Source organism: Mus musculus, chromosome 3, assembly GCF_000001635.26.
Source record: "Mus musculus strain C57BL/6J chromosome 3, GRCm38.p6 C57BL/6J".
Classification (NCBI taxonomy): domain Eukaryota; kingdom Metazoa; phylum Chordata; class Mammalia; order Rodentia; family Muridae; genus Mus; species Mus musculus.
The window spans coordinates 132,447,891-132,519,979 of NC_000069.6; the positions used below are offsets into that span (position 1 = coordinate 132,447,891).

At 39.0% G+C, this 72,089-nt stretch overlaps 1 long non-coding RNA gene across 3 annotated transcripts; it reads left to right on the forward strand.

Moving 5' to 3' along the window:
- Positions 1-31,706: 31,706 nt before the first annotated feature.
- On the forward strand, positions 31,707-52,536 carry Gm30147. Of its 3 annotated transcripts, none has more exons than XR_376094.2 (4): positions 31,707-31,804; positions 46,371-46,507; positions 49,244-49,334; positions 52,500-52,536. It is a non-coding gene; the product is annotated as a predicted gene, 30147 (long non-coding RNA). The 3 variants fall into 3 exon arrangements; XR_867645.1 differs by lacking the exon at positions 31,707-31,804 and adding an exon at positions 31,855-32,104; XR_867646.1 differs by lacking the exon at positions 46,371-46,507.
- Positions 52,537-72,089: the final 19,553 nt, after the last annotated feature.

A 72,089-nucleotide genomic window follows, 5' to 3' on the forward strand; every position in this document is an offset into this window, starting at 1 on the left:
AACTCTTATGAAGGAAAGCATTTAATTAGGAACTTACTTAGAGTTTGATAGGTTTATTTCATTACCACAATGTTAGGGAGCATGGTCAGTATGCAGGCAGGTACTGAAGCAATAGCTGAGAGCTACATCTTGATCTGCAGGCAGAGAGAGAACACCTAGGCATGGCATGGGCTTTTGAAACCTCAAGCTCACCCAAAGTGACATACTCCCTCCAACAAGACCACATCCACCCCAACAAAGCCATACTTCCTAATCCTTTCAAATAGTGTCAAACATTGGTGGCTAACCGGTCAAATACAGGAAACTAGTGGGATCATTATTATTCAAACCACCACAGCAATGACTAACCAGAGTCCCTCAACACAAAACAGAAGGAAATGACGGACACCTGTGGTTGTCTCCACACATACACACCATGGCACATATGCACCTGTTCACACACATGAACCATCAAACATAAGCACAGGCATGCATGCTACACATATACACACATAAAAAAACAAAACTTTTAAGCTAAAGAAAAAGACATTTTGCATTTACCATGTCTCCTTAATTTTATATCAGCCTCACTTATTTTTTTATTGTAATAATTTTTAACTAGATATTTTCTTCATTTACATTTCAAGTCCCCCATACCCTACCCCCCCACACACACACACACTCCCCTACGCACCCACTCCGATTTCTTGGCCCTGGCGTTCCCCTGTACTGAGGCATATAAAGTTTGCACGACCAATGGGCCTCTCTTTCCAGTGATGGCCAACTAGGCCATCTTCTGATACATATGCAGCTAGAGACATGAGCTCTGGGGGGTACTGGTTAGTTCATATTGTTGTTCTACCTATAGGGTTGCAGATCCCTTTAGCTCCCGGGGTACTTTCTCTAGCTCCTCCATTGGGGGCCCTGTGATCCATCCAATAGCTGACTGTGAGCATCCACGTCTGTGTTTGCTAGGCCCCGGCATGGTCTCACAAGAGGCAGCTATATCAGGGTCCTTTCAGCAAAATCTTGCTAGTATATGCAATGGTGTCAGCGTTTGGAGGCTGATTATGGGATGGATCCCCATATATGGCAGTCTCTAGATGGTCCATCCTTTCATCTCAGCTCCAAACTTTGTCTCTTAACTCCTTCCATGGGTGTTTTGTTCCCAGGTTTAAGGAGGGGCATAGTATCCACACTTCAGTCTTCATTTTTCTTGAGTTTCATGTGTTTAGCAAATTGTATCTTAATCTTGGGTATCCTAGGTTTTGGGCTAATATCCACCTATCAGTGAGTACATATTGTGTGAGTTCCTTTGTGAATGTGTTACCTCACTCAGGATGATGCCCTCCAGGTCCATCCATTTGGCTAGGAATTTCATAAATTCATTCTTTTTAATAGCTGAGTAGTACTCCATTGTGTAAATGTACCATATTTTCTATATCCATTCCTCTGTTGAGGGGCATCTGTGTTCTTTCCAGCTTCTGGCTATTATAAATAAGGCTGCTATGAACATGGTGGAGCATGTGTCCTTCTTACCAGTTGGAACATCTTCTGGATATATGCCCAGGAGAGGTATTGTGGGATCCTCAGGTAGTACTATTTCCAATTTTCTGAGGAACCGCCAGACTGATTTACAAAGTGGTTGTACAAGATTGCAATCCCACCAACAACAGTGGAGTTTTCCTCTTTCTCCACATCCTCACCAGCATCTGCTGTTACCTGAATTTTTTATCTTAGCCATTCTGACTGGTGTGAGGTGGAATCTCAGGGTTGTTTTGATTTGCATTTCCCTGATGATTAAGGATGATGAACATTTTTCTCAGGTGCTTCTCAGCCATTTGGTATTCCTCAGGTGAGAATTCTTTGTTTAGCTCTGAGCCCCATATTTTAATTGGGTTATTTGATTTTCTGGAGCCCACCTTCTTGAGTTCTTAATATATATTGGATATTAGTCCCCTATCTGATTTAGGATAGGTAAATATCCTTTCCCAATCTGTTGTGGTCTTATTGTCTTGTTGACGGTGTCTTTTGCCTTGCAGAAGCTTTGCAATTTTATGAGGTCCCATTTATCGATTTTTGATCTTACAGCACAAGCCATTGCTGTTCTATTCAGGAAATTTTCCCCTGTGCCCATATCTTCGAGGCTTTTCCCTACTTTCTCCTCTATAAGTTTCACTGTCTCTGGTTTTATGTGGAATTCCTTGATCCACTTAGATTTGACTATTGAGAAGGGTGTTGTTTCCCTAATTTCAAAAGGGTATACTCAACAAAACTGGAAAACCTGGATGAAATGGACAAATTTCTAGACAGATACCAGGTACCAAAGTTAAATCAGGATCAGGTTAATGATCAAAACAGTCTTATATCCCCTAAAGAAATAGAAGTAGTCATTAATAGTCTCCCAACCAAAAAAAGCCCAGGACCAGATGGGTTTAGTGCAGAGTTCTATCAGACATTCAGAGAAGATCTAATTCCAGTGCTGCACAAAATAGAAGCAGAAGGTACTCTACGCAATTCATTCTATGAAGCCACAATTACTCTGATACCTAAACCACAAAAAGGCCCAACAAAGATAGAGAACTTCAGACCAATTTCCCTTATGAATATCGATGCAAAAATACTCAATAAAATTCTCACTAACCGAATCCAAGAACACATCAAAACAGTCATCCATCCTGACCAAGTAGGTTTCATTCCAGGGATGCAGGGATGGTTTAATATATGGAAATCCATCAAAGTAATCCACTATATAAACAAACTCAAAGACAAAAACCACATGATCATCTCATTAGATGCGGATAAAGCATTTGACAAAATCCAACACCCATTCATGATAAAAGTCTTGGAAAGATCAGGAATTCAAGGCCCATACCTAAACATGATAAAAGCAATCTACAGCAAACCAGTAGCCAATATCAAAGTAAATGGTGAGAAGCTGGAAGCAATCCCACTAAAAACAGGGACTAGACAAGGCTGCCCACTTTCTCCCTACCTATTCAACATAGTACTTGAAGTATTAGCCAGAGCAATTTGACAACAAAAGGAGATCAAGGGGATACAAATTGGAAAGGAAGAAGTCAAAATATCACTTTTTGCAGATGATATGATAGTATATATAAGTGACCCTAAAAATTCTACCAGAGAACTCCTAAACCTGATAAACAGCTTCAATGAAATAGCTGGATATAAAATTAACTCAAACAAGGCAATGGCCTTTCTCTACACAAAGAATAAACAGGCTAAGAAAGAAATTAGGGAAACAACGCCCTTCTCAATAGTCACAAATAATATAAAATACCTGGGCGTGACTCTAACTAAGGAAGTGAAAGATCTGTATGATAAGAACTTCAAGTCTCTGAAGAAAGAAATTAAAGAAGATCTCAGAAGATGGAAAGATCTCCCATGCTCATGGATTGGCAGGATCAATCTCACTTATAAAAATTAAACTTTACTTTTAAAAATGTACCATGTATGTAACAAGTCTGTATCTATCCTTTCTTTCTAATTACAAGGTGTCAAAATTTGCATATAAATGATCCTTATTTATACATTTTCAGCTAAAAAATAGATTTATGTTGAATTTCTATAAAGCAAAATCAGCTCCTTCCTGCATGCACTTTCCTTGCAGATGATGTCCATGCAGATACAATTTTTATTTACTGACATAAATGCCATGCATCTAAATATAATTTACATGCAATAGTGCTTTAATTTTAGACTTTGCTGAACTATTTTTACTCATTATGAGTTTATTTACCTATAGTGAGATGCAAAACTTGATGGCTTTTGAAAACTGCATACATCTAATTCATTATACTAGAAGAAATTTAAGGAAAAATCTGTTTGCACCATGACAGACTCTTCTCTCAGGATTTTTCCCCATCAGTCTAGGACCCCTTGGTTTGGATTTCTATCACAGTGGATTAATTGTCACATTTTCTGTGGTTCACGTAAATGTACTTTGTGGGGTGGCAGCGATAGTTCATTGGCAAAGAATACTTTTTTCTCTTGCAGATAACCCAGGTTTGGGTTTTAACAATCACATGATGGCTCCCAACAGTCTATAAGTCTGATTCTACTGCTGCCTTCCCTGAGCCCTGCATGCATGTGGTGCACATGCATACATGTGAGTGAAATACACATTCACAAGGAAAAATAAAGAATTTTAAATGTTTGATAAAGAGTGTACTTTCGTATACTGAACTTTGTCGAACCTGTATCCATTGCCTCTCATAACATTTTCAACATTTGTACTGTGTTTGTTCTTTCCTCGTTCCTTTGTGATTTGTTATTTGATGGCACAGACGTGTTGCATTTGTTAATCTGGCTATCAAGATAAAGCTGTATCTTGTTTGAGGCCAACCTGTACCTCATTAGATCCTATATCAGAAAAAAAATGGCTTAAAAACAGCTTACTGTTACTTAAGTTTTCCTGAAGAAGGTATTAACTTCATTGAAAAGCCTCTCGAATACACCTGGCTACTGCAATATTTCGGCATAGCTATGAGCAGAGAAGAAGCTAGGAGGTAGATGATCCCTATGATTTTTGTCACAGCACCCTTCATCTCTATCACCTCGAGGGTCAGTGAACATTGAAAACCAAGTCTACATTTAAAGCAACACAGTTTGCCTATGTGAGAGGCCTTGGGTTCAATCCTCAGGACCAGAAAACAGAAAGGTCTAAGCAGCAGTCTGTTTAACCTATTTGTTCAATTTGTAAGTAATGAGGTAACAATAGATTCATAGGAACACAAATCCTTGCTGAGTTTAGAGTATTTTATGTGGCATACTCCAAAAGAGAGCCAACAGTCAGCCATGTCCTCCAGTCCAGGTTGTCTCCCCCCGGCTAAGCGTGTTAACACCAAGATGCCTACCGTTCCCACCTCCACTGTAGGCACTTGGGCAGACCTTCCACTGTTCTCTTTCTTTAGACCACATATCTGTCACTCAAGAAAACTAAGCCTGTCCTTAAGCCCCTCTCCTCTCAGCTTTACTTCAAAAGATAACCAAAGAAGTTGAAAGTTATTGGCTGCAGATACCATACTGCTTCAAAGCTTATATACTTTATTCTCTATAGGCTACATAACCTCCTAAGTTATTGAGATCTCATAAAATAAAGAATATAGACAATTAACTGGAAAATAAGACAAAATACATTAGGTATTTTTAAGTTTAGGAGCAGTCACAAAATGACAATAACAGAAAGTATCCACCCACCTTTAAGGAGAAGTTAGTGTGTGCATAATGTTACTTGTTTTCAGTCAGTCCATCTAATGTCCATAATTATCACAGAAAGTTACTATTATTATCATTTTTTTAAAAAGGGGCCATGGAGATTAAGGAAGAAGTCCAAGGTCACACAGCTGGGAATCATCAAACCCAGAGACCAGAACAATGAGAAATCTATACACTTTGATGTCAAACTAGACACCAGAAAGGGGCAGTCTCATGAAACCCTCAAAACATAATGTGGAGAAGTTTTCAAAGTCCCTTTCGAGTTTTATTTTTCTCAAATTAAACATACAATTTCTCAAATGCAACTGCTTCACATTAAAGCACACTTTCTTATTAAATTTTGTTTTCCATACTTTCATCCTGACTTTTGCCCCGCTATTGTTTTTACTTTTTTTCTTTGTAATCAGAAGTATTCCAGACAAAGCATGGAGTGGGCATTTAGAGGCCAGCCTGGAAATGTAATAATCAGATTTCTAAACACCACTTTCAAATGAACACTTGAAGCAGTATTGCCTCTGAACTAAGAGCAGAGATGTATTTGGCACAATGTACTCTGCACTAGTCTGGGTGCTGGTGGACAAAGATAATGTGAACAGAGACACTAAGTTCTGGGAATTTCTAATATCGTTTTCTATATTGACTCTGCTCTTAAGGAGTCTCTAGTATATGACAAAAAATATAAATCTGTATATAGATATAGACATAGATAGAGTTATATATTATAGAAAGACATATTATATATATATATATATATAGTTAAGACAAGTAAGTAAATAATCATACTTTAAAGTAAATGTCTTGCATACTGTTCAATTACTATAATAATTGGTGAGATAATGTAGAAAGATTCCAATTGAAATGTTGTGACTCAGCACTGTCAACTGGATAGCGTCTAGCATCCCCTCTGGATATGCTGTGGGGGGATTCTTTTGAGTGTGTTTACTGAGGTGGGAAGATTTATCCCCTGTGTGTGTCAACAGTCCTGGCTGGGACTCCAGGCTGTGTAAAGAGAGAAAGGAGTTGGTGAGGAGCAAGTATTCTGTACTCTCTGCTTTCAGACTGTGAGTGCAGTGTAACCAAGCTGCTTCGAGGTCCCACCCGCTTAACTTCCTGACTGTGATGGATTTATCTGTAAACTGTAAACCAAAGGAATCCCTTTTCCCCTTAAGTTTTTCTTTGTCAGAGTATTTTATCACGGCAATAGAGAAAGAAATGAAAAGACATCAGTTCCTTAAAGGCCTTTCAGGAACAAGCTAAGGACGTATTTCTAGGAACTGTGCAAAACATTTGCAAAACTTTTCACTGTTATTGCTATTATGGAGGAGGAAGAAGAAGAAGAAGAAGGAGGAGGAGGAGGAGGAGGAGGAAGAGGAAGAAGAAAGAGAGAAAAGGTGAAAGGGAAGAGGAGGAAAGCGGAGGAAAGCGGAGGGGAGCGGAGGGGAGAGGGGGAGGGGGAGGGGGAGGGGGAGGGGGAGGGGGAGGGGGAGGGGGAGGGGGAGGGGGAGGGGGAGGGGAGGGGGAAGGGGAAGGGGAAGGGGAAGGGTTCTCTGAAACCCCAGAGCCACACAGCCTCGCGGCACTTTGCTTCCCACACTGTGAAAACTTCTCTGTGAGGAAAAGATAGTTGTAGGATCAGCGCCCAGCTCCTCCTTCTCTCTCATTTTCTTTCCACATGCACGAGTGCCTGGATATATCTTTCTTGTCACTGATGTCCTGGATAATTTTTTTTATTCACTTTACATCCTGATCACAGCACACACCCCCACCAACTCTCCTATTTACACAGTCCCTCCCCCAATCCCCGATCCCCTTCTCAGGAGCCCTCCCCAGGTATCAACCCACCCCAGCTCAACAAGTCTCTGCAGTACTTGGCTCATCCTCTTCCACTGAAGCCAAACAAGGCAGCCAAGTTAGGGTAATGGGATCTACAGACAGGCAACAGCTTCAAGGACAGCCCCTGCCCCAGTTGTTGGAGGACCTGCATGAATCCCAAACTGCACATCTGTTACATACGTGTGGGAGGCCTAGGTCTTGCTCTTTGGTTGGTGGTTTGCTCTCTGGGAGCCCCCAAGGATCCAGGCTAGTTGAATGCTAACTTAAAATGATAGGGATAGTTTTTATCATTACTAGTATTTTAAGTTAGCATACACACATACTTGAGTAGAGTCATTTTCATATATACATTTCATATTTTGTTCTTACTCATCTCCCTCCATGGCCCTCTGCCACTCTCCCTTATCTTCACTACTCAGTCATGTCACCCATGTTCTGCATAACTTTAGAAATGTCATCTACTTAGTAAGGGTAATTTTAAAATATCGTCTTTGTCTTTGGAGCTTAAAAGTAGAAACACAAAAACACCATATTTTCTGTATTTGTAAGATCAGCATCTAAAATGAACACATATAATCATACATGTGCTTCTGTTCCTTGGAGAGAGCACATAGAGACTTGTGTAGGTGGGTACATACGTCTTTGCAGGCGCATATGTGTTCTGAGGTTGTCATGGGATGCCTTCCTAGATTGCTCCCACCTCACCTTTTGAGACAGAGTCTCTTGCAGAATTCGAAGCTAATCAATTTTGGCTAAGCTGGCTGACCAATAATCTCTAAGAACTTGCCTATATGTACTACGTAACTCCCAGCACCGGAATCTTTGGTTGCTTGGATTTCACACGGGTGCTGGGAATCTGAAACTGAAGATCTCACACTTGCATAACAGGCTATAGACTGACTGAGCCATCTCCCAGTCTCTATACCAGCATTTTAAGTGATTTCATCATGAACATTCATTCTCTATCTGAATTTATTAGGAAGGCATGTTGAATCTTATCAAAGACTTTTCTTTTTTCTTTTTGTTTCCACTGAGATAATCATATGATTCTTGTATTTTTGTCCATGTACTTGGTTTATTATATTTATTTCTTATGTATGTTAAAAATAAAAGGTAAAACAATAAAAAAGAAAGAAAGAAAGAAAAATGCTCTTAGAAAAATAAATAGATAGATAAATAAAATGTCCCAAGGGAGATAATATAAGGTGCAGAGAAGACCTATAATTTACAAGTCGGGTGGTTTCTATTGGGATGTCATTTTACAGAATGAATAAGCCATCCTCTTTCCAGAGCCAGAATTTATAAATCTATGCCCTCAGGTACCAACATTGGTCAACATCGTGAGAACTCTAATAAGAAGATAGGTGTCCAATTCAAATTCAATCACCTTAATCAAATTGAATTTGTTCCAATATCAGCATTGGAAGTAACTTCAGGAAGCATCCATGTTGCAAATCTTTTAACACCTTTCTTCAAGTTCTGAAGCAATCAACAAAGGCTTTTGCTTCTAGGCTTAAAAGACCTATTGTATAGCAGTCTGAGGTTCACAGCATATATCCTCCACCCTAGTCCCCCACTACCAGCACCCCCAGTAGAATGACACATTACAATTCACACATCACAAGCAATGGCCACTGTTTGCATTAAAATTCTCTTTTGGTGGCATGTACTTTATGAGTTTTCACAAATGTCTAACAACCTGCTTTGTCTTAGTCTGGGTTTCTATTCCTGCACAAACATCATGACCAAGAAGCAAGTTGGGGAGGAAAGGGTTTATTCGGCTTACATTTCCATACTGCTGTTGATCACCAAAGGATGCAGGACTGGAACTCAAGCAGGTCAGAAAGCAGGAGCTGATGCAGAGGCCATGGAGGGATGTTCTTTACTGACTTGCCTCCCCTGGCTTGCTCAGCCTGCTCTCTTATAGAACCCAAGACTACCAGCCCAGAGATGGTCCCACCCACAAGGGGCCTTTCCCCCTTGATCACTAATTGAGAAAATGCCTTAGAGTTGGATCTCATGGAGGCATTTCCTCAACTGAAGCTCCTTTCTCTGTGATAACCCCAGCTGTGTCAAGTTGACACAAAACTAGCCAGTACATGCTTCTACCATGACTGTGGATTCAAAACACATTCCACCACCCTTGAAATCAGTGCTACTCTGAATACTGATCCATCTTCCATCTTCCAAGCCCACGAAACTACTGACATTTTTTTTCCTGTCTGTACAATTGTACCTTCTGAAATATCTTACAACTGAAATCAGAGAATGTGGGGCCTCTTCACATTGACTTCATTATTTCTCTTCTATTTTAAGTTATTGTTTTTCAAAGGAAATTTGATTTTGAGAAGTCCTCTGGGCAAGTACAAGTTTCTGTTAAAGCAAACATTAAAAACTATACTAAATAGGGGGTAATAGCAGTGAAATGCTGAGTGGAGATGCCTGGAGTACTTACCTCCACAAAAATGAAGAAAAAGAAACAACTGCTTCCCCACTGGAATGTTTGGGGTAGAGCACCAGAGGGCAGCGGGGAAAAGACTGAGATGTGTAAAGCACTGACGCCCTTGTGAATAAGAGAAGCCAGCACACAATAATCACCGTCTCATCTCTCCAGTCAAAGTGAACCCTGAAGAGAGACCAACTTTGCACAGTGGGGAAGGAAGAACAAGTAGCACCCAGCCGCCTTCATTAACATGGAGGATAACTGAAAGATTTCCTCCTGGAGGAACCTGCAACTTCACAAGGCATAAAGCCTGTGTTAGGTGTTGTCGATATCTACACTATGGCATTACTCTAGCAAGAGTCTTGTCTGCATTATTCCTTCCCTTGCTCTCACCTTCCTGCAGTGTCATCAAGATACTTTGCCCATCTAGCATCTAGTGAAGCCACGACCACACACTCTAGGCCTAGGAAGTAGCAGGGGCCTGTCCTGAGCAGTTTGGACACCCAGGGCTTTGGGTTGATTAAGCCCATCTACCTTTCCAAAAAGCACAGGAAGCCCCTGAGTGAACTTGCCCTCCCTGCAAGAGTTCTTACACACCTAGAGACCCAGGAGTTCCCAGATAATCCAACATGAGGAACTGTTTGTTAGCCTTTGTTGAACTCTGAAAGCTGTTAGGTGGCATCTCCTACTCATCACTGGACCCCAGAGCAGCTATGTAGCCTTGGCTGTGCAACTCAATGGACCAAGACCATGAGAAAATGTGTGTGACTCCCACAGAAGTTGACAAGTATCTCTTGCATGCCTTTGATACATCCTGACCTCAAAATGACCCTCTATTCTATTTTTATCACTGTTACTGTGGTAAAGTAACCTACAAGAAAGAATAGAGACTCTTAGGGAAGAAAGAGTTTGTCTGGCTTACAGTTCCAGGTTGTAACTCGTCACTGTGGGAAAGTCAGTGCAGAAGTCAGGAGCACTACATCCACTGCCAAGGGCAGAGAGAGGACAAACATATGGATTAGCTTGCTTGATCTCAGCTAGCTTTCTCCACTAACAACCTATTAAGGACACACCACCTGTACTGGCTAGTTTTGTGTCAACTTGACACAGCTGGAGTTATCACAGAAAAAGGAGCTTCAGTTGAGGAAATGCCTCCATGAAATCCAACTGTAAGGCATTTTCTCAATTAGTGATCAAGGGGGAAAGGCCCCTTGTGGGTGGTACCATCTCTGGACTGGTAGTCTTGGTTCCATAACAGAGAAGGCTGAGCAAGCCAGGGGAAGCAAGCCAGTAAGGAACATCCCTCCATGGCCTCTGCATCAGCTCCTGCTTCCTGACCTTCTTGAGTTCCAGTCCTGACTTCCTTGGTGATGAACAGCAGTATGGAAGTGTAAGCCGAATAAACCCTTTCCTCCTCAACTTGCTTCTTGGTCATGTTGTTTGTGCAGGAATAGAAACCCTGACTAAGACCCCACCTAAGGAATGATGTTGCCCATAGTGGCCTGGGTCTTCCTACATCAATTAACAATCAAGAGAGTCCCCCATAGACACGTCCATAGGCCAAAATGATTTAGATAATTGCTCAGTAAGACTCTACCTAGGTGATTCTAGGTTGTACTAATTAGTTAAAACTAATCAGTGTAACCACAGATACTGATCAGCACTCTAGCCTCACTACTGAACACAGGACAGCACACCTACCAAGAGTGTTGAAGCAGCCGAGGCCTCGTGCAGTCCTAAAAATCTGGAAGGCACCCTGTATTTCTAACCATACATGCACACCCAGAAAATTGCCTAAGAGATGTTCATTCCAGTTGTCTAAGTTCCTGAGATAGCCACCTGTACCACTGACATTGGCCACAGCAGAATTTACATGTGCGGTATGCTATTATGCCTCATCTGTAACCCAGTCAACTGATACCCTAAAACACATCACCAGGGACAAGTCTTTAACTGCAAAACATACTTTGTAAATTTATGTAGCTGACTGATCTACCAGTTATAAAATGGCAATGCAGGGACATAGGAACATTGGAAAATCAAGGTAGCATGGTATCACAAGAGCATAAATAACTACCGCAAAGAGTTAAAGAATCAACAAAAAACAAACAAACAAAAAACCAAGAAATACAGGCTATGCAGTAAATCTGAGGATATGGCTGATGATCTGAATAAAAAATTAGCCAAGACAGAGATAATAAAATAAAAACACCCAAACAGAGATTGAATAACTAAAACATTTAATAAATAGAATTTAAAAATGCTCTTAAGAGCTTTGATAACTGACTAGATCAATTAGAAAAAAAAATTTTGAACTTAAAATCAAATCTGCTGAAACAATCCAGTGAGAAACTAAAGAGTTTAAAAGTAAAATGAAGAAAGCCTATGATAATTACAAGACATCTTTGGGATGACAAAGGCCTATATTATAACTTTTTATATTAGCTTATAACTGTTTCACTAGAAGAAGGCATAAACCTATTCAATAATAACTGAAAAGGAATAAATATTGAAAAACATGTACATTATGGCAAATAATTGTAAAGGAATCAAAGGTAAGTGAAGAAAAGAAAAACAAAAAATTCTTTCCAAGACACAGTATAATAAAAATTCAAGATGAATGACTCTGGAAACAACAAACTTTTCAAATCACAAATAAGATTCTCAGTACACTGACATTCTATTTCTCATCAGAAACAAAGGTCGAATTGACTGGACTGATGCACTCCAGGCTCTGAAGAAGGAAAACTGCAACCAAGACTGTTTTATTCAATAAAATTATCTTTCAGAAATGAAGAGACAAGAAAAATCCAAGAGACTAACTAGTTGACAGGAATACTTTAGAAAATCGTATACTGAAAGAAAATGAACATTAATCATTATTAACTGCCATAAAAAACACATACAAAACTATAAAACTTGATAATAGAAAAAATAAATAAAATATGTAAAATAGAAAAATTCTGATTTATTGGTACTGAAAACTATCAATATATGAAAATAAAAAGAAAGATATACAAAGCTTGCATATAATAAAATCTGTACAGGATTATAACTTATAAATAATAATTTTGAATACTAGTCAACTGAATCTCTAACTAAAAGATTTAGAGGATGCCTCAGTTTGGATTTCTATTTGCTGAGGAGAGACACCATGACAGTGGCAACTCTTATAAAGGAAAACATTTCATTGGAACTGGCTTACAGCTTCCGAGGTTTATTTCATGGTGGGAAGCATGGCAGTTTCAGGCAGACATGGTGCTGGAGAAGGAGCTGAGACTTCTACATCTTGATCTGCCAGTAGACAAAGGAGACTGCCACATTCGGCCTTGCTTGAACATATAAGACCCCAAAGCCTGCCTGCACAATGATAACCTTCCTCCAGCAAAGCCACACCTCCAGCTAATGCTACTCCCTATGGGTCAAGCATCCAAACACATGAGCCTATGAGTCATTCATTCCTATTCAAACCACTGCAGAAGGGTTGGATGGGGGGAAAAAGCAGATCCAGTGAGATACTGGCTTGGAGAAAAAGCATTTTAATGGTAGAAACATACAATAGCTAATGTAAAAAAATAAATAAATACAAATAAAAAACAGAAAAGAAATCCAAGATGGGGATTGCATCATGCATAGGACCTGAGTTTGTATCTCCAGCATTCACTGAGAATCAGACATTATATCATGTGCCTGTAAACTCTAAAACCTGGAGACTGACTCAGAAAGATATTGACGATTCAAATGGTCAAATAGGTAGATAAATGGTGATTTCATGGTTCAGTGATGGACCCTATATCAAAATCATGAGAAAAAAAGGATAGAAAAAGACAGCAAATACCACACACTGGCCTCTACACATGCATGTACTTGCACACACACACACACACACACACACACACACACACACACACACACACACGCACGCATACACACACACATACACAAAGCATGGAGAAACAGAGATTCAACAACAGCAGCAGCAACAACAACAGCAATAAAACACCCAGGAGCAATTAAAGCAGATAAAATAGAGTAAGTCATAAACTATAATCAGAGGCAAAGAAGATGAATATAAAATAAGGTGATCAAATTCAATGAAGGAAAATAGAGAAGATAACTGTATCTTATTAAAGTGATTGGTTCAACAATAGTGAAGAGCAACTGTAAAAATATATGCACCCAACATAACTATATAAGGCAAACACGATTAGATGTAAAGGCAGTGGTAACCCCCAGATCTATAATAATTGGCAGTGTTGATATGTCACTTTTGTCATTCAGATAAGAAATGATCAAAGAAATACTGCAGGCAAGTTATATTATAGGCTGAATGGAGCTAACTAAACCACCTAAGAGACAAACATTTTATCCATCAGTGCACAGGCTGCATTGATTTCAGCATCAACTTCGAAGTCTCCACAATATCTCATTAAACTCAGAACACCCAATGGCTTTTGCAGCCTGAAGCTCCAAAATCCTTTGCAATTCTCCCTCAAAATAACATGGTCTGGTCCAGTACAGCAACATACCATGTCCTGTCTTGCTTTCTGTTGATATGATACAACATTGACCGAATGCAACTTGGGGAAAGATAGGACTTATTTCATCTAACAGGTGACAATAATCCAGGGAAGACAGAGCATGGCCTGAGGACAGGAAACTGGAGGTCCATGAAGGGGCACATGACACAGGAAGGAATACTGGATTTCTCTCCGGGCCTGTGTAGTTTGCTTGCTTATACAAGCCAGGGCCACCTTCCCAGGAGTGACACCACGCACCATGGAATGGGCTTTCCCATATCAATCACTGATCAAGAAAATGTCCCACAAACATGACCACAGACCAACCTGATGGAGGAAATTCCCCTTTGCCAAGTGACTCAAATTTCTGTCAATTTGATAAATAAATAAATAAATAAATAAATAAATACTGTAAAACAAGGCTTAGCAACTCAAAAAGTCTAAAATCATATCAAGTACTTTCTTTGACCACATGATATAACACTGGACATCGATGAAATGGATGTTAGAAACTGTGTGAATACAATACTTTTTTTAAACGACCTTGAATCCTGATAGCTATATAAGATGAGGAGTCTGAGAGATGATCTTCAGGTCAACTCATGCCTGGGGGTTTCTCCATGGACAATAAACTCATGGCATGGGTTTCTCCCTGTTGTAAATCCTGTGTTGGGAATCTTAATAAATTTCTTTTGGATGGAACTCTTTACTGCCTAAAGTAATTGTGACGAGCGTGCTCATGGCTCCTGGCTTCTTTCACACGGGGGTTGACTTTCAGAAAGGACTTTGAGAGGGACTGAAAAAAACAATGGGCCCTGAATGACAACCCAGTTATCCTTGTGGGACCTAAAAACACCCAGAGTGGATAATTTTTCTCATGGCTATACAGACAGTGCCCAAGCATGCACTAATTAATGAAGCCACCATTTAGCAGTTACTGTGTCACTTGAGATCTCTCTGTGACTTTCTTAGCTACAGTATTTGATTTATTTTGCCACTCTGAAACTAAAATAGACCATTTATGTGATGAATCATCTATTCAAATATAAATCACCAGGACTTCCCAAAATGGTCTTATAAGTAGAAAAAAAACCACATAAACAGTGTATATAACCTGATCCTTCTCTGGAAGAACTAATTATGGAAACTTTTTTCACTCTCCTGTTTTAAAAACTGGAAAGTTTACTTCCAAAATGACCCCTTTGGCAAGCCTCAGAACCATTATTGCCAAACTAGATTTGCTTTCTTTATTGAAGTGTAACATACACATATACTCTAAAATTATACAAGTTCAAAATATACACATGCACACATTTCTATAAAGTGATCACACCTGTGTGTCTGCTATTTCATTAAAAACAACAACAAAAATGAAACAAACAAACAAACAAACAAACAACCCAACATCATTAGAAACTAAACCTTGCACCCCTGTTGCCAGAACCTGAATCCTGCACCTCATTTGTGGCCCACACCAATTAAATAGGAATGCTTGCATTGGCATTTTATTTTGAACAGAATTAATAGAATTTATCTTTGCTGTTACATGTCCACAAATTATCTTTCACCGTAGTATTGCACTGTGGCAGGGAATATATTGTGGTATGTTCTAGTTTTGTTCAACACTTGAGTCATTTCTAGTGTGATATCCTGAATCATACAATGAGTGTTCTGGATCTTATATCTTTTCTAATACTGATTTAAGGAACAGTCATATACATAAAGGAAGTAAACCTATTGTCATGTATACGTATGTGCATTCTTAAATCCATGACTTTCGTGCTCTTAACAGCATTATTTGTGACCACCAAGTGATCATTTTAGCAAGGTCTAATATGCCATGTTCTCTCATGCTTTTCCTTTGCTGATTCGTGTAATCCTTAAGAATTTAATGCCTATTCCTACAAGCATGCTGATAATCTCTCATAACATTGAGTCTGTTGTTTTGTGTTGACACGGTTATTATTGTAAAGCAGATGTTTAGATGGATCTGTTTCTATACTCCCTGTTCCATATTTATTCTTAGTTATACAATGTCTTGATTGCCATAATTTTAAAATAAATATTTTTATTTAGAAATTCAGTTTTAAATTTTGTTCTTCATCTTAATTTTTCCTTGGATAGTCTTGTCTTCTGCATTTCATTTATTTATTTATGTTCTTTTTTCTACTCAGTGTAATTCAACTTGCACTTTAGAATTGCTTCACCAATTTTCCTCAAAGTATCTTGAAAGGGTTTTATTGGCATTGTTTTAAATATGTGAGTCAACTTAGGGGAATTTACAATTATATAGTATTATCTCTTTTAACTGGTTCTGTTCTATGTTTCTGTATACAAACCACCCTGAAACGGTAACTTAATAATAACTGTTTCTTTTCCTGATGAATCTGGGAACTGGCTGAGCTCAGCTGGGAAGCTTTTGTTCCAATTTTTCAAGCGTATGTAGTCAGATCCTGGATGAGGCCGAGGTCATTTCCTCAGTTGCTTCTTCAATCATTTGTCTGCTGTCCGGGTTGGACAGACACAAAGAAGACAGGTCGTGAGCAGTTAGGCAGAGCTATTCGTGATGCTTTCTCTTTGCCTGTGCTCATTTCCTTCATAATGAGCATGCGTACATGTGTGCATATTAAATTATGAATATTTGGGGGAAAACAAACCCAGGACCTCACACACAGTAGGCAAACACTCTACCACTGAGCTCCATCCCTGCTCTCTATTTTATGATTTTTCTGACTTTGTTTTCACTTTCTTCTTTCTTTCCTTTCCTTTCCTTTCCTTTATTTAATACATGAGAGTGTATTGCCTACATGTATGCATGTGTACCACATGTATGCCTGGAGGCCAGAAAGGAACATCAGATCACCTAATTATAAAACAATTATATATATATATATGTGTGTGTGTGTGTGTGTGTGTGTGTGTGTGTGTGTGTGTGTGTATGTGTGTGTTTGTATGTATGTATATCACCAAATATTTCATCTCTACAGTTTTTGATGCATCACATTTGATTTAACAGTTCAAAGCATTTAAGAATATTTAGAATTTAAACCTTTTAAAACACCAACATAAAAATAAAAGGGTAAAAATGAGAAAATGCCTTAAGCTGTTAAATGACATGTGAGACTTTCAGTGAGGTTTGCATTAGGCTTATTAACGTTTTCTTTCCCAATGTCATTTTACCCTGTGTCTTCTTCAACTCTATATCTATTTTCATATCCTGGATTTATTTCCTCCTCACTTCATTCATCTCTTGAAGTTTGCTCATATGTTTTAATCACCCTTATTGATCCTTTGTCTGGAGTTCTTTAAGTCATTTTTATTAGGTACAATTAGTGAGGTATTACTAATATGTGTTGGAGAGACATGTAGTCTTGTTTTTTTTGTGTTGTTTCTGTTTCTGTGCTTCGATTATCACACGTGATGCTAGGTCTTTAGTTGGTTTAGTTTTTTGGTTTGGTCTTTCTTACTTTCTTTTGCATTTTCTTTTTAATTCTAGTTGCCTATTTTTCTTCACTGGTGGCATTTGCTGTAATCAGTGGAGGATTGAGTGGAGAAGTGTTGAGCTGTCCTTTCCTTCTGTGAGACTGGTGGTTAAGACCAAATGTTCTATCTCAAGTCTTCCTCTGAGACTCAGGAATTGTCTTGTGTAAATGTAGGCCTCCTTCCTGGGTGTAAAGTTTTCCCTAGGCTGTGTTAAACTCTAGCTGGTCCTGCCCAGAATCAGATCTGGTCCCCAGCCTGGTTCTTCAGTTACTACTGGAGCTGTTGAGGCTACACAAGAGTGAAATCCTATCTCCATCCTGAGTCTTCAGTTTTATCTGAAGCTCTCAGGAGTTGTGGAACTCTCCAGTCATCAGTAGGTCTTATCCTGACCAGAACCGGTCTCCCTGGGACAGCAACAACCATCAGGGTAATTAAAATTTGTAGAACTTTATAAGCACCCCCTCATCTTCAATTTTGAGTGGTATTTTCACTAAATTTAGAAAACTAAGCATTTCTTCTTAACTAAACATATCAACATTACTAGAGCTTCATACTGTTTCTGCTAAGGTACTGTCCTTTCCTAAATTAATATGTGCTTGTATTTATCTGATATTGAAATTTTCCTTTAGATTTGGCTTTTGTGAACTGAGCTTTGAAAATTCTGATTATGTCACTTAATAAATTCTCAAATATTAGTCCTCTTGGGATATTGTATTTCACGTTTCTATCTCCAATTACATATATGTATTTAACTGTGTGTAGAATATCTCTTTTCTATATTTTATATAGTTCTCAGTATCTTTTTTAGTTAATCTGGAGGAGGTTTGTTTTGCTTTGTTTCTAGTTTATTTATAATCTAGTTGAGAAATTCTCCCTTCTGCTGTATACACTATGCTGCTAAGTCTAGCAATCAGACTTTTAATCTTGTCTCTGTTCCTTTCAGTGCTAGGTAATTCTTTCCTTTAATATTTTTTTTTTTTAAATCTAGTTCCATGATGTTTCTTTAAAATTAATTGTAAATATTTTAAATCCATCTCTTATAAATTCAATATGTGGATTATCTATATATCTCTTATTAATGACTAGTTTTAATTCTTAGTCACTTGATACTGTTTTATGGCATGTCTAATAAATTGATATTGAATACTACATGCCATTCTATATATACACTAGATATCACACTCTATACATTTATATAGACCATAAGTCATGAATGTATGTTTTAGATATGGTGTCCATTGCTGTGAAGAGACACCATGACCAAGGTAACTCTTATAAAGAACAACATTTAATTGGGGATGGCTTACAGGTTCAGAGGTTCAGCCCATTATCATGGCAGGAAGCATGGCAGCACGCAGACAGGCGTGGTGCTGCAGGAAGCATGGCAGCGCGCAGACAGGCATGGTGCTGCAGGAAGCATGGCAGCGCGCAGACAGGCATGGTGCTGCAGGAGCTGAGTTCACCATCTTGTTCTGAAGGCAAATAGAAGATTCACATTCTCTAGGAGAAAGCTCTCTCAAACCCACCCCACAGTGACACACTTCCTCCAACAAGGCCACACCAACTCCAGCAAGGCCAAACCTTCAAATAGTACCACCCTCTGGGCTGAGCATATTCAAACCACCCTAATATACACAATCATCTATATTCTGGATAAGCCTCTACTTTCTCTCAGTGTCCAGATAATAACAAATCTCCCAGATCTACTTGAGGTGTGTCTATTTTCATTTGTAAATACCACAAGGTTTCTCTTAGGTATTAGTTACTCGCAGACTCTAGTTATTTCAGAAATATGGTCCTGCTTTCTTGAAAAAATCCTAACCCTCATTTCTCTCCCTATACTTCTACATTTAGTAGAGCCAAGAATTGCTTTGATAGAAAATTATATATTATTCTAAAATTCACTTATCTTCAAGATCTTAAACAGTTGTTCTTGGTTTTCTTGGCATTCCTAAACTGAAGTTTAGGAAACTCCAGTACTTTTCTCTTCATCCATGTTGGACAAACACACAATTGGTATGTGTTTGTCTAGAAATCCATGTCCTACACTGAGAGCTGTAGAATTCACTTCCTTCTTGCTCCCTCTTTTTGTAGTCTTGATAATTCGAGCCGCAGTTGCCTCTATTGCGATGCATACTCTTGGAGCATTTGTTTGTTTTGCTTTCTTGCTTTGTCCGTATTCCACATCTGTCTTCTATAAGAGGCTTAGCTTAGTGAGTTCTGCCATCATGAATGAGAAGCCACTGGGGATGACTTCAGTGGACTTTCACCTACTACAACTTAGAAAGGAACATCGTGAATAGTGTATATTTCATTATGCAATTTACTTTAAAATAATCATTTTAACATGTTAATTGACCTAAATATCAAACATCTTACATACATAAAGGTTTTTATAAGTACTTTCTTCAATGTCTTGAAGAATCCTAAGAAAATATCCTTGGTATTAGGAATGCTGTGTTTCTCATTTAGTTTCCATTCCTAGATCCTTACTTATAAAAATTATATTCCCACCATCTATTCAGCCCTTGGCATTATGCCAGAAATAACCAATGCATTACACTATTTCTTAAAAATCATCTTCCATAATAAGTTCATCGCTGCTTATATTTCAGCTGATAAGAGATTGGGGCACTAACAAAGTTATATGAACTACCTAAGACTGATCACTTTTCTCCAACATGTAAAATCCATGATTTCCTTTAAATTTGGAGACAGGCTAGTAAAGGATGCACTGCCATGGTTTTCTCCTAAAGTGTAATGTAGATTTACTCTTGCAAATTCATCGTTGTATTGTCTACATGTTGGATCCCTTTTAGGGATTTGTCCCACCATGCCTTAGTTAAGATTTCTATTGCTTTGATGAAACATCATGACCAAAGCAACTTGGAGAGGAAAGGACTTATTTGGCTGACATGTCCAATCACTGTTCATCATCAAAGGAAGTCAGGACAAGGAACATAAGCAAGGTAGAAGCCTGGAAGCCGGAGCTAATGCAGAGACCATGGAGGAGTATTGCTTACTGTCTTGTTTCACATGGCTTGATCAACCTGCTTTCATTTGAGACTCAGGGATAGCACCACACAAAATGAACCAGGCCCTCCCATTAAATACTAATTAAGAAAACGGAAAGAGAGGCCCATTGGACTTGCAAACTTTATATGCCCCAGTACAGGGGAACACCAGGGCCAAAACGGGGGAGTGGGTGGGCAGGGGAGTGGGGGTGGGTGGATATGGGGGACTTTTGGTATAGCATTGGAAACGTAAATGAGCTAAATACCTAATAAAAAATGGAAAAAAAAAACTGTATGCCTCAATTAAACTGTTTTCCTTTATAAAAAAAAAAAAAAAAAAAAGAAAACGCCATACAGCCCAATTGTATATGGAGACATTTTGTCGTTTGGGACTTCCTCTTCTCCAGTGACTTATCAAGTATCTGTATCAAGTAGATACACCATCTCCTCTCAGAGAATAAATACAGCCTCCTTTCTCCATTCTCCCTGACTTTTAACCAACAGAAACCATAATAGTGTCAGAATTAACAGTGTACTAATGAATAAGTAAACATCCTAATTTTTGTTTTGTGTGTATGTACATGTTTTCCTGTAGCCCAATGCTATCCAAGAGTTCACTATGAGGCCTCCCCTCACCTAAAGCTCATGACTAGTCTCTTGTCTTAGCCTCTCACACAATGGAGCTACAGACACCAGCCTGCCAATTCATCATAATTTTCAAACACAGGGGGGAAAAATACCATATATTTGAGTTCTCAGTGCTTAACAAGTTCAGGAAGTATTTCTTGTCCAAATGTAGTCCAGCATTCCCTTACTTCCTCCATTTGATTCTTCCTGCCTTCCTCCACTCACATCCAACATGGCTGCTGTATGAGGGTATTTACTCCTTGTTCAAACCGAAATGCTAAATTCTCACTTCCTTCACCTGCTGTGAGTCCCAAGAATTCAATTTTCTTTCTTCCCACCATGCCTCGTTTTCCCTTTTTACTTAATATACTTTAAAATGCCTGCCATCGAGTAAAAGATAATTAAAGTCACCTTAATAACATGATTATTATTATTATTATTATTATTATTATTATTATTATTATTATAACATGGTGATTATTTAAACTCTGCTGCTATCTATGTGGGAGTGTCTTTGAAATATGCATGATGATGAGACACTGATCCTCAGAAGGGTTTTGTTGTGTGATGGACACGGGGCATCAGAAGGGCCTAAAAGCTACCATTCTCTCTGCTCCTGGCTTGAAATGGAATCCATTGTTTTCTCCTACCTGAACTCTCACCCCTGCTTTTTGCCACTAATGTGAGATGAACAGCACCAGAACTGAGCCACTGTGCATCACCCTGTGATTGTTTTTTAAGTTGTCTGTGTCGAATAGTGACAAATCTCAACTAACCCAGAAGGTAAATCCACGGTGATGCACGTGGAGGAAAGAAGAGGGGACTCCGTATGGTCTAGCCTGACAGGATGCACACCCTAATTTTCCATGAAAGATTTATTTTAAAATGAATCCTTTTCTTCTCTCTATAACTCTGGGTGTCCTGAAACTGGGTGCCGGCTGACCAGTTAAGCTAAAAAGATGGTTTGCTAAAAATAAATAAGAAAATTTGGCCAATTTTGAAGAACAGTATTACTAGTGTAACCCTACTTTAGACAACTAAACTGTAGAAAGCAATCGTGGAGGGGGGGACTTTTGGGATAGCATTGGAAATGTAATTGAGGAAAATATGTAATAAAAAAATAAAATAAAATAAAATAAAATAAAATAAAATAAAATAAAAAAGAACTTTTGCTCCCTGCCTCCACCTGTGCATCAGGACGGGAGCTCTCAGCTGTGCCTGGTGCTATGCCTTCGCTCACCATCACTCTAATGCTCTGAATCACCCCGGCAAGGGGGTCACAAAGTAAGCCTGCCAAAAAGGTTCACACTCATCAAAATGCCGTTTTCCCTTCTCCTACCATGTCCAATTATGCACTGGAAAAGGAAGGTAAATATAAGAGTGGTTTAAAAAAAAAAATGATAGTAGCGTGTAAGTACCACAGAACGTTGCCTTGAGTCTTCAGACTGAAGTGGAGCAAGCAGAAATTCAGGCAGCCAGAAGTCTCTGTGAGGAGAGGAGATGACGTTATAAACTCAAGGAATCTGGGAATAAAGGGATTGCTCTGTGGTTTAAAAGAATCTGCTGTCCTTGCAGAGAATCTGAATCTGGTTCCCTGCATTCACATGATAATTAACAATTGTCTGTAACCCCTGTTCCAGGGGCTCTGACGCTATCATCTGGCCTCCACAGACATTGCACCCATTTAGTGCACATATAAACAAATACACAAATATAAACAAAGACATGTTAAAAAAGAAACTCAGGGAAGTCAAAACCACCATGGTTAACAGAGGTTGATCAGACTGGAAAGGATTAGAGAACTCTGGGGATTGCATATTCAGCTGAGCACTGAGCGATGCTTATAGGTGAGAAAAGTTCCCAGAGTGGGATAAGAACTGCACATCAGTGACAGACGAGACAAGCTCCAGGACAGTCAGTCCTAGAGAACACAGAAAGACACTACTGGCAAATGTAGATATCCTGTAAGAAACAACACAACCTGTGTGGCTAGGGAGTAGAGCCCTGGGGAGCAGGCCTGGAGCAAGAGTCCGATGAAGGCATGTCCAAACTCCAGAAATCTTGTCCTGAGATCAGCAGGAATAGAATCTTCCCCCTACCCCAAACTCCCGGCCTGCAGCTTTGCCCTACCAGAGAAGGTCTTAGGGAGCTGGTAGCCATGTTAAACTCCCTTTCTCCTTATAAGGTCAAGTCCAGACGCACCTGGAACTCCTCTTTATGCAAATGAGGCATCCCTAGCACTCTGGCCGGGGACCAATGATGCCCCCACTCACCCCACAGCTTCCTCTCATTCCACCAAGGTTTAAATAAACCTTTGCTCCCTGCAACTTAAAGGAGCTGTTCAAGAAGCCTGCCTTCTGAGAATCAGTTTTTGTTGTGCTCACATAGACCTGAGATCTACACCCCCCCCCCCCCCCCGACATTCCTGCCTTTTACTCCCTCTCAGGCCAAGGTCATGATTGCAGGCACTCATGCTGTTAAGGGAAAGACAACAACTGTTCAAACAATGAAGGTGCTTTAAGGTTCCCTGAGCCAGGACAAAACTCAGAAGTGCTTCTCAAGTGTAACGCCTATGGCAAAGGCGCACTAACAGACTAACACCTTAACACTAGAAAACTACAGAATGGTCTCTGTCTCCACCATGCTATGTCACATCACTGAAGACCCGTTTGCTACAATTTCCTTTAAAGAAAAAGTTCCAAGGCATTCTAAGAGTAAACAAAAAGGGGTGTTGGGGGTGACTCAGTTGATCAAGCACTTACCTCACAAGCCTAAATTCAAGTCCTCATCACAACACACACACAGACATGGACATACACAGAGACACACACAAACACACACACACACACACACACACACACACACACACAGTAAGAAATTCTATGGATCAAAACACTGTAATAGAAATGAATATTTTCTTTCCATGGGCTCATGAGCACACTGTATATGGTTTTGTTGAGAAGGAAATCGGGGAGGGGAAAGGACATTTAAAAAAGGATGATGAGGAAAATAATCAACATTCAGGTATGGTAGAAAAAAATAAGAATTTTAAAAGAACACTGTACATAAGTGATCAATTATCTTGAGCTTGAAAATATGTTAATAGAAACTTTAAATTGAAGATTAGAGAGAAAAAATTACTATGACAAAAAGTAGCGAGTTGATGGCCAGACCTCCAAGAAGTATGGCAAAACTACAAGAGATGTCATGTACATATACTTTTCTAACTTTATAAAATAAATCTATAATTACATTATTTCACCTTTTCCTGTCTTCCCTCTAAATTCCCCCATGTCCCTTCCTCTTAAATTCATGTCTCTCATTAATTGATAAACATACACACACACACACACACACACACAGATATAGACAACTTGCTGAGTCCATTTAGTGTTGTTTATATGTGTGTGTTTTCTGGGCTGACCACTGGTACTAAAACTTAACAATGGCACTCATCTCAGGGAAGATTTACTCTCCCACTCCCGGTCTATATTCTGTGAAACAGAATTTATTCCACAGACCCAAAGAAGCTAAACAAGAAGGAAGGCCTAATTGAGGATGCTTGAATCTCAATTAGAAGGGGGAATAAAATAGTCAGTCATAGAAGGCATATGGAGGAAGGGAAATGGATAGGAGGGGAATGGCGGAAAGGTTTTCTGGATCAGGTGTAGGTAGAGACAGGAGAGTGGGCCAGAAGACTAAAAGAATGAATGGAAATCTGCAGCTGGTGGGGGGGCAGGTGGACATCTCTAGGATGTCTCATAGACCTGGGATAGGTGAGGCACCTAAGAGTCTATGGGAGTAACCTTAGCTGAGACTCATAGCAGTGGTGATATTGAACCTGAAGAGGCCACCTTCTATAGCCAGGCAGGATCTCTAGTGGAGGGATAAGGACACCAACCAACCCACAAAACTTCCATCCCTAATTTGTCTTGTCTACAAGAAATGCAGGGACAAAGATGGAGCAGAGACTAAGGAAATGGCCAAGCAATAACTGGTCCAACTTGAAACCTATCCCATGGACAAGCACCTATCCCTGGCACTATTAATGATATTCTATTATGCTTGCAGATGGGAGCCTAGCATAACTGTTTTCTCAGAAACTCTACACAGCAGCTGACAGAAACAGATTCAGAGACCCACAGTCAAACATTGGATGGAGCTCAGGACCCAAAAGATAGGAAATCCACAGGAATACCAACAAAGTCAACTAACCTGGACTCTTTGGGGCTCCCAATGACTGAACCACCAATAAAAGAGATAGTATGGGATGGACATTACCCTCCCTTCCCCCACATATACGCAGCAAACTTACAGTTTCATCCTTGTGAATGTCCCCCAACAAAGGGAGCAGTGCCTGTCCTTAAATCTGCTGCCCCTCTATGGAGTCTGTTTCTCTAACTGGGCTGCTTTGCCTGGTTGCAGTGGGAGGGGATGCACCTAGCCCTGTAGAGACTTGATGTCCCAGGGTTGGGGAATACCCAGGGAGGTCCTCCACCCTCTCAGAGAAGAAGAGAAATGGAGTGAGGGGGACTGTGTGAGGTGAAATGGGGGTTGGTTATCTGATATAAAGTGAATTAATTAACTAATTAATTAATTGAGAAAAAGAAATTAAGGAGACTTATGTTCTCAGAAAACAAAACTTCAGATAAAGCAGACTTTCTTTACAAAAAAAAAAATAGTCTAAGTTCTCTTATGCAGAAACTGGTCAAATTGCTATAGGTGGGGCTGAGCTCTAGACTATTTGTATCACCTTCTCTAAGGCTCAAAGACTATCACAGAAGTGAGAGTGGAAATAATGCGGAGGTGTACAGCAAAGAGATGTCTTCAAGACATGACATAGCATTTATAAATTCACTGAAGGTGTGGCTACCTATCATGTAGAGATCTCATAATGGATGAGGGTCTATGAGTCCCTGCACTTCTTTTGGGGGTTTGGCATCTCTCAGGGTCTGTCTTAGCTTCTAGTGCTGTGAAGAGACACTATAGTGACGCACTTCCTCCAAAAAGATGCCCCCCTCATAATAGTGCCTCTGTCTATTGAGCTTATGAGCCATTTTTATTCAAACTACCCCAGAGTAAATTGGCACTTTGAGGAAGAGTATCATTCTTTCCCAGTAGAATATCCTGCCAATGCTCAGATAAGCAACTCTAAGTCCATCCAGTAGGTCACACATAGAGGGTGGTTGTGCATTTATGAATGTACACAAAGCCTTCCATTTGATCCCCAACATCAACACACACACACACACACATACATGCACACAAGTTCTAGATCAAAGAAAAATAAATAAAATGCTTTTACATAAAAAGGATTAAAACAATATAACTGAAAGTTTAAAAAATAGCTTTATTTTTCTTATTCTTAGTAGCCCTAAGAAAAAATGGCTTGTTCCAAATAATAACAAGACAGGAATGGTGGCACACACAATTAATCCCAGCACTATGGCAGAGGCATGTGAGTTCTAAATCAGTTTGATCTGCATAGTGAGTCCCAGGACATCCAGGGCCATGTAGAGAAGCCATGTCTCAAAAAACAAGTAACAACAACAACAACAATAAGAACAAAATACATTGAAGAATATGTGTTTATGTTTAGATTATGTGCCCTCACAAGTATGTGTGTATGTACATATGTATGTATGATTCTCCATAAGTCCATTACAGCAAATGATGATGGTATATGATAGAGGAATGGCATTTTGTCAGGTAATACCCTGCCCATGAGCGTGCGTGTGGTTTACAAACCCTAGGACAACCATTTAAAAATAAAAGAAAATGATTTCCAAAATGCAACTGCACTGCTAAGTGAAAATGGGGGGCAAGAGGAACCATACGTCAAGCTCGATTACAATGAAAACCATAAAGGAAGAAAAAAGCATAGAAGGAAAAATAGGAACAAGAGCTGAGAGTAACAGTGACATATGGAAGTTAATAATGCAATTACAGCAACTGCTGTGGATGCTTATGGTCTAAATATACCAATCAAAAGATGGAGACTGTCCAAGTAAATGCTAATTCTATACTTTCTTCAGTACATAATGACATAGAAAGACAAGTATTAGATTTTTCTCTCTTATATGTGAAAGCCAAATAAAGTCAAAGTGAATGCATAGAGTGGTAATTACAAGAAATTGGACAGTGAGACACAGAAAAGGGGAAGTTGTATGTAACTAATGTGTGCTGTATGCATGTGTTGAAATATACCACACAGAGCTTCACTAATATATACAGTTTCTACATAATAACAAATTAAACTAATTTTTAAAATAGCTATAATCCCAGAAGTCAAAATAGTACATAAATAAATATAGATTGAACATAAAGAAATATGTACCATGCTAATATTGACCAGAAGAAAGCTACTAGAGACAAAAGGGGGTACAACATATTGATAATAGAGTCAGTTCCCACGAAGAGATAACCCGTAGTGCGTGCATAACTTTTAATTGTGCATCCAACTATGTAAGACAAAATTCATGGAACTGAGAGGGTAAAGTGAAGGAATCCATATTGTAGTTGGAGATTTCAACACCTCCCTGTCAGAAATGGACAGATCCAGCAAGCAGAACAATCTGTAAGAACATAACTGAAATCAACAACCAATCTAACAACCAGACATAATCGTCCAGCAACAGCAGATGCATATGTTTCTCAAGCAAGTATGCGATATTCATTTACAAGAGACTGTGAAATCCTTGGCTATGAAACACACCTTCACAAGTCTCACAGCATGGATGTCAAATAATGTCTACTCTCGTACTGCCAATAAACGACAAAAGATACTTGGATATCCATGAATAGTTGAAAATTAAACAATATTCTTCCATATCATGAATGGCCAAATAAAAAATTTGAAAATAGCTTAAACTACATAAACATAAAAACATAGTGCTGGAGAGACCGCACAGTGCTTGAGAGCACTTGCTTCTCTTGCAGAGGGTCAGAATCCTCTTCCCAGCACCCGCATGGTGACTCACAATCATTTGCAATTCCAGGGAATCCAGTGCCCTTTCTCATCTCCACAAGCTCACACACAACAGTCACTCACACAGACATACACATAAATAATAATATTATTAATAATATCAATTGTATTATGTTATTTCAATAAATTATTGATTTATTTTATTAAAATAATAATAATTATTATTATTGAATACTGTAAAAGTGAAATAAAACCTTAACTTCAAAACATGTGGGAGAGCAAAAACAGTGCTGGAATGTAGATGCATAGCACTGAGCACAGATGTAAGTTCAGAAATCTAACCCCTGCCGTAAGAAACTGGAAGAAAAGAGCAAATGCATTTCACAGCACACATATGGAAAGGGGGAAAAAAAGAAATCAATGGCATTATAAATAAGAAGAAAATATAGAAATTTGATGAAACGATACAGAAAACAAAAGGTCAGTCTCTTTGAAAAGGTCAGTCCAATGGATACTTCTACTCAAGCTGAGAAAAAAGAGAAGACATAGATTTCTAGTCTCAGAAACAGAGGTTAGAGGTTAGGCATTATGAGAGATCTATCCACAATTAACAGTATGATAAATTATACATGGTATACTCACAAGGGTGACAACATAAAAGAAATGAACCGATTATTGCTTTTTTTTCTTCCTTTTTTTTTTTTTTTTTTTTTGGTTTTTTGAGACAGGGTTTCTCTTTATAGCCCTGGCTGTCCTGGGACTCACTTTGTAGACCAGGTTGGCCTCGAACTCAGAAAGCCGCCTGCCTCTGCCTCCCAAGTGCTGGGATTAAAGGCGTGCACCACCATGCCTGGCTTTCTTGAGAAACATAATCTGTCAAAACCTATCCAATGTGCTGAATAAGACATTTTTTGTCTTTTTTGATCTTTTTCCATTTTAATAGAAAATAGAGTAACCGGGGAAGAACAAACTTCAGTTGAGGAATTGTTCAGAGATGACTAGTAGTCTTTGACCTTGCGATGAGAGATTATCTTGACTGATGATTGGTGTGGTGTGCCTGCCCCACAGTTTGACTCTTAATGTGATCCCACTGTGGGGAGCACTAGTCTTAGGCAGGTGGGCTTGAGATATCTAAGAAAGCCAGCAGAGCTGGAGCCAGGGGGAAGACAAAAGGCACCATTTCCCTGTAGTTTGTGCTTCCGTTCCTGTTTGAATTCCTGTCCTGACTTCCCTCAGTAATAGACTATGATCTGGAAGTGTAAAGCTGAAATAAATCTTTTTCTTTCATAGTTGCTTTTGGTCACGGAACAGGAAATAAAACTCACACAACAAGAAATTCATAGTCTTCTAAGTTCATTAAGTATTAATTTTAAAAGTCATCATTAAATAATAACCATTTTAAAATGGAAAGCACTAGCCCCAAATTTGTTCTCTAGTAAATTATATACTAAATATTTAAGAAAAAAAAGCATACCAATTTTTCTAAGACATCTCACAGTCACAGAAGCACAATATTCATCAATTTATCATTGAGGCTAGAATTACTCTAATATCAAAACAAAACAAAGTTGTGTAATTAAAGAAAAGTATAGATAAATTTCTTATGAACCATCTTCTACAAAACATTAGCAAATTAAGTACAATATTTTAAAAAATAGATCATGATTTTGAGAGGGCACATGAAAAGGATGAAAGAGATGGTGGGGAGGGAAAATAATGTCATTATATTCTATTTTTTTAATTAAATATTAACAAATATATACCCAGGACCATGTGACTTTATTCTAGAGATGCAAAGTTGGTTTAACATTTAAAAATTGAATGAAATGATATCATATCACTATCAAAAGACTAAAATTATATCAACAGACTAAAAAACAAAACTGGACACACAGGTATTAATGGACTCAGAAAGGGCTTTTGGTGAAAATCTAACAAGAGAAAATAAAAGCATACAAAAAACTAGTAATACAGCAGGCTTTCTTAAGACTCATAATGCCATCTATTGGCTCAGCTGTTAAGAGCACCTACTCCTCCTGCAGAGGCCAGGAGTTGGGTTCCCAGCACCTACGCCAGGCAGCACCGAAAGGAACACACAGCGTGGAAAGGGGAAAAGGACTCAGATGAGAAATATCTCTTAAAGTATCCATATATTTAAAAAATTAAATAGCCCTACCGAGGTATAACGAGTCATGATAAATTGCACACATTTAAGCTATAGACCATAAAGCCATCTCTGCCATCACAGTTTGTAGTTAGGTATGAGTACATAATCATTCAGATGATAATCCCTCCACATCCACTTCCTTTCAAACCTCTAGTCTATATTGCCAGAGAAGCTGTGTGTGTGTGTGTGTGTGTGTGTGTGTGTGTGTGTGTGTGTGTGTGGTGGGGACATGTATGTGGTGGCCAGAGGACAATGTCAGGTGTAAATTCTCACATATCATTCACCTTTCTCTTGAAATAGAGTCTTTCATTTTTTTTTTTTGAGACAGGATTTTCCCCTGGCCTGGTTATCACCATATTTACAGTATCTGGCCAGTGAACCTCAGAGATATCCACCTCCTTTGAGCTGGAATTACAGACATGGTTCACCCTTCCCAGCCTTCTGTTTTATTCCCTAGTCAGTTCTGATGGTTAAACTTTGTTCTTTGTTCTTTGTTCTAGATACTCCCTCTACTGACTGAGCCATTCTCTAGTCCAACATTTAAGCACCAGAAAACATGAGTTTGCCCATATTTTTTGCTGGCTGTTGGACCAGTGGCTTCTAATTTTGTTACCCTGAAGAGTGAAAGATTTTGTGAGGTTCAGTATTCTTGCCTGAGAAATGGGAAGAGCTAACACTTGCATCTTTAACCTGTTCATATTTAATTAGCCATGTGAAGGTCAAACAGTTTTTAAATGAAAAGCACCATGCATACTTACATACAGAACACTGTTTATCTGAATTGTAGAGACAACAGAGGTATAGCTTCCTACTTAAAGCCTTTCTAATTGGTCTTAGCTAATACATTCATTATTTTTCTTCCTAAAATAAAAGTAGTTTAAGGGTTCCTGTTATGAGGTGTTTCTTTGTATTAATTCAAATGTGAAGAAAATTGGTATTTACCATTGACCCAGTTTGTTGCATTATCACAGGGAGACTTTAAAGCGGGCTTTCTTGGAGTATTTTCTGAAACTGTAGAGCTGATATGAGTGACATTGTGTTTACATGACACCATGACAGGAAGGGTGACAAGATGAAAGCCGCATGACCCATTTACCTTGGCATCAGTCACCATGAGAAATAAGTCAGAGATGGTGTCACAGAACTTTCATTCAAACCATTAAACTGTCTGATAGGTCTTTCCCCATTTGAAAAAAATTAAAGTTCCATTAATTTCATCATCTGGGTTACTCTCTCAGACATTCATTTCCTCAGTAATTTTCCCATTCGAGCAGCATGGCTTTCACCTAGAGCACAGGCCATGTCAGCACAAACACAAAGGCTTCTGCAAATAGAATTTGGTAGTTAATCATATGCCAAATATCTGAGGTGGAGTGAAGACAGGTCAATAAAGGACTAAACTTCCAGGAAAGGGCCATGGAGAGTACCAGGGAAAGCCTAAAAGAATGCACCCTTTATGTAACAGCCTTCCCTACTCCACTAGCATATGGAAAGAAGGCAGGAAGAGCTGATACTATTCCATGCGAGGTGGAGATGTGTAAGACCAGAGACTGGATTGCCCAGAGGCCTAAGGTAGAATCAAAGACAACTACAAAAACAATTTCAATGAAATGATTCCTAAGGATGGTCTACTATACTCATAGATCCATGCCTTGTCCAGTCATCAGCAGAAAGGTTTCCTCTGGCAGCTTATTAGAGCAGATGCAGAGCTCCACAGCCAAATAATAGAGAGAGAGCTCAGGTTGGAGTTCTTCATTGGGTCCCTTAATTCTGAGCTCAGAGAAACCTGCAGAAGATGGGGAGGAGAAATTGTGGGAGCCAGAGGGGTCAATGACATGGGGAGAGCACGGCCTATGGAATCAACTAAGTAAGGTGCGTTGGGTCTCACAGAGACTAATGTGGCAATCACAGAGCCTGCATGGGTCTGTGTTCGGTCCTATGCATATATGTTGTGGTTGTTGGCTTGGTGGTTTGTTTGTTTTTTGGGGGGGGAACCACTGACAGTGGGGATACAGATGACTCTGGGTGTTTTGTTTTGTTTTGTTTTGTTTTGTTTTTTGTTTTGTTTTGTTTTTTGCCTGCTCCTGAGTCCTTTCCTCCTGTTAGGTTGCCTGACCCAACCTTGACGTGAAGGTTTGTTCCTGATCTCTTTGTATCTTGTTTGGTCATGTTCAGCTTATGCCCCTGGAAGGCTTGCTCTTTTTTGGGGGATGGGGGAGGAAAGGAGAGGTGGGAGTACTGAAAGGAGTAGAGCAAAGAGAAACTGGTCAAGATGTGGTATGTGAGAGAAGAAGATATTTTGAAAAGAAATAAAATATACTGTATAAAATTCTCAAAAAAAGAAAAGAAAATGAGAAATATAGTCAATAGAAACCATAGTTTATGCATGCTTTTATTTTTTTTAAATATCCTGAAGATGTTGAATTAAGCTTGTAATACAGTTTTCTTTTACAAAGGGAAAACAGAAACACACTAAACAGTATTTGAATTTGCATCCAACATAGACTAGGTCTTCTGTGCACAGTCTTAGCTTTCTTCTCCCTCCCAAGTGGGATTGAGGAGTCCTCACTTGGGCACCTCAACTTGTTGACTGCTTTGAGTTCTGTGGACTGTATCTTGGGTATTCTGTACTTTTTTTTTTTTTGGCTAGAATTCACTTATGAGTACAAACCACGCATGTCCTTTTAGGTGTGAGTTACCTCACACAGGATGATATTTTCTAGTTCCATCAATTTGCCTGCAAAACTAAGGTTGTCCTCGTTCTTTTTGTTTGTTTGTTTTGTTTTGTTTTGTTTTGTTTTGTTTTGTTTTGTTTTGTTTTGTTTTGTTTTGTTTTTTCAAGACAGGGTTTCTCTGTGTAGCCTTGGCTGTCCTGGAACTCACTCTGTAGACCAGGCTGGTCTTGAACTCAGAAATCCACCTGCCTCTGCCTCCCAAGTGCTAGGATTAAAGGCGTGCACCACCACCGCCCGGCTGGTCGTTCTTAATAGCTGAGTAATAGATCTCAGAAAATGGGGAGATCCCATGGATTGGCAGAATTAACATAGTAAAAATGGCCATCTTACCAAAGGCAATCTATAGATTCAATGCAATCCCCACCTCCATCAGCATATATTTATATTTACCTCTTAACTTGGCGCCTGGACATCACTCCGTCAATGTTGGCAAATTCTGGCAAATTCTTCTTCTTTGGTCATTGGTTTGTTTTGCCTTACTTCACTTTTCCTAGAGTGGTAGTTGTTGAGCATTCCCCCTCTGAACTGGAAGAAGGATGTAAACAGAAAGAAAGAAGGAAATGAATACAAACTTTGGAAATGCAATAAAAATTAAATGACACTTTTCTTTTTTTGTTCTTATAATTATTTTAATAAGGGTATTAGTGATCAAATGTACGTGCATGGGGTTACAAGGTGTCTTTCTTACACTTTCTATTTTTTTCAAATTAATTAAGGTATTTATTTATTTACTTACATCTCCCTCCTGGTCCCTTCCTCAGAGAGTCCCTCCCCTTTGAGGGGGTACTGCCTCTGGATGCCTACCCTGAGAGGTCTCAGAGTCTGAGCCACCAACCAAAGAACATATACAAGCTGGAACAAGGTCCCCAGCACATATGTAGCAGACAGGCACCTCAGTCTTCATGACTGCCTTGTCTGGCCTCAGTAGGAGAGATTTGCCTAATCTGGCACCTACCTCTCTTTTTTTCTCTTTTCTTTTCTTTTCTTTTCTTTTCTTTTCTTTTCTTTTCTTTTCTTTTCTTTTCTCTTTTTTGTACTTGTTTCATTTTTCCCCACATTTTTATTAGATATTTTCTTCATTTACATTTCAAATACTATCCCAAAAGTCCCCTATACCCTCCCCCCGCCCTGCTCCCCTACCCACTTACTCCCACTTCTTGGCCCTGGCGTTCCCCTGTACTGGGACATATAAACTTTGCTAGACCAAGGGGCCTCACTTCCCAATGATGGATGACTAGGCCATCTTCTGCTACATATGCAGCTAGAGACACAAGCTCTGGGGGTACTGATTACTTCATATTGTTGTTCTACCTATAGGGTTGTAGACCCCTTCAGCTCCTTGGGTACTTTCTCTAGCTTCTATATTGGGGGCCCTGTGTTCCATCCTATAGATGACTGTGAGCATCCACTTCTATATTTGCCAGGCGCTGGCAAACCCTCACAGGAGACAGCTATATCAGGGTCCCTTCAGCAAAATCTTGCTGGTATATGCAATAGTGTCTGCGTTTGGTGCTGATTATGGGATGGACCCCCCCCCCAAGGTGGGGGGGCAGTCTCTGGATGGTCCATCCTTTCGTCTTAGCTCCAAACTTTGTCTCTGCAACTCTTCCATGGGTATTTTATTCCATATTCTAGGGAGGAATGAAGTATCCACATGTTGGTCTTCCTTCTTGATTTTCTTGTGTTTTGGAAGTTGTATCTTGGGTATTCTAGGTTTCTGGGCTAATATCCACTTATCAGTGAATGCATATCAAGTGACTTCTTTTGTGATTGGGTTACCTTACTCAGGATGATATCCTCCAGACACATCCATTTGTCCAAGAGTTTCATAAATTCATTGTTTTTAATAGCTGAGTAGTACTCCATTGTGTAAATATACCACATTTTCTGTATCCATTCCTCTGTTGAGGGACATCTGGGTTCTTTCCAGCTTCTGGCTATTATAAATAGGACTGTTATGAACACAGTGAAGGATGTGTTCTTATTACCAGTTGGAACATCTTCTGGGTATATGCCTAGGAGAGGTATTGTGGGATCTAGTGGTAGTACTATGTTCAGTTTTCTGAGGAACTGTCAGACTGTTTTCCAGAGTGGTTGTACCAGCTTGCAATCCCACCAGCAATGGAGGAGTGTTCCTCTTTCTCCACATCCTTGCCAGCATCTGCTGTCACCTGAATTTTTGATCCAAGCCATTCTGATTGGTGTCAAGTGGAATCTCAGGATTGTTTTGATTTGCATTTCCCTGATGATTAAGGATGTTGAACCTTTTTTTTCAAGTGCTTCTAAGCCTTTTGGTATTCCTCAGTTGAAAATTCTTTGTTTAGCTCTGTACACTGTTTTTTAATGGGGTTATTTGAATTTCTGGAGTCCAGCTTCTTGAGCTCTTTGCATATATTGGATATTAGTCCCCTATCAGATTTAGGATTGGTAAAAATTCTTTCCCAATCTGTTGGTGACCTTTTGGCTTATTGACAATATCATTTGCCCTACAGAAGCTTTACAATTTTATGAGGTCCCATTTGTCAATTCTTGATCTTTCAGCACAGGCCATTGCTGTTCTGTTTAGGAATTTTTCCCCTGTGCCCATATCATTGAGGCTTTTCCCCACTTTCTCCTGTATAAATTTCAGTGTCTCTGGTTTTATGTGGAGTTCTTTGATCCACTTAGACTTGAGCATTGTACAAGGAGATAAGAATGGATCAATTCACATTCTTCTACATGATAACTGCCAGTTTTTGCCAGCACCATTTGTTGAAAATGCTGTCTTTTTTGCACTGGATAATTTTAGCTCCCTTGTCAAAGATCAAGTGACCATAGGTGTATGGATTCATTTCTGGGTCTTCAATTCTATTCCATTGATCTACCTGTCTGTTGCTGTACCAATACCATGCAGTTTTTATCACAATTGCTCTGTAGTACAGCTTGAGGTCAGGCATGGTGATTCCCCCAGAGGTTCTTTTATTGCTGAGAACAGTTTTTGCTATCTAGGTTTTTGGTTTTTTTTTTTTTGTTTGTTTTGTTTTTTTTTAATTCCAGATAAATTTGCAAATTGCACTTTCTAACTCAGTGAAGAATTGATTTGGAATTTTGATGGGGATTGCATTGAATCTATAGATTGCTTTCGGCAGGATAGCCATTTTGACTATACTAATCCTGCCAATCCATGAGCATGGGAGATCTTTCCATCTTCTGAGATCTTCAATTTCTTTCTTGAGAGACTTGAAGTTCTTGCCATACAGATCGTTCACTTCCTTAGTTAGAGTCACACCAAGGTATTTTATATTTTTTGTGACTATTCTGAACAAAAACTTAAGGTTTCTTTGAAGGTCTCTACCCAGCTCTGGGAATCTAACCTTAGGCTTCTTTACTCTCTCTTAGAGTTATATTTAAATTCAAACCTGTGGTATCAGCATGTGGGCCTCAAGAGTTAGAAACCCAGTTTTTTTTTTCATCATTAACTCACTTAGGATCACCTATCTTACTCTGTCAGAAATACACTATTGCTTCTGCTGAATCTGGACCTCAGGAAAACCTAATCAGGAAATGTACTCAGAGAAATCTTACAGAAACTTTCCTCAGAACTTTGGCTTCTGGGTCCCGGGATAGTATATGAAAGACGATTACTTAAGACCATTCTGCTCCGAACCACTGCAGTATGTCTGATTGTTGCTATCACCCCACTTTCTTTAAAACTACAACAGAGTCCTTTCCACAGAATCCAACCAAAAAAAGATGTTGCATTCTTGTGTTCTTTTGTCCTGCCCTGGGGATTAATTCTAGTTACATAAAAATATTTGCTTTTATAGTATCATGCACTTTCTACTTTCTATGTTATTTAACACTTAAAGTTATTTAGAACTTAAGATTATGAATCTTCAAAGAGTTCTCCTTCCTTTTCTGCTTCATTTTTTTTCTTAAGACAGTACTTCCAGAGATATGAGCAAACCATAAGAGACAGAAATACAATAACTCCCAGGAACTGTAACTGCATACAATAAAAATCTCAACTATCAACCAGGGCTGCCTTTACTTACTTTCTTGTATGGCAAAGGCAGAAATCGCTTAAGATAATTACATGACATACACTTTATAGGTAATTGTAGAGTCAAGAGAGGACTTATAAAGGGTCTGCGCTGGAATAAAAGTGGGGTTAGGTCCAGGAATGTCTAGTGTAGAATGTGGCCTGACACCTCTATCATTGGGGTATAGTTAAAGAGACAAGAATAGCTATAGAAGTTAGACAATCAGCCAAAATAAGAAAGAGGAAAAGAGGGAGAGTGGGGGAGAAAAGGGGAGAAGGGGGGGTAGAGAGACTTGTTTTATATATTCCATGTGTAATTTCACCTTTTTCTCTTCAGCTTGTGAAATGAGTGAGCATATATATCTCAGGGGATACATAAAAGCTGAGTCTTTTGACTTTCCATTTTAAAAATTGGCACTGGAGGATTAAATTAAGATCTAATCGGGAATGTAAGCCGACATAAAGATTCATTAAATGCTGTAGTTCAACGATGTCTTTGAGTAGTTGGGATATCTTAAATCAAATCCGTCCTTGATATCCACTTTTTCTGGACACATTCTGCTGCTATCACATCCATGGTTGTTGTTGCCCCTTTCTAAACTCGCTCAATATTTCACAGCTTGTAACATCCATAACTTTGTAAGAAGGTAATTAATCATTATGAGTGTGAAATCAATATGTTATTGCACTTCCCCCAAAAAGAAATGTCACACAGAGCATTCTAAATGAAAGAACTGGTCCTGAGCCCAAACTATTCCAAAAGGAGGATTCGTTCAAATATATCTGTTAATCTTTCTCACAAAAACAAATTTTATAAGAGTTGGCTGAGGACAGACAGATAATATAACATGGAAATCCCCTACACAATCACAGGAACTCTCTAGAGCATGCTTACGGTTAATTTATGACTTTGCGCCTTCCACGAGAACTATTGGGAGGAAATTCTTCTAGGCATACTTATGCTTTTGAATGTAAGTTCGTAAATCAATGTACTCCTGGAAAAATTATGGGTAATATGCATTATTTCAAATTATTACTAGATTCTCTTTGACTTCAAAGGGGTAAAAAACAATTAGTAGAGTAAGTGGTATTTAATCAGAAAAATAAATCTGTGGAAATATTCTCTTATTTATATAAATACACTGTAGCTGTCTTCAGACACAACAGAAGAGGGCATCAGATCCCATTACAGATGGTTGGGAGCCACCATGTGGTTGCTGGGAATTGAACTCAGGATCTCTAGAAGAGCAGTCAGTGCTCTTAACCGCTGAGCCATCTCTCCAGCCCCTGTGAACATATTCTTAAAATGGTGTATCAAAACAGACAGTCAAAAGAAATTAGTTAGCTAGTCAAAGGTCAACTCAAAAAAGGCAAAAGCAGCAGGCAAACTTAGAAGAAGGGATCTAAAGCGATAGGGATGCTTTAACTTAGTGTGTTTGGTACCTTACACATCAAGAGAGATGGTTTACATCGAGGGTTAATATATATTAAACCAGTGGGATGGCTCAGTGGCTAAGAAAACCCAACCTCCTGCAATGCTAGTTCTAAGAGACCTGAACACCCTCATCAGGCCTCTGTGGGCACTTGCGTTCATGTACACATATACACAAAAATACACACACATACACACACACACACACACACACACACACACACACTAAAAAGTGTAATATAATAAAAATGACTTACCCAGAGACTAGAGGACTTTATTTTTTAAAAAGAATTCCAAAGCAATACCTTCAAAAGGTGACAAATAGGCTTATAGATGGTGTTATGAAATGATTATAAAAGAACTGTATGTAGGACAAATGAAAAGACTACTATCTAAAATCCACATTAGCTGTATATAATGAACAGTGCAGGGACCCACCATAGTAACTCTTTGTATTCTGTCTAAGCTCCAAATCCACAGTTACCAAGCAATAGCCAGGTAGGTCTGACCTACTATAAAAGGGGATGCTTGCCCCTCTCTCTCTCTCTCTCTCTCTCTCTCTCTCTCTCTCTCTCTCACTCACTCATGCTTTCCCTTCCCCCTTCTCTCCTCATTCCCTTCCCCCTCTCTCTCCACATGCTCATGGCCGGTCTCTATTCCTCTACTTCTCTACTTTCTCTATCTCTGACTTTCTCTCCCTCTACTACTCTCTTAACTCCCCTCCCTATGCCCTTAATAAACTCTATTCTATGTGATACCATTGTGTGTCTGGTCCCTCGGGGGGAAAGCATGCTTCAGCATGGACTCACTGAGGCAGTCCCTTCCCTCATACCTGACTACACCTCCATAGAACATATCTTCCCTCTCTTTAAATTTTTATAAACACATCAGTAACTGCAAATAATATTAATCCTACTCTATAACACTTTTAACTTTAAAAAAATATTTTTAACCTACATTAATTCGGCTTCTGCATACAATGAGCTGTATGGAAGTTGTTCTTGGCAGTGGGATCCACTGGCATTGGCCTGAATTGGTTGCGAATCTCCATGGTCTTTCATCTTTAAAAAAGGCACACAATAACATTTAAATCAAGCAGAATTACACAGATGATAACCACGTTTGTCTTGTAAGCTTTGGGGATCAATAATATATGATGTTGTTACTTATTAGTTCTTACAAACCACTTACAGTCTTTTCTAGAATATTATTTCTTGACACTGACTTAGTAGCATAAACAATAAAAATAATTAATTAAGCACACACACACACATTGAAATGAAAATTTAGAACACACACACAACATATTGATTATTTAAAGGGAACACAGCTGCATTTGGAGGCAAAGAAATCTGGTTTTTAATTCTAATATCCTAGACCTTTAATTTTTATTTTGTTTTTCTGTGAGTGCTGGGATCAGGCCTCAAACATGCTGCTTAAGTCATAGTTCACTGAGATACAACTTCACTAAGCTTTTTTAGAAGCTGTTTCTTCAGCTATGAAATAGGAGCTAAATAAGCTATAAGATTGTTACTGTGTGTACAGTATAACACTTGTCCTTGGCCAAAAAGTCCAGAAGGGATATATATAGTGTATAAAACACAGAGGTAGAGCGAAATAACAAACCAGAAATAATATTCACTAAACATTGGTTCTCTCTTACTGTCTGTTCCTTCTCTGTTGTTGAACATAAAAGACAACTCTAAATAAAAGAAGAAATCTGACCCATTGTACAGATCTAGAAATGAACTCTTTGAGCATCTACTTAAGGTTTTTGGTTTGTTTGTTTATTTGTTTGTTTGTTTGTTTGCAAGATAGAACCTGAAGCAAAGCTTGAATAGTGATAAATAATTGGAAATCTTCAGAATAGCAAAAGAAATGCACGTCACAAAAGAATGTGAAATAAATTGAGTGTTTATGACTCAGAGATCTTTGATTCATAAATGATTCAGTCTTTCCTCTGTTGCTGGTAACAGCAGCATACAGACTAGAGAGAAACATCAAGGTCTGGGGTTCACCTATAAGGAGAGATGAGGATAGACCATATCTGTTTCCATCATCTATCGGTTTGTACTTGGGGAGTTTCAGTTGAGTTGTCCAGTTGCACTTTAAGAGTGGGCTTTCTCCAAAAGTGGCTGGATTAAGCAATGGGCCAAGACTTTCAAAAGGAGGTTAATCCCAAAAATGCAAAACAATATATACTTTGTATCAACAAGTATGTCCAGAGTCATTGATGCTGTTGTGTGGCTCTTTCCTCTAGGCTGAGTACGATCAAGTACATCCTCACTAATGGAGACTATTAACAGTTTCATCTAGAGAGAGGAGGAAGGCCCATAAAGCCCCATCCAACCTGGAGAACGTATCAATGGTAAACAGTTGCTGAGAGGGGAAAACTCTCCAGTAGTTTATCTGCCAATAACTTTCCCCAGTCTAGAGCCCTCAACCATGTTTGTGTGAATAGCTCCAATAAATTTAATGTTTCACCAAACTGGACACAGGCAGAATTTTTAATCTGTGACTGTCCTCTCTTTTTGAAGTGATAAACTCCCAAGGAAAAGTAGCACAGCGATCAGATTTTTCTTCATAATATATTTTATTGTAATTATATAGAAAAATTACATCCATATCAACCCATCATGGTTCCCTTAAAAAAGAAAGAAAGAAAAAGAAAAAGCAGGCCTCCCAGAGATGTCCCAGTAGGAGGAAAAGAGTCTCAAGCACAGGCAAAAGTGTCAGAGATACCCTGTCCCTCACCTCTTCTCTCATTGCTGGGAATCCCACAAGAATACCAAGCTATACAACCATAAGGTATATACAGAGGACCTAGCTCAGACCCAGACAGGGTCCATGTTTGTTGCTTCAGTCTCTGTGAGTCCATGTAAGTCCTACTTAGCTGATTCTGTGGGCAATGTTCTCATGGTACCCCTCTGTCTCCTACAGTTCTTCCTCCCATCTCCTATGGGGTTCCACAGGCTCTGCCTACTGTTTGGCTAAGGTTCTGTGCATCTGTTCCCATCAGTTACTGGATGCTGCCTCTCTGAGGACAACTGGGCTGGGCACTGATCTATGAGTAGAGCAAAATATCATTAGGAATTATTTCATGAACTTTTTTTTTCCATTCATGTTTGGTTCTATCCTAGGTCATCAAAGCTGTTGTATGTTTCTTTTCTCTAGGTTGAACATAATCAACGGACATCTGAAAAGCTTTATGTAGTAGTGAGGTTGTATTTCAGTGGGCTACCACTGAAATTCAGTATAGTATGCTTGAGGCTTGATTCTCAGCACTGAAAGAACAACCAAATAAAAATAAGTTTTAGGTAATATGTTTAAATTCTTTAAGTGAAATAATTGGAATTAAAAGCCATATTTATTTGTCCCCAAAAGTAACTGTGTTCCCTTTAAGCAATTGATATGTTGGGGTTGTTTGTTTGTTTGTTTGTTTGTTCAGTTTCCCTCTATTGTTTTCTCTCTCTCTCTCTCTCCCTCTCTCTCTCTCTCTCTCTCTCTCTCTCTCTGTGTGTGTGTGTGTTTAATTAATCTGTTTACATTATTAAGTCAGTAACAAGAAACAATGTTCTAGAAAAGATTTTAAGTGGTTTGTAGAAGATCAGTCTCTGAGCCAAGTCTCCTGCTAATGAGGAATACGATCCTGAACTGATACATCTTTTATAACCAGATACGCGAAATCAAACTTCCTTCCTTAAACCATTTAAGCTCTTACTGTTGGGTTTTTAAAAGGATGAGGATGAGAAGTGTCTTCAAATATACAGAATGCCTTCAAACATGGGGAAGTGTCTTCAAATATACGGAATGCCTTCAAACATGGGAAAGGTCTTCAAACATGGAGAAAGCCTCTGTAGAGGGGCGTAGGTTCATCTATTTATTGTATAGTATAGATACTTAATTATTCAATAAAATGCTAGACTGTTTTGATTATTCTGACTTCCCTGAGTAACTGTCTATGATATTCTCATCCCTTTGTTTCCTCAGGACTTTCATCTTCAAAACTGGAAGTAACAACTACTTTTCTTAGTGGAAAAACTAACTAGAATAGTTTTTTAAAGTAATAAATATTATAAAGTGATCAAGAAAGGTTAGATGTGCAGAGATAGACTTTGTTGCTATTTGATAGTATTAGGAGCAAAAAAAACTCACCAAACAGAACAGCTCATCACAAATTTTAATGACACATAGAATTCATTAACAATTTGATATTTGGCATATCCAAATCTATGCAAACAAATAAAACCCTGCATATGTGCAAAAACATATTGGCCACCCCCCAAGAAACAGCTTTCAAAATTAAAATAATCCTGTTTTCTCATCTTAAGTAAAATGCCTACTCTATTATATTTAACTGTCAAACTCAGGGAATGTAAATAAGTGGCTAAACTGTAGGCCTTTTGTCAGAAATACAGGAATGTTCTCTGACACTAAGAAGTAACATTACAAAAGCAATGAACAGATTTAAGTCATTGGGTATTTCTTTTGTTGCTTTTGCTTTGAGACATTATCAAATATCTCCTATGATAAAACAAAGAAATAATCCTACAGTATTCCCTTCCCTACTTTCTGTGTTCATTTTTAAAGATATACTATTTCTTCCATATTGTTTAAGTATTTTCTTTTTAAAAAAAATCCCACATGTAGTCTATATTAAAACGAGCCTCAGTTTTATCAGTTTTGTTCTGGCTTTATTTTGCAATTTGTTGTTGATGTTTCTGTTTCTATAAACAGTCTTGTTTTATATAGTTCTCTTTGAGCATGATTCCTGCAATTCAGCCTTCCCTTCGTGGTCTGCATTTTATTGTCAAGCAAATCTTTTCAAAGGGGGATCAAATGTATTCTATTCCCGTGCCTTCCCTAAATGTTTGCTCTTGCCTTTATCCTCAGAAGACAACTTGGCTTGGGAAATGACTCTTTAGCGTGGTTCATTTCTCCCGGCATGAATTTTATAGCCATTGCAGCGCTGGTTTCTGGCATTAAGCTTGGCACAAGTCAAACCACAGAATTCCCTCCATTCAAGCTCTGACGCCTGGATTTTATCACAACTTCCCCTTTCGAGGAGGTTTCTCCATGTTCTATTCCTTGAGTCTTCCTGTCTCAAAACATCTGCCAGTTCCTTCTACATTTGCGTGACAAGATGATTACGTCTATTATTACTTAGTCACACTTTCGTTGCCACAATACTGAATCCATATTGCTTGATTATCTTTTGCTTATTGACTGTCATAGAGTAATCTAAGGACAGCCCGTCAGAGAGAGTAAAGAATTATTCCACTGTCAGAGTTCAGTAACCAAACACAGATATGTAAAAATGTTTACCTGGAATATAACAAACTATCACAGAATTATTTTTCTTTCAAGAAATTGTCTTCAATCACACCTTCATTGAATTGCCTAATTCAGCTACACAGAGTTTTTGCATTACTTAGCTTTGGTTTTCTCCCATGTTCTAGAATAACAGGGTTTGCTTCAGCAGCTGCTTAGCCTTTTTCCTATAATTATGTTGAACCTGTTAATATTTACTATTTCAACCATAAACTTGTGTCAACTATTTCTAACTTGTTTCTTAATCATATAATAATATATATATATTAGTTCTGGTTTTATTGCATCGTCTCATTCTGTAACCCAGCCTAACTCACTATGGAACTTACTATGTAGCCCAGGCTTGTCTCAGACTCATAGCCATTGTCCTGCCTCATCCCCTGAATGCTGGGATTATAGCTATGAGCCATGGTGTTCAGGAAAAATACTATCTTCAGCTCCATGTTTTTCTGTTCTATTTATTATCTACACTTTTTGTCTCTGTTTACTATTTATTATTTGTTTTTTTTTGAGGTTGTGTTACTGAATCAAGCTTTCATTATTTCCTTCTACAAAAACAAACACCTAAAAATATGTTTATATCCTATGTTATATTTTCTAAAATTAAGTTCTCTTTTTAAAAAAATACTGTATTTGTTTGTTTGTTTGTTTGTTTTTTGAGCCAGAGTTTCTCTGAATAGCCCTGGCTGTCCTGAAACTCTCTTTGTAGACCAGGCTGGCCTCAAACTCAGAAATCCGCCTGCCTCTGCCTCCCGAGTGCTGGGATAGAAGGTGTGCGCCACCACGCCCGGCTAAAATACTGTATTTCTTATTTCATTTCTTTCTGTCTTGTTATGCTTAACCCAGACAACTGTGCTAAACCTGTTACTTACTCTAATAAACATCACCATTTCCATATAATTTCCTTTTCTCTTATATAGGGCCTGACTGTGCTGCATATATTAAAGAGAAAAAGTGGGAAGAACAGAATGGAAAAGTTGCTGAGATTGGTTATCTTTAGTGGTGGTAATGGTGGAGGAGGTAGTGGTGGTGGTGGTGGTGGTGGTGGTGGTAGTTGTGGAGTGTGTGTATAAGAGGGGGAGAGGGGCCCTATGTAGCCCTGGTTGTCCTGAAACTCACTGTGTAGATCAGTCTGGTATTGAACTCACAGAGATCCATCTACCTCTCCCTTCCAAGATCAGAGACTGTGGTGGTTTGAATATGCTTGGCCCAGAGAGTGGCTCTTTTAGAAGGTGTGGCCTTGTTGGAGGAAGTGTGTCATTGTGGCTGTGGGTTTTAAGGCTCGAATCCTAGCTTCCTGGAAGCCAGTCTTCTCCTAGCAACCTTCAGGTGAAAATATAGAACTCTCAGCTCCTCCTGCACCATACCTGCCTGGATGTTGCCATGCCCTGGTATTGATGATAATGGACTGAACCTCTGGACTTGTAAGCCAGCACCAATTAAATAATGTCCTTATAAAAGTTACCTTGGTCACAGTGTCTGGTCACAGCAGTAAAATCCTATCTAAGACAGGGACTAAAGTTATACGTTATCACACTCAGCTCTCTCATATATTTTCTGGGAAATACCTTGTGACCAAGTTCTTCACACTTGATGAATGCATATATTCTTTTTATGGAGAGAGAAGAGAATTTAAGCATGGGTTTCAGAATGCTCCTCATTTCAATGTGTATCTCACCAGGAAGACTATATCCCTATAATTTGCACATAATATTTCACTCTTCTGTTCTCTCAGTGGCTGGGTTTTTTTTAATCTCCTTATCTTTATCTTCTCCCTTAGTAATAATTCTTATTATTGTAGGGAAACCTTAGCTTGAATTGTCAATGAACTTTATCTGTCTCTTTATTTTCTTTTATCACATCTACATGTGTATGGGTTTGTATAGATAGATACAGATGTATATATTTTGCCTCTTCTTGACTTCATTTGCTCACTGGTCTATAATCAAGAACTGGTTAAAATACAAAATTAAACAAAAGTACACCAAAGGCAACATACATTTCAAACCAAAGTTAGATTGCCACTCATTGGGCGACTGTAATGCCAGCAGACATAGGTTTAATGAAGAAAGATAATGTATTCTGAGTCTGAAAGAGCAGGAAGGTGGACAGACTACAGATGACTCCAATCAAATTCAGTTTTTAAAAAGTCACTGGAACTGATGGCTTTAGCTACAGATCTGGATTTGGCCAATGAGTTTGGTCAATCAACATAGTGTCAGGGGGACATCAGTGCCAAGTGAGACTAAATTACTGATCTTTGCAACATCCAAGATGGCATTATCAGGAATCTCATGACTTGAACGGAAACAATGAAAGTAAGATGTGGAACAGGAACCACTCAGTGAGTATCTCAGAGATTAAGTCCAAGCAAGAAGAACTGGGTAAAGGGTCAGGCAGGGTCTGGGTTCAGGAAAAGAATCTTAGGAAAGGATAGTATATACTGGCAAAACAATAATGAAAACCCAAGTCACTGAAGTTCTCAGGTTATGAAGAGGTGAGACAGGATAGGGATGACAGCTAAGTACCTGAGCTCTATTCCCCATCCTGATATGCTGTTAACTGCATTCAATAAGTCACTCTGGCATTCTAATACTAATTTTATCACTCCACATTAAGAAAAAGAACCTGAGGAGTAGCATCTTGGTGACCATATAACCTGAAACTAGAAGTAGCATTGGCAGGAAAAGAAGACTCTGGGAAACAGTTGCTAAGTTTGCACACAAGTTTTGCAAAGAATTATCATCAATTTCAAGGTCAGTATCTTGATTCACTAGAGGCACAAATAGAGGGGCCTTAGAGACGATTTGTAAACATTGCTGTTCTGCCACAATTTACCCCGAGGTAAGCGCACAAATGCAGCCATTCATCAATATAATGTGTTTAAAGATGTTCATATGCTCAGTATAATTATAGTATGTCCAATTCCCACCAAAATTCCCTATCCATCATGGCTCCTGCTCCTTAAGTTCCTTTAACAAATGGTACTTTAATAAATATTACTATCTAAATGTTTAGTTTTCCTGCCCTAAATGTGTCATTCCAATCACAAAAATAATAAAAGAAACAACAGACTATAATATTTTAAGTATGTATCTACCAAATATTTATTTTTGTTCATGCATAAAACATTCTTTAAAATGAAGGGACCGATCTTTTCAAAGAAAATTGACAAAAGAAAAGGCAACAAAGTATATATTCTTAAGATGATATATAAAATATAATCAAGGAGATCTTATTAGTACACATGGGATTAGGCCATTTTATAAAAACAAGTTCATAAGTTGCTGGTGAAAATATTCATTCTTATGTTTCTCAGAAGTTTTTTGAGGACATGCATAAAATATGTTAGAGCATAAATAGCCTTAAAACCATGTATTTCCTTTTAATAATTTATTTGCTTAAATAAGATTTCAAAATTTTATTTAATTTACATAAAAGTAGAAACCAATTAAAGTCAAAATGTACTTTTAAAAATATTTTATGCCAGTTGTTGAATGGAATGGCATATTAATTTCTCTAATAAACTGTCTAAGTAGTTCGGAAATTTTGCTGACCACATTCCTAAATTGGATTGTCAAATAGTATGTCTACTTTGCATGTATACTGTACAGATTCCTAGGGTAGAGAAAAATCACTCCAAAGAAGTTTCTGGAGCAGCTACTTACATGTAATAACAAAGTATTATTTGTGAAAGTGATATGTGCATATTTCCAAAGTATACACTGTACATTTGTTCTCAAAAACTTTTTTAGAAACACACACAAACCTAAGCTTTATAAACCCTGCAAATTTCTCTTTGTTTTTCCTTAATATACGCATTTTTAGGAAATTTAATGAAGTATATGTGTTTGTATTATTAATTGAGATTTAAATCTTTCCCCAGTTGTACTCATGGGAACAAAGTTTCATCACATGAGTGATGTTCTCCACCACAGAAATCTGTCCAGTCTTTATGCAAAGTAGACATACTATTAGACAATGAAACCTAGGAATGTGGTTAGCAAAATTTCCAAACAACTTAGACAGTTTACAAGAGAAATTAATAATATGTCATTTCATTGCAACAATTGGCATAAAATATTTTTAAAGTGCATTAATCCAGACCCTCAGAGCTCCCAGGAACTAAACCACCAACCAAAGAGCATACATGGGCTGGTCCATTGCTCATGGTACACACGAATGGTACATATGCCTTATCTGGCATTAGTGGGAGGGAAAGCACTTGGTTCTGTGGAGGCCTGATGCCCCCAGACAAAGGGGATGCTAGAGGGGTGAGGTAGGAGTGGTAGATAGGTGGAGGAGCACCCTCTTAGAGGCAAAGGGGAGGAGGATGGGGTGGAGGGTTTCATAGAGGAGAGACTGGGAAGGGGGATAACATTTGAAATATAAACAAATCAAATTATTAATAAATAAAAAGTACATTAATACTACTACATTAATACTACTGTACTAATACCATGGCTGTTTACTTTATGTAATTAGGAATATGATAAAAAGAGCTGTCCCCATTAGTACAACCGTGGAAACTTTAAATCCCCCAATTAGTAATACAAACATTATTTATCATTAAATTACCTAAGAATGTTTATAGAAGAATGCACAAGCACTTTTTTTCTGAGATGAGCCCTAACGTTCATCAGACTTTCAAAACAGACTTCATACACCATAAATATATTTTTAAAATATTTGTGATTTTTGTATTTTGTTACTTAAAATAATTTTTAATTTTCAATATATTTTGATCATATTCTTCCCTCCTCCAAGCCCTTCCAGATCCTCTTCCCATCTCCACCTTCTCACTTTAAGTTCTTCCTCACAACACAAACAAAAACCCAATACAACAAAAAACCTCCAAACCAAAAAATAAACAAAATAAAATAAAGTACCACCCCCCAAAAGCAAAACAAAACACCAAACTATAACCAAATAAAAGAATACCAAAAATATAAATAAATAAAATAAATAAAAAGAAACACGTGGAGTCCGTTATATATTGGTCAACTACTCCTGAACCCAAAACATTCCCTGAATAGTTGGTCTATCCAGTGTCACTCCACTGGAGAAAACCGATTTTCCTCCCCCAGCAGGTGTGAAGGCAAGTTCAGTTGTTAAGCCTTACTCTGGTGGTTAGGTTTTTATTCATTCATTGCTTCATTTTTTAAAAAATAAATACCCAAGTAAAATATAGTATAAAACAAAAACTATTACATCGGAGTTACAAGACAACCCAACAGAAGAAAAATGAGCCCAAGAAAAGGCACGAGACTCAGAGACCCACTAAACTATTTCTCTTCAGATTGTGTAAATCTTTTGCCTTTCACATTAAATATCTTTAAAATACCGTTTATCATTATTTAGTGTTCTTAAAATAACATTCGATTGAGGTGGCTAATTAATGCCAATGTTTTGAAGTATTCTTTATCAGGAAGGTTGTTAAAATGAAGTCTCAGTTTACCATTCTTCATTTTTCTCTGTCTTCTCCACATGAGGCTGTGGAACGCCATCACAACTGTTCTACACAGTCCACTTTCAGGAACATCTGAACTTCAGAGAGTGATCAAAGCTTCCAAAGTAAACAAGGTAAGGGAACAGCAGATACTGTTCAATTGTGGATAATCCACATTCTTTCAGTGTTTATCTTATAAGAAAATGTTTAAAGACAATATGGAAAGCAGCTGATTAAATGACCAGGATTTATGATAATGTGTATTTCATTAAAGTCTTAGTATTCTTTTCCTAAACTTCAAATGTGTCCTCTAAACCCAAAATGGGGCATTTCCTGTCTTTTTCAGCTTGGGACTTACAGTCAAATTTTCCTCTATTTTTCTCTCTAATGGAAAAATTATTAAACTGGAATGCACAGAGGGGCATTTTTTTTTAGCACAGAGGAAAACCAGAGATTACTGAGAAAAATGAATGTATTTAATATCCCAAATATTTTTATAACTACATGAAAAATCATTTTTAAACTTTGGAGAATTGTTATTTATATTAAATACAATAAACTGGAAACTGTATATTATACCTAGTCAGTCCGTCTTATAATTTCATAATAAGCCAAACGAAACTTTATAAATATTGTAAGGCATATTTTTCAGTGGAGGACCAGATACATAATAGAAATCTTCAAATTATAGAGACTTAAATGCTACACTTATTTTTCCCTCATGGAAAAGAAACCTAAAGAGACAAGTAGTGGTGACCTCACCAGTTGATCATCATGGAGAGTAACTCTGCTCAGCTTGCCCCTAACCATCCTTGGAGTATAGCTTTGGCCTGTATTTCAAGATGGCTATTCTAACACTCTGGGTAGCTGATTGAGGACAGAATGAGAAAAGCCAGGAGGGAAGCAGTCTATAAATCCTATACAACTGCTCAAGTTTCTTCATGACCCAGAACTTCATAGTTTCCAATGTTGGAAGTAGAAAGATACCCCCAAATCCCAACATCCAACCCTTCGGCTTCCTGAGTGTGCTGTGTGACTAACAGAACTTGTCTTATGAAATTAACGTATAGAACTGAAAACAAGGAAAATATAATGGACTCTCTAAAGGGGCCAATTTAATCACATGAATCCTTAAAAACAAAGAGTATTCTACAACTAAGAGAGAGAGAGAGACAGAGAGAGAGAGAGAGAGAGAGAGAGAGAGAGAGAGAGAGAGAGAGAGAAAGAGCTTAAGGGAAAATAAGCATCCAAGAAGCTTCAATGCCTGCACCTCTCATGGTCCTTAACATGGAGAGAGCCACACTGCAATAAGGACCAAAAAAAAAAAAAAAATTCTAATTGTCCAGGGTAGCTCTTGGCCTATTGCAGTCAGAAAATAGGAGTTTAAACCCTACATTAAAAAACAAAACAAAACAAAACAAAAAAAACAAACAAAAAATAGATTCGATCAACAACATGAAGAGAATGGAAGGGGCTGCGTGCCAGCAAAGGCCTCGTAATTAGCAACTTGACTCAGTTTTACAAAACCCAATATACAAAAAATAAAAATAGAAAAGCTAACCCAGAGTGCTGACCTAAAAATAATATGTATTTTGTTCTCAGTTATTACATATATGCTAATTCATTACATAAGCTGTCTAAAAATTAATATGCAAAAAATAGACAAAATAATGTATAATAGAGATCAGTATGTGTAGGTTTTCTTATGTGTGGCAGCTGATAACTGTGGTTTAATTTGTTGAAAAAATAAACGAGTATTTGTTCAACTATTTGTCTTTCCACCATACAAGGGTAAGGAGAGGAAAGGGTTAGACTTCATATTTTTAGCATTAAACCAAATTAATGAATATAACTCCCAAAGAGGTCCAAAAGTTCTTAGAGATGGTTTTAGAAAATCAAACGTTTCCAATTTACCATTCAATATACTGAGGTTTAAAACTGAATATGAGGAAAGGCAACAGAAGACAAGACACATCTTATAGTGCAAGCTGAGCACATGATCCCTCTAACGACCCTCGATGGCTCTCTGGGTGTTCCTTTGGTTTACACACAAACACACTCGTGCTTTCCAAATTATTCAACATAGTTTCATACTACAACTTTCATTTCTTTTGTATCCATATTGCATCCATTTATGTAATTATTAAACTATTACATAAGCAGAAACTTGTATGCAGGGTCATAGCTCTTAAGTGATAAGAAAGAAATGAATTAGGTGTGGTAGAATACACATGGTACTTGCTCACATGAGTACCACAACTAGAAGTCAGAATATCTGCAGATGGAACAAAAAAACAACCTTATTATATGTGTGTGTGTATATATATAGTGTATATATATATATATATATATATATATATATATATACATATATACATACATATATACATATATGTATACATATACATATATATATAACATTTAACTATAACTACAGAAATAACACTGAAAATGCAGGAAGGCTTGGCATGGCACATGCCTGTATTCCATCATGGACCACAGAGAAAAACCCTGTCTCATGAAGCAAACAAAGCCCCAGACTGTTGAGCATGTAGCCAGATGATCAGTCCTGGCTTTTATGAGGCCTTTCAGTTCTACTTCTCTCAGAAAGTAGGACAATTGGTCAGTACTCCTCATACTCAACACTCTATAAGGCTTGAATAAGACTAAACTCACCGAATCTACAGTCTCCCTTTGTTGGGGGAACCCTATCTCTTTTCTGTGTCTAAGAGAGAAGTCAAGGAGGATATCTGAGACAGGTGAGGTTGGGGAGTTTGGGGAACTCAACAGGAATGGAGCAGTCCTGGTTCTGACAAGGAAGTGGGTAGACACTAAGCCAAGTTTGAAAAGAGGACAAGTAGGGAGAAAGTGGGCAGCCTTGTCTAGTCCCTGATTTTAGTGGGATTGCTTCAAGTTTCTCTCCATTTACTTTGATGTTGGCTACTGGTTTGCTGTAGATTGCTTTTATTATGTTTAGGTATGGGCCTTGAATTCCTGATCTTTCCAAAACTTTTATCATGAAGGGATGTTGGATTTTGTCAAATGCTTTCTCAGCATTTAACGAGATGATCATGTGTTTTTTGTCTTTGCGTTTGTTTATATAGTGGTCTATGTTGATGGATTTCTGTATATTAACCATCCTTGCATCCCTGGGATGAAGCCTACTTGGTCATGATGGATGATTGTTTTGATGTGTTCTTGGATTCGGTTTTCGAAGATTTTATTGAGTATTTTTGCATCGATATTCATATGGGAAATGGGTCTGAAGTTCTCTTTCTTTGTTGCAATACCTCTCCTAGGCATATACCCTGAAGAAGTTCCAACTGGTAATAAGAACGTATGCTCCACTATGTTCATAGCAGCCTTATTTATAATAAGCCAGAAGCTAGAAAGAACCCAAATGTCCCTCAACAGAAGAATGGATACAGAAAATGTGGTACATTTACACAATGGAGTACTACTCAGCTATTAAAAACAATGAATTTATGAAACTCTTGGACAAATGGATGTATCTGGAGGATATCATTCTTAGTGAGGTAACCCAATCACAAAAGAATTCATTAGATATGCACTTACTGATAAGTGGATATTAGCCCAGAAACATAGAACACCCAAGATACAATTTGCAAAACACAAGAAAATCAAGAAGAGGGAAGACCAATGGGTGGATACTTCAATCCTCCTTAGAATACAGAACAAAATACCCATGAAAGGAGTTACAGAGACAAAGTTTGGAGCTAAGACAAAAGGATGGACTATCCAGAGACTACTCCACCTGGGGATCCATCCCATAATCAGCCACCAAACCCAGACACTATTGCATATGCCAGCAAGATTTTGCTGAAGGGACCCTGTTATAGCTGTCTCATATGAGACTATGCCAGTGCCTGGCAAGTACAGAAGTGGATGCTCACAGTCATCTATAAGATGGAACACAGGGCCCCCATTGGAGAAGCTAGAGAAAGCACCCAAGGAGCTGAAGGGGTCTGCAACCCTATAGGTGGAACATCAATATGAACTAACCAATACCGCCCTGGAGCTCGTGTCTCTAGCTGCATATGTAGCAGAAGATGGCCTAGTCGGCCATCACTGGGAAGAGAGGCCCCTTGGTCTTGCAAACTTTATATGCCCCAGTACAAGGGAATCCCAGGGCCAAGAAGCTGGAGTGGGTGGGTAGGGGAGCAGGACAGGGGGAGGGTATAGGCAACTTTCAGGATAGCATTTGAAATGTATATAAAGAAAATATCTAATAAAAAAGTAAATTAATTTTTTTAAGAAAAGAAAAGAAGAGAAGAGAAGAGAAGAGAAGAGAAGAGAAAGAAGAGAAGAGAAGAGAAGAGAAGAGAAGAGAAGAGAAGAGAAGAGAAGAGAAAAGAAAAGAAAAGAAAAGAAAAAAAAGAAAGGAAAGAAAAGAAAAGAGGACAGAAAGAAAGGGATCTTGTTGTATAGACTTCCTCATCTTCTAGTATAAAAACTTTGATGAAGATTTCTAGAAAGGAAACATATTTTCTAATAAAACAGCAAAAACTGTCATAAACTAAACTTTTGCTACTGAAGAATTCCTATTACTTCTTGACCTTGCCTACTATTTCTCACTTTAAAAGAAATTGCAACTTCCATTTAAGAATGACTTCTTTCCAGGACCAAGCTGTAGATCGTCTTTAATGCATTAAACAACTTTTTTTTCTAATTTAATTTATAAAACTGTTATCAATGATATGACACCAAAAAAAAGTTTTCTGATTATTATAACTCCCACTCTCTTGAATCTTCCTCCCAATTCTAGGATCCCCTCACATACACACACAACCCCACTCCCACATGTATGACTTTGTTAATGTTGCTTTCTTCGTCTTGAGACCCACTGGATTTAACCAGGTTTGTCTGTTTCCAGATTGGAAACTATCCATTTTAGCTCCCTCCATAGATACATCGCTAAACACAATGATTGGCCCTCCTCCATAATCCAATAGTTCACAGGGAGGAGAGGAGTCCCAGAAGCCTTCCCTAATCCATGATTAACTACTGATAAGACTTGTCTTGTGTAGGCCTATTAAAGACAGCCACAACTCTTTCAAGGTCACAGCTGCAACTCCTATGCCCAGAAGATAGCATTTTACAGCCCTTATCCCTCTCTTCTGGCTCTTACATTCCTTCCATCCTTTCTTCTGGGATGTTTCCTGAGCACTAGAGGAGGTGGCATAAAGAGCTAAGGACTCAGTGTCATTTATCCTCAATATCTTCAAAGGCACGCATTTCTATATTCACCACCATTTACTGCAAAGAGAGGCTCCTCTGATTAAAGCTAGGAGTATCATTTATCCATGGATATAAACTTCAGTAGACCGTACCTTAATATCGTGGCAATTTAATTAAAAGACGGGAGCAAGCACACTTCTAGAACCTACACCTTTCAGTCACAGGCTTTCACTAGGTTTTCAGTACCAGGTATGAATTCACTCCTGCCGTGCAGGCCTCCAATTGAATCTGAGTTATTAGTTACTCCCATATTAACCATTTCTCGTCTGTCCTTTTAAGAAAACACATCAAGTCCAATATGTATTGCCCAACCATTCTTGGCAGTGGAACTAGATGGTCATAAAGTGTGATCCACCTAACAGAAGCCACATGATTGAAGAAATCTCTCTCTCTCTCTCTCTCTCTCTCTCTCTCTCTCTCTCTCTCTCTCTCTCTCTCTCTCTCTCCCTCTCTCTCCCAACAGCTACCAAAGGCCAATCACTCCTCAGCTAGTCATAGATTCCCCCCAACCCCTGCTTCTCACTATCCAGTGCTAAGATTTTGTCTGGCTTGAGCTTGTATAGATCTTGTGTATGCTGTCACAACAGCTGTGAATTATTACATGATACTGTCTGGTTTTACCTTGAAAATATTATTTCCTTGATGTCAGCTGCCACATCTGACTCTTAAAATCATTTAGCACCCTTTTTTCTTGAAGATCCTTGGGCCTTGGGGAGAGGGATGTGATAGGAATGTTCCATGTAAGGCAGAGCAGTCCTCAGACTCTTACTCTCTGTACTAATTGCTGTGGCTCATTTTTATTGGTTTATTTTCTTGGTGTTTCATTTTCCTGGATCTTTGTATATCCTACATATTATTCCTCTGTTATAAGTATCACTAGCAAGAGTGTTGCCCATTTTGTAGGCTACCTCTTCACTCAATTGATAGCTTTTGTGTTTGTTTTGTTTCAGTTTTGCTTTACAAAAAGGATCTTGGGGGTGGGGAGGGACTGGAGAGATGGCTCAGCAGTTAAAAGCATTGACTGCTCTTCCACAGGTACTGAGTTCAATTCCCAGCAACGAACAAGATGGCTCACAACCACCTGTAATGCAATACGAACTGTGAGAACCGTGTACTCACATACAAAAATAAATAGACAAACAAACAAACAAACCAGCGTGTTGGTTTCATGATATCTCAGTTGTCCATGGCTAGTCTCACTCCCAATATTACTAGAGTTCTATTGAGGAAGTCATAACCTGCACCTGTATGCTGAAGGGTAATCCTCACTCTTTCCTCTGGCAGTTTCAAGGTCTGCAATCTTATGTTGAGTTTCCTGATCTATTTGAAGTTTGCTTTGTACAGGTTGATAGACAATGACCTGCCGCTATTCTAATATATGCTGATATCCAACTTTCCTAGCACTACCGGCTGAAGATGCTATCTTTCTCTGGTGTGTTTCTAGTATTTTTGTCAAAAAATCAGGTAGCTGTAGCCCGGTAGATTTCTATGTTGTTAGTTGACATTTCTGCTTCGTGCCGTGCTGGTTTTGTTACTGTGGCTTTGTTGTATAATTTACAAATTTATAATTTACAATCTGGTGATGCCTCTTCCAGGACTTTTTATTCAAGATTATTTTGGCTAAGCTTGATCTTTTCTACTTATCGATAAATTTTCAGTTTTTCTCTGTATCCATGAGAAAGGTCCTGGAACTTTTATTGAGATTGCACTGAAGTTATATATTCACCTTGGTGTAAGGGTCATTTTTACAATATTAATTTTTTTCTGATCCATGAGCATGGATATTCTTTCTATCACCCAGGGTCTTATCTAGTTCTTTCTTCAGTGTTCTTAAAGTATTAAAAAAAAACACTAAAGTAAATGGATAGAATTCTGCATTCATACAATTACCAAAATTAAACTAAAATGAAATAAATAATCTAAGCAGACCTATAACCGTCAATAAGATTAAAGCAACAATAAAATACCTCCCAACTTAGAAAAAAACAAAATTGATTCAGAGTAGAATTCTATCAGAACATCAAATAAATAACACTGGTCCTACTAAGATCATTCTATAAAACAAACAAACAAAAAGGAATAATTTTAAAAACGTTTATGTAGCCAGTACTGGCCTGTTACCAAAGGGCAATAACAATGCAATTAAAAAACAAAAAACAAAATTACAAACATATCTCCCTGACAAACATAGATGCAAAAGAAATCCTTAATAAAATATTTGCATGCCATATTTAAGCTCACATCAAAAATATCATTCATCATGACTAAGTTGGCTTCATTTCAGAGATACAGGGATGGTTTAATATATGTAAATCAGTAAATGTAAATATACTCAAGTACAGAAATAAAAACATCATTTCAATAGACACTAAAAGGGCCTTTGATAAAAATCTCTGGAGAAGAGGAGGAGGAGGAAAAGGAAGAGGAGGAGGAGAAGTATGTATGCTACCAGAGTGCTACTCTGCTTCTCGGTGGCTCTATATATTAAGATTTCATCATTGTTAGTCTGTTTCATCTCCAGATATATTTTCTTCGTCAATAAATCTGTGTCGTCCTGGATGTTGGCATTTCTTACAATTTGGCTGAAGCGCCTCAGAGTTTCTAAGTGGGTTTTACAGTCTTTGTTTCATCTCTCTTGGCATGCTTTTATGCATTTTCAAGATTAATGTTAAGAACATTGGAATTTTAAAAGAAAGGTTTGTGGTGGATGAAAAGACAGCTTTGGGTGAAGGATGGGGTATTTCAAACATGAAGTATATAAATAAATTTAAAACTTTTGTTTAAATTTGTTTTCCGTTGTATTTATTTACTGTTACAAATCCTTTGCCGAAGGAGTTTTAAATACAAACATATTTGCAATAAGATGCTTTTTTTAAAAACATGTGTGCAAGCAATCTCCAAATCTATGCAATAAGCCCTAGACCCAGAATCAGCCAATTTCTCTTAAATTTGGCAGGTTACAAAACTGATTTTTATGGTACAGTCCAGCAGAATCACAAACTCAGTTGTGTTTGACAGGTTTATCACTCAGATTCCATGCAAATCAACCATCATGGACATGAAAGGGGAGGAAGAAAGGGAGGAAGGGAAAGGGGGAGGGGGAGGGGGAGAAAGGAATGGAGAGAGGGAGGAAAGAAGGGAGGGAGGGAGGGAGGGAGGGGGAGGGGAGGGGAGGGGAGGGGAGGGGAGGGAAGAAGGGAGGGAAGAAGAGAGGGAAAGGAGGGAAGAAAGGAGTGAGCAAGCAAGCTATTCTAACAATAGCAGGCAAGTCAAATAAAATCCACCCAGTGAACCCATAGCTGCAGCTTCAAAGTCCTTTCTGCCTTATGTTGAAGTTCATTCTGGCAGTGGTTTCAGTTAGCTACATTTTATTAGACTGTTGCCAAATCTAGAATTATTACTTTTTAACTTATTGGGTTCCTAACATACCAGAACTTATAATCAGAGGACATCCAACTGACCATCATCAGGGGAAGAGAGTTATTGAATATAAAATCCTGAGTGTTGAGGATGGAAGATGTGAAGTTTCCACATTATATAGACCTAACTTTATAAATGAGCTTTAGATAGCTTCGAACCCAATGAAAGCTCTGTGTGTGCTATTTAGAACAAAAATAATGCCTGATTAAAACCAGTTTTATGTAGCTCAGTCTCATAAATGGTTGCTATGGCAGAAATGCACCAATGTTAAGTTGTGTGTGTGTGTGTGTGTGTGTTCTTTATGGCAGAGCATAGAAGATGGACATCCAAGACAATGTGAGAAAGCTCATCTTCTGTAAACCTTTTCTCACACTCTGCGCATCTCATGGCCTCTGCATTCGTGCCACAATCGCTACAGTGGGTGAGATATCTCAGTCCTGCCAAGCTCTAGGTCTCCTGGCAACAGAGAGCAGGCTTCTTTATCTTTTGATGCCCACACTGCAGTACTTAACAGATGCCTCATGGTGACTTCCCCATAGTTAGGTCCCATATACTCATCGCCACCAGATGGCAGCAATGCTACCTTCCCCAGTAACAGGGGACTTCACCAACACCCCTTGGCTTGTTTACAAAGGCATCCTACCCCTCCTTTTCCTCCCTCCTGATCTAAGCCCTCAACTCCTGAGCATCAATACTCAGTGTGCTTGCCAACAATTTATAGGTCTCTCTGATTTGCAAGTCTCTGTGTAATTTCATGAGAAAATATGGAGGTGGAAAATTTGAAATGTAATAATCCCATACCCTTCTTTCCTAACACATACGTTTAGGCTTAATCGCTGTTAACACCATAGATCACTCACATGTGATGAGTACAGCCTGTTTTTGGGTGGGAAAAAAAGTATTCTTAATCCATCCTGTTTCCATCATGGGAGGCATTAGCTGGAAAGAAACCTTTCCCCTTTTCTTTCTGCCCTTATTTATACCTCCTCTAGAGAGATGAATTAATGAATGTGATAGGCAAGGACAACCGAGAACTTTATGGCAGCCTTTCCCGCTTTCTTTCTTCCTGGGGCCATCCATCCACGAACCCTGGTCTTAGTCTCTTCATGCAACATACAAACACCCCAATAGGAAGAGAAATCTGCAAGTATCAGCCATTGATTGCATCTGTGCTTGGAAGGAAGAAAACGACAGTCTTCAAGCAGCCTTTGGTTAGCCTTAAAGTGGACACTCCAGTCTCCATCTACCTGATGGCTTTAAGGAAACATAAGATGTCTCATTTGAGGTCCCTGAAAACTCTGACAAATGACATTAAAACCGCCTTCTATCTTAAAATTTAAACATGTTTGAGAGTCTCTCTCCCCCCTCCCACTCATTTTAAATTACTACATTTCATGGTCTCTTAGTTGTGATTATTAACTGCTTAACCATATGTTCATATTAAATTCAAACGTTAGCCCCTCAGAGTTACTCGCTTTCAACCAAAGAACATTAATTGACCAAAATTGAATAGCATGCTCAGAAGTGTTTTCCTTTCTTTCCTAGCCAACTTTGCAGCTTTATATATGGTCTCCTTCTTACTGAGGTCTTGGCCAACTCATTATTGGGAAGGCCTAGAGTAGCTTTTAATATCCTTGACATTTTTAGCTATTAATCATTTACAGCTGATGGGATAGGCCAACGATAATACATTTTACACTTTAATGCCCAAGGTTATCTCTTTTCATCCTCTAAATCAGCGTAATCCTGAGTCAGCTTTAATTGGTATTTAAGGATGGAGTCTGTTACCTCGGCTTAACTCTCTCTGACATCTTTGGGAGAGCAGAGCAGCATAGGAAGGAAGAACAGGAGCTGACCGCCTTCCCTTGTTGTGATGCTCTGCCTTTGACTCTGGATCTTCTTTCACTTTTCTTTGGTTTTATGTCACATGTAGTGAGCTGAATTAAATACCAGAGATGGAAGCAATAGATCACAGAATGCAATAAGGTGATCAATGCCCATTTCATTTCAAAAGTATAGACTAGGTAAAGCCTGGGAGAAAAGGAGAGCATTATTAAAGTGGATACCTGGGAGATGTTTTTCCATATAAAGCAACACCCAAAGCAAAGATCCCAAAGTGAGAATTCTTGATGTGTCTGATGACCAGAACATGACAGAAGGCAACTGAGCAAAAAAAAAAAAGAAAGAAATGGAGTAAGACAGGAACCACGGAGGAAACAGATCCTAGCTTTGTGGCCACATAAGAGTTCAGCTCTTACCTTGAGTTTTAAAAAAAAAGTTGGGGAGGGTTGGCTCCTTCAGAAACTTAAACAGAGGGGTTCTGTGACACAGTTCAAGTTTCTAAAAGCTCATGCCGGATGATTCGTTGACAATGGATTCCAAGACAATAAAAAGGGAAGGAGATTTAACTAAGAATTATGACGTCTCAGTCAAGGTGGTGAGACATAGCAGACTGTGGGCAGATTTTGAAATCTGAGCTAAGAATGGCAAATATAGGAGGTGAAAGAATAAAGTCCTTGGTGATGGTTTCCTGGTCGTCAGGAGCCCTGGGGTGGGGGTGTGGCCTGGACACAGACTAGAGAAGGACTAGGCATGGGTGAGAACGACAGGGACATGAACTGTACACATGTGGAGATCAAAAAGTAGTCTGCTTCCAAGTGGAGCTATTACCAGATCATTCCTGTTAAATCTTAAAAAGACAAGTAGTCCTAGAGGTGGGAATATGGAGCAATTAAGAAATAAATCCTTCAATCTGTAAGTGTAGATGAAGAAATCTATTATTACAAAATTTAAAAATCACAAAGGGAATGTGAGTGAGAAAGAATAAACTAGCAAGATGAAAAGAAAACAAGGTCTGTGAATCCTGGAAACTGGGTAAAAAAAGATTAGCAAGGGATGAGTGAGGATATACTGTATCTAAGATGCTGGCCGGCCAGCTAAGATGCAGAGTGGGGCTCCTCTTCTTCTTCTTCTTCTTCTTCTTCTTCTTCTTCTTCTTCTTCTTCTTCTTCTTCTTCTTCTTCTTCTTCTTCTTCTTCTTCTTCTTCTTTCTTCTTCTTCTTCTTTTCTTCTTCTTTTCTTCTTCTTCTCTTCTTCTTCTTTTCTTCTTCTTTTCTTCTTTTCTTCTTCCTCTTCTTCTTCCTCTTCTTTCTCCTCCTCCACCTCCTCCTTCTGCTCCTCTTCCTTTTCCACCTCTCTCTGTTTACCCTTTCTCTCTTTATCTCTCCCTCTCCAACCCCCTCCCCTCTCTCCATGGCAACTTCCCTGGCCTCAAGACTGAGGACAGGGTACTTGTCCTCCCAAGAGCAGTTTCTCAATAAACCTACCTTTAATATAATCTAAAAGGGGAAAAGAAACAGACTGGGAATTCCCTATAAGCATTCATCACTTTGGGACGAGTCTTTGTTGATTTCGTGTTCTGCTTTATTCTGGACTACTGAGGGAAGAGCCTGGGTTAACATGGGAAAGTAAAAAGAAATGGAGAAATTCAGATAATTCTGTTGTTATAAACAAGAACCGAGCAATAGAATGGTAGATGGTATCTGAAGCAAAGCAAAAGAAATGCTTTAAAGATGTAGGGAAATGTACATTTATGTCGTCATAATAGCTTAGGAGAGGAGGAAATTCTGAAAACAAGAAAGAAGAAACTACTGCTAGAGTCACATGCTGCAGTAAGCTAAGGAAACAGGGTATGAGATGGCAGAGAGCTGTCAGGGCTGTGTCTTTGTGTGAGCACCAGAATGAGCTCAAGAAACTGAGGAGCTGAGGACACAATAGAATGGCTCTGTTGAGAGTCTCTGTGGAGCATCTTTCTATTTGTCAAGCTCTCATCTCTCTCTCTCTCTCTCTCTCTCTCTCTCTCTCTCTCTCTCTATATATATATATATATATATATATATATATATATATATATATATAACTCTAAATGCAGTGCCTAACAGTGGATGTCCCAGGCTGAAGATTATTCAAGGATTTTCATTCTTCTGCATACTCAGTCTCTCAAGAATTAACAAGAGTAAAATTTAAAATCTAAGCCCATTTGGAATATTGATACCAAGCTATCTCCGATTAAAATTAGGCAACAGGAAGTTATGGTGATCTAGAAAGTCCCAGAGACCTGGGATGTGAAAGGCTCCAAGGACTCAATGGGGTGACCTTAGCAGAAATGCCCCTCAGTAGAGAGATGGAAACTAAAGAGAACACCTCCAGTAGATAGACAGGGCCCCCATTAGGGATGGGGATATCAACCCACCTTTCAAAAATTTTGACCCAGAATTGTTCCTGTCTAAAAGAACTGCAGAGACAAAAATGGAGCAGAGACTGAAAGAAAAGCCATCCAGAGGCTGCCCCGAACTTGGGATCCATCCCAGGAGTAGGTAACAAACCCTGACACTATTGTTGATGTCATATTGTACTTGAGGACAGGAGCCTAGCATGGCTGTCCTCTGGGAGACTCTACCAGCAGCTGACTGAGACAGATGCACATACTCACAGCCAATAACTGGGCTGAGGTCAGGGATCCCTAGGGAAGAGTTAGGCAAAGGATCAAAGGAGCTGAAGGGTTAGCAATGTCATAGTAAGACCAACAGTATCAACTAACCTGACCCCTGGGAATTCCCAGAGACTAAGCCAAAGAGTATACATGGACCGGTTGGAGCCCCCATCCCCCACTCCCACCCCAGCACATATGTAACAAAGGACTGCCTTGTCCTGCCTCAGTAGGAGAGGATGTGTCTAATCCTGTAGTGACTTGATGTGCCAGGGAAGGAGGATACCTGGGGGAAAACACCCTCCCAGAGGTGAAGGGGAGGGATGATAGAGTGAAGAACTCTGGGAGGGGGGGACCTGGAGGGGTCAACATTTGTGATCTAAATAAATAATAAATTCTTTTTCTTTTTATAAAAAGAAGGTATGGTAAGAACACATCTAAGAGTGTTCTTCACTCTGCAGACTGAGGCAGGAGGTCACTGTGAGTTTGAGGTCAGCCTGGGTTGCACATAAGAATCTGTTGCAGAACAAAATACACACAACAAAATATTCTGAAGATTTCACTTCCTTATTTTATGTCCATCCTAGATTGTCCTACATCTTCAAAAATCATGCAAAAAAAAAAAATCTGCTACTGCCAAAGACATACACAAGAGCCTCAGAAGCTGGAGAAGTCATTTCTGGTTATTAATCATGAAATATGTAAGAATCCATGATAGCAGAGCTTACGGCAACAAAGTACTTTTCTTTTCAGAGAGTAAAGCATCTGTTTGCAAGCATAGATTGAAACAATACAAGCTCCCATGATAGATTGAAACAATACAAGTTCCCATCAAATTTAAAGTCAGCTACAATGTGGGACTTGTAAGGATACAAGGGTGTCTGTGTTCTCAACTCTAAAACCTTCCTAGTGCTTTCTTGGTGCAAAAAGCCCATTATGCTAATACATCCAATATTGTATCAATACAAAATTCAAGAGAACATTCCTGGAGAAACAGTCAGCAAAAATACCAGCAGTCTCTTCATGCTGGTTAAAATGTATCTGATTGTATTATTTTCAATATTTTCCTGCATTAAATTTACCTCCAATTTTATTTTATAATCAGAAAAATAAGACCATCAGTATTCTTAATACAAGGTGGCAATAACTAAGAAATTAATGGATTTGTCTTTAGCAGTGTTAGTAGTATTTCAAGAAGATAATACTGACTATTCCAAGGGTATGGCAGACTAACTAAATTAGTGTTTGCAAAGAACTCTAGAGGAGTGATGGTAGTAGTTGCATTTCTTTTAGTTTATAGATAAAAGACTGTTTAATAATAATAAATTTTTAAAAACCTCCAAAGACTTCCAGTTCCAAAAGCGAAATTCTGCCCTCTGTTATATGTGTGCAATTAGTTGCATGTGCATAATTGAGGGCAGAATTTGGCCCATAAAATTTGGAATAATCTGGGAATTCTTACAATCTGGAAAAAATTAAAATCCCTTTGATAAAATAAATTATGAAGTGACCCAATTCAAATGGGCTTTGATGTGTAAGGAGATGGTGTTTTCACTTATGTGAGAAAGTTTTTTATTTTTTTTATTTTTAAATCATTTAGCCCAATCTAGAACAGAGAAGAGGGAGGAGACTTATCTGCACCGATCTTTCCTTAAGGAAAAATAACATGCCTGTGAGAGATGAGATATGTAGCCAACCACTAAGACGTGTCTTATACAACAAAAGAAAAATAGACATGGAGACAGGTGGGTACCGATTTAAGCTCAGAGCATCCATAGCTAAGCAGCAACGTGTGCCTGCCTTTGGTCCACAAACTCCTCTGTGCTGTGCGCTCTGCTCACTGGCAGAACAAACACTCCTAGGGATAGATGCTTTCCAAAGTCCAAAGTGTAAGATCTGCCCAAACAAAGCCAGCTCTCTTTGATCCTTTTTTTAATTTCCCCCTTGCGTGCCACCTCAATGGGACCACCAAAGTTTTGCCTCCGATGATTTCCGAAACCCACTTTCAATTTTTTTTTCCGTTTAGAAAAGGAAATTGGGAGGGGAAAATATTATTAAGTTCCACACCCACGTCTTTATCTTCTACACTTGTTCTTCCCGAGGTCACATTTTAAATTTTCAGTTTTCTTTTTTCCCCACCTTGCTATGCTCACTGGGTGTGAGCTTGTCACTGAGAAGTAACAAAGCCCACAACTTTTCTGTTTCTGCCTTAAAAGGGGAAGAGAGAGAGGGAAAGGCTGGCTATACAGTATGCATAAGGTTCACACCTTTTGGCTTTATGTGCTGAACAATTTATCAACTCACAAAGTATGATCTGTTTCTCCTTTATGGCCCTTTCAGCGAAAAAAAAAAAAAACTTATATATATTGGCCTTGCTTCTTGCTGCCCCCCAAGAGGCTCGTCTGGCTCATTACCGCACTACCCACGGGATCAAACCACTTGTAAAGAACTGAGATCTGTTGCATTTGGAGCTCAAAACTTCGAAAACAACCTTAAGCCATACTCCTAAAAACATTAAAAGGAACATTCTTGTGTGCTTTTCAGGCATCTTTACAAGCTCTTGTGAAAGGATAAAAGTGGCTGGCTGGTCCCCAGTTTATATGTTCATTATTCCTAAATCGTTTTGTCCGTCGCCATGAGCATGGTAAGGTCATCAAATCATACAGGAAAAGCCATTATGGTCTTTTAAATGGCCTAGTCTATGAACCACAGGGAAGGCACTTCACCATTAAATATTATTACAGTCTCTGCCTCCTCTCCTTAAATAATCAGAATTAGTATAATTGGTTGAACCTGCTATTGATGGCACCTTTCCTAAGCTAGGAAATATCAAAAGCAGCAGATCAGCTTAAGCGTTTCAAGAGCATGGTCTGTCTAGTCAAACTCTAAAATATTATTTGTTTGATGTTTTCCCCCTAATTCTTTTGTTTAGCACATGTTATCATCCATCGTCATCATTGTTTTCAAGACAGGGTTTCTCTGTGTAGCCCTGGAACTCACTCTGTAGACCAATCTGGCCCAGAACTCACTCTGTAGACCAGGCTGGCCCAGAACTCAGAGATCCATCTGCTGGGATTGAAGGTGTGCACCACCACCTACCAGCTTGTTTGATGCTTATTAATGGAGAGATTCTCCGACTCATTTCAGCCTCTCCAACGAATGTGGTCTAGTTCCGGGGTGAACTGTCTTGTCGGGAGGTTCTCCACACGGACATCATCTCCTTACTTGGAGTAACTGAAAGTCCTGCATCAGGATGCCAGCAAGGCGAGCATGGCCTGTGCCTCACCTCGGCGCATCAGATGGAAGCCATCTTGCTGTCGCTTCACTCAGCTGTCTCAGCTGTCCCCGCGGGCACAAGTTCCCACTGTATCTCCTACAGAAGTAAACTGGTCCTATCGGGCTGCAGCCTCGTTTTTATTTGATCACCAACTTAATGAACTTACCTTCAAATGTAATTAAACTCTGAGGTAGTAGAGGCTGGGATTTCAACACATGAATTTGTGAAAAATTACAACTCAGGCCATAATAGAATAATTTAACTCCCTTATATACTCTTATTTTGGAGCTGTAACCAGACAAAATCAGTTTAGGTACTTCTTAGAAAATTTCATATTTTAAAAGTATGCAAGCATTGATATATTTTAATAAAAAACCTTTTGATATATTACATGATACCAAATATAGCTTTTTTTGAATTAATCAACCATTGAACAAATTACTTAATAAAATAATTAATGAAATAATATACTTTATTTATTTCTGGCATAACCTGTGATGGTAGTGGCTTTATACCTAAATGAGCTTCTTGTAATTCTACCAGTGTAAAGTTTTATTTAATATAAACGCATTAATAACTTTTAGTTAGAACTTTTTGTCTGGTATTTAAGAGCTATTCATGTGCATTAATAGAAATCACAGGTTCAGTGAGCTAAGTAAGTTTCCCCAGGACCCTCTGTGCCAGCTGGCCCCCTTCAGCGAAAAATTCCTAGGAACCACTCATCAGCCCTGCTCTGGGTCACTTTGCAGCATCCTCCTCCTGACCTCACCTACCCTGTGGTTCTACTCTCACCTTATCATGGAAATTCCCAAATCTGTAATTTTTCCTCCATACCCAAACCTTTTGCTTTTCTTTGCCGTTTTGAAAGTACTTCATGTGGAAACCATGTTCTTCCCAAAATATAGTTAGCATATAAAATATAAAGAACAAGACCCTCCATCCCATAATCAGCTTCCAAACGCTGACACCATTGCATACACTAGCAAGATTTTGCTGAAAGGACCCAGATATAGCTGTCTCTTGTGAGACTATGCCGGTGCCTGGCAAACACAGAAGTGGATGCTCACAGTCAGCTATTGGATGGGTCACAGGGCCCCCAATGGAGGAGCTAGAGAAAGTACCTAAGGAGCTAAAGGGATCTGCAACCCTAGAGGTGGAACAACAATATGAACTAACCAGTACCCCCTGGAGCTCGTGTCTCTAGCTGCATATGAAAATGGCCTAGTCAGCCATCATTGGGAAAAGAGGCCCCTTGGTCTTGCAAACTTTATATGCCCCAGTTCAGGGGAAACACCAGGGCCAAGAAGTGGGAGTGGGGGAGATGGGGGAGTAGGGGGGGGGTAGGGGGAACTTTTGGGATAGCATTGGAAATACAAATGAAGAAAATACCTAATATAAATAAATAAATAAATAAATAAATATCCTCAGACTGGAGAGATGGCTCAGTGGTTAAGAGCACTGACTGCACTTCCAGAGGTCCTGAGTTCAATCCCCAGCAACCGCATGGTGGCTCACAACCATCTGTAATGGGATCTGATGCCCTCTTCTGTTGTGTCTCAAGATAGCAACAGTGTACTCATACTTAAAAATAAATCTTCAAAAAAAGAAAAAGGTCGACTCAATCAGTTCATCAAAAAAGCAAAGTCCAATCCCAAACAGCTAAGCCTAAACACACATGCAGCCGAACAACACTAAGTAGACTGACTCTAAAGGATATAGGCATATATATTTCCATATCTGTGTAAAATTAACTTAAATTCGAGAAAGAGTAGAGGCATGGGGAGGTATGGGAAGGTTTGGGGGGGAGAAGAAGGAGTGGTGGAAATAATATAAATATGGTGTTCATATACAAAATTCTCAAAAAATAGAATTTTAAATTAAAAAAAGAACGAAAGCAAGATCTGCCTCCCTTGAGGAACCACTGTACAGATTAAATGAGACAATAAATTAAAAGGCATGTGCTCAGCAGATGCTTGAAGAAATTGCTATAAAACCTGGGAAAGAAAGAAAAGGAGTAAATGAAGGAAGAAAGGAGAGAAATAAAGGAATAAAGATAGAAAGTTTTAAACATATAAGTGTGCACTCACTGATAAGCGGATATTAGCCCAAAAGTTCAGAATACCCAAGATTCAATTCACAGACCATATGAAGCTCAAGAAGAAGGAAGACCAAATTGTGGATGATTCAGTGCTTCTTGGAAGGGTAAACCAAGTACTCACAGGAGGAAATATGGAGACAAAATGTGGAGCAGAGACTGAAGGAAAGACCATCCAGAGACTGCTCCACCTGGGGATCCAGTCCATGTACAGTGGCCAAACCCAGAAGCTATATCTGGGAAGTGCTTGCTGATGGAAGCCTAATATGGCTGTCCCCTGAGAGGCTCTGCCAGAGCCTGACAAATACAGAGGAGGATGCTCACAGCCAACCATTGGACTGAGCATGGGGTCCCCGATGGAGGAGTTAGAGAAGGGACTGAAGGAGCTGACGGGGGTTGAAGCCCCATTGAGGGAGCAACAATGTCAACCTCCCAGATCCCATGGAGCTCTCAGGGACTGAACCACCAACCCAAGTGTACACATGGAGCAACTCAAGGCTCCACTCCAGGCTGCGTATGTGGTAGATATCAGTGTGGGGAGAGGCCCTTGGGCCTGAGAGTGTTTGATGCCCCAGTGTAGAGGAATGCCTTGGAGGGAAGATAGAAATGAGTGGGTGGATGAGAGATCACCCTCATAAAGGCAGGGGTCGGGGGAAGGGATAGGGAGTTTCCAAAGGGGATACCTGGAAAGGGGAAAACATTTGAAATGTAAATAAATAATCCAATAATACATATAAACAAATATATATATATATATATATATATATGTGTGTGTGTGTGTGTGTGTGTGTGTGTGTGTGTGTGTATGTGTGTGTGTGTGTGTGTATAAATGTATATAATTTAAAAGAAAAGTGTGTGTGTGTGTGTGTGTGTGTGTATGTTGTGTCCTTTCTTGGTTAAAGAAAATATTCTCCTAATTCCTGTGGTTTGAAACTGTCAAATTGTGCTTCCTTCTCCTCCTCAAATTTTACAATCAGTCAACAAAGGGGTTTTGTTTGTTTGTTTGTTTGTTTTTTATAGCTTTGAAATGCAATCCCCTTTCTGTTGACACCCTCAATGACTGCAGTCTCTGTCTAGCTGGTCTCCTGCCCAATCTAACTCTGGTCCTACTTTTCCCCTCTGACCTTCCTCACCGTTCCCACAACTGCTCTCAGACTTCCTGACACACCACCTTGTTATCTTCTAGTATCTAACTGTATCAACTAAAAATCCTTCCCGCACTAGAGAGGTAGCTGGGTGGTTGAGAGCACTGGCTTCAAGAGATTTGATTCCCAGTTCCCACCAATCTAGAGCTCCAGTTCCAGGGATCTGGTGCCCTACTCTGGTCTCTATAAGCAGCAGGTATGTGCCTGGTACACAAGCATACATGCAGACAAAACATCCATATGCCTAAATTTTTTAGAAATCCCTCATGGCTCTTCCTTCCTTTTGCAGAAAAGCAAAACCCTATTTTATCTAGTATTTTCTCTATTGAAGTTCCAAAAAACATAGTAAATTCCACCCATAATGCTTTATTAGTCACTAAGCCATAGTGCAGCAGTGGGCATCCCTTGACAAAACTCCACCTATTGTTCTAATATAAGAGCCAACTCCCCTTTCTCTTCCATGTGCTGAGGAGTGACAGAGAAGAGACACAGCAATCAGGAGATGTACGTCTAGTAAAACTGCATTTAGACATTGTCAAGATAGTACTATTATTTGTACATGAATATTGGTTGGAAAAACTGATCCTTCTGACTATAACTGGTTCTCCAAATTTCAGATAAAGAATCTTCCTTCTAAAAAAGAGTTAAGAAAGCGTAGCAATAGCAGGGGCCTCAGATATGACTGTGGAGTCATGTGGCCTGCTGAAGAGCCTAGCTATTCAGAGCATGCAGAGCTCAACTGTGGAGAAAGGCCTGTGGGTAGAGGGAATCCCTGTATGAATGAAGTCCTAAATGAGTGTGTACTGGTGTCCTGGGCGTGACCATGCCAAGAACTCCAAAACTTTAGTCCCATGAGAAATGGTGAAGCTTCACCCAGATGAGCTCAGAGGATGGCAACATGTTATTTCCTAGTCCAAGAGCAAATGCTGATAGTGTGTGCAGAAAATTTCCACCATAGCTCCTCAACCCACCCCAATGCCATAGCTCCCAGGACATGTTCAGTGCCTGAAGACGGCTCTCCCACAGGGACCAATCCCACAGAGATTAGCTAAACCTTCCTCCTTGTTCAGCTTCTCAACTTCATCAGGCTACTAACTCAGTCTTGTGAAAAGGGCAGGACAAGAAAGGAAAGTGGAAGGAAGGCTGGAGCGTCTGTGGTCCACTGTGGAAGGGATCACAATTTTTTACACTCCTGGTGTCTAAATAGGGATCCTCTGCAGAGAAGAAACCCTGTCCTGCTGTCCTGCCTGGCCCTGCCTTTGACACCAGAGGTTTAAAATCAGAATAATGTTTCAACTTGCTATCTCACAGAAAGGTTGATAAAACTGAACATAGAGAAATGTGTTCAAAGATGAATACTGAAATGAGAAGACAGAATAGCAGAAGGAGAAGCTAGAAAAGTTAGTAGCCAAGATGGAGCTAGAAAAGGACAACAAATTATACAGAAATTTAAAACCATGAGAACTTTGTTTCTCTGATTATCGAGGCACCTGGAGCTAAAAATTAAATATAAAAAATTTGTATATATTTAAACATACACTTTCGTACTTCTCCTTGGTGGGTTACATCATAAGCCAAATTTGTTTGTTATTTAGTTGCATTGTTTGAATTTCCTGAAGGAAAAAAGACTGCTTACAAGAATACAAAGACTTAGTGTTTTTCCTCGAGGTAATATAAATGCAGAATTATAAAAAAAAAAATCAGGGTGGTTTTGTTGCTGATGGTGCTATGATGTCACTGTGTAGCTGTAGAGGAGAAAATTTGCAAGGAACTAAAAACAGGTAGGTGGCATTTCTCTTCTAAAAGAAAACACACATATGCACACGCATGCATGCACGCTTTCTCTTACACACACTCACACACACACAGAGTCACACAGACACACTCAGACAGATGGGGAGAGGAGATTAGAAATTTCAGCCTTAAAGAAGTGTGTGTGTGTGTGTGTGTGTGTGTGTGTGTGTGTGTGTGTGTAAGAGAGAGAGAGAGAGTGTGTGTGTGTGTGTGTAAGAGAGAGAGAAAGAGAGAGAGAGAGAGTGTGTGTGTGTGTGTGTATGCCCCTGAGCTCATGAGCACCCACACACACAGGCAAGCACACATGCACATGTGTGTACATGTGTGTGTTTACAGGTGCACATGGAGGTCATATGTCAACCCCAAATGTCCTCCCCAATCGCGTCTCACCTTATGTTGTGAATCACACTCTCTCACTGGACCAGGTGCTCACAAGCTGGCCCAGGGATCCCCTGTCTCCACCTGCCAGCACGGGGACTTAAGCTCCTGCCACAGCTGGCTTCTTCTTCTTCTTTTTTTTAAACCACCAGCTCTGCATCTGGAAGGTGCCATCTTTAAGGTGCAGCTAGGGCAGCCTAAGAGGGAGGCTACAACCTCCTACATGGGATAAGGCTAGTCTTTTTTTTTATTGGGTATTTTCCTCATTTACATTTCCAATGCTATCCCAAAAGTCCCCTATACCCTCACCCCCCCCCCCACTCCCCTACCCACCCACTCCCACTTTTTGGCCCTGGCGTTCTCCTGTACTGAGGCATATAAAGTTTGCACGACCAATGGGCCTCTCTTTCCACTGATGGCCGACTAGGCCATCTTCTGATACATATGCAGCTAGAGACACGAGCTCCAGGGGGTACTGGTTAGTTCATAGTGTTGTTTCACCTATAGGGTTGCAGATCCCTTTAGCTCCTTGGGTACTTTCTCTAGCTCCTCCATTGGGGGCCCTGTGATCCATCCAATAGCTGACTGTGAGCAGCCACTTCTGTGTTTGCCAGGCACTGGTCTTGCGCGCACTCGACTGGCCAGGAAGAACAACACTGCAACAGGATCCTTCTGCACACGTTTATTGGGAGAGCTTGATTGTAGAGGCGAAGAGACCCTGAGCCCAGAACTGGTGCTGCTTTTATAGGCCTAGGAGGGGTCGTGTCTCACACCCGGGTTGGTTATGCACTAAGCCTCATTTGCATGTTCCTCATCTGATTGGCTACTCTCTCTCAGTACCTTACAGAACCTCATTATCATACCTCATTTGCATGTCTCACATCTGATTGGTTATACTCTCAGTACTTTACAGAACCTCATTATCATACCTCATTTGCATGTCTCACATCTGATTGGTTATACTCTCAGTACCTTACAGAACCTCATTATCATGCCTGGGCCAGGCAGTGTCTTTGCAAAAAACTTTACTGC